Source organism: Anguilla anguilla, chromosome 9 (assembly GCF_013347855.1).
Source record: "Anguilla anguilla isolate fAngAng1 chromosome 9, fAngAng1.pri, whole genome shotgun sequence".
NCBI lineage: Eukaryota > Metazoa > Chordata > Actinopteri > Anguilliformes > Anguillidae > Anguilla > Anguilla anguilla.
Window position 1 is genome coordinate 1,090,001 of NC_049209.1, and position 60,000 is coordinate 1,150,000.

Here is a 60,000-nt window from a genome sequence, read left to right on the forward strand (position 1 = left end):
GGTCCAGAAACTTCCGGCAAGTTTAACCAAAGCAGTTGCTTAATAGAAAAATATATGAACTCCACTGCGTCTGGTTTATGGGGAGGTGTTGTCAGGCTACAGGCTCACCTACTGTGACTGGAACAGCAAAAATGTATGAAGTCCTGCTCAGGTCTATAGAGATGTTTTTAACTATATGTTTCAAAAGAAGTGGTCTATTCCAGCATCAGTAAGAAGGAATCAATATTGGGAAGGAGTCCCAACAAAAGTTTAACTTCATTAAAAAAAAAAAAAACCCCCACAACACCTACGAAACAGCTAGCTCTGTAAAAGACGATTAAATTTCTACTGGAACCAAAGACAGTTTAAATCTCATTCCAAGACCAGACCAGACAGAAAAACAACGACACAGAAGACCAAACGCAGATCTGGCAGAAGCATCCTGTTTCTTTCTGTAGGAATTTATGCCATTTTGAGAAAAGAAAAGAGGTTTGCGTTAAAGAAGTCTTCCTCTCGCTGCACTGTCCAATTAATTAGTTTATTAGGGGAAAAGAGTTTTCACCTCCTTTGGTTGTTTCCAGACAGGTTTAATGTGCATTTAGGCGGGACAATGGCCGGCCCATTCATACGCTAAACGGGGGTCTGCGGAGTGGGCCGGTCCCGCAGTCAGCGCCTTAGACGCCGATTGAGGGGTACTGAGGCGTGACGGGCGGCCCCTCCCCCCGCAGCTCGCCCCCCCCCCCCCCCCCCAAAACGCCGGCCGGGCCCGGAGGGGCTCGGGACACAAAGAGCGCAGCCGTGAAACTGCGCTCGTAAAAGAGCCGGTCTGGCCCCTGGTCGAGCCTGAATGGCGTCTCAGACGCAGCTCTGTGGGCTGAGCCCTGTCATCGCTGCACAGGCGCTACCCCAGCCTCTTTACTGGGGGGGGGGGAGGTTATGACCTAATACTGGGGACCCCTTCTCCTATTCTTCCACAGGGTCCCATAAAGAGGCCCTGTACCCCCCAATAAAACCCCTCATCCCCCGCATGTAGCCTGCTAGCATGAGCAGATCCATTCAGACGTCAAATATCACAGCTGTAATTAAATAATAATAATCAGAAAGTCAAAAAGGAATTGAAAAGTTTAATTCCCCAGTAACTGTGCTCCACAGGCTTCTGTTGGTGGAAAATGCGCACTGTACACCAGTAGCCAGCATTTCTGCAATATCAATGGGTTTATGAATATTGGGAGGATTCTGACCACTGCGATTTTCCCGCCATGCCACTGTGCTGAAGCGTTTCAGGGGGCCGTGTGCGTCTGAGAACGGCGGGCGGGTCTGGGTCACCGTGGAGACGGCGGGCGGGTCTGGGTCACCGTGGAGACGGCGGGCGGGTCTGGGGCAGCCCTGGAGACGGCGGGCGGGTCTGGCGGGTCTGGCGGTTCTAGAGGTTCTGATTGATCGACGGGGAGTCACTCCAGGGTCAGAGCCTTCAGAACCGACGATCCGTGACAGGAGGACAGAGTGCGCGAGACATCAAAACCGCTCGTTAGACAAGCCAATAAGGCTCCTGCGAACGCAAGGCCGAGAGACACCGGGAGACACAGAGAGAGAGAGAGAGAGAGAAAGATTGTGTGGAAGATAGAGACAGAGAGAGAGACAGAGAGATTGTGTGGAAGATAGAGACAGAGAGAGAGAAAGAGACAGAGAGATTGTGTGGAAGATAGGGACAGACAGAGAGAGAGACAGAAAGATTGTGCAGAAGATAGAGACACAGAGAGAGAGAGACAGAGAGATTGTGTGGAAGATAGAGACACAGAGAGAGAGACAGAAAGATTGTGCAGAAGGTAAAGAAAGAGAGACACAACAAAGAACGAGGGAGACTGACAGGGAGGAGAGACTGACAGGGAGGACTGAGTCGCTGTAGAAAGGAAGACAGAGACACTGAGGTCTGGGAGCTAAGCAGAAAGACTCAGCCGGACGGTTTGGAACACATCATATGTCATTGACTCTGTTTTAAATAGCTTATTGGCCGTGGCAGTTACACCAGCCTGCATGCACCTGAGACACTGTTAAAGACTCTCCCAGAGCATGTGGGATAATGATTATACCCCTGAACTCTGGACCTGAGGGGTGGAGGTTAGAATCTCTGCTGGGACAGCTGTGGCACTGAGAAAGATCCTTCATGTGAATCTGTCCTGTAAAAGTATCTGCAGCTTTGGAAATGCGTTACCGGGCGAGTATGTTGTAACATGGAAAAGGGTGGCTGGTCAGTAAATAAAACAGCGAAAATAAATGAGAGAGAGAGAGAGAGAGAGAGTGAAAAGCACAAGGAGATAAAAAGACTGAATGAAAAACATGACTGATGTATGCTTTTTCCAGTACATCATCTTTGCTTGATTCTGAATCGTGTGCCTGTGGGACAGAGAGAGAGAGTGAGAGTGATAGAAAGGAAGAGAAAAAGAGAGAGTGAGAGAGAGAAACAGAGTCTCATAGACAATGATTGACAGGCTGAGAAGACATCTAAATTCCCTGGGAAAGAGAGGCTGTCTCTCTCTCTCTCTTTCTTCCTCTATCTCTCTGTTACCTGAGAGCTAAAGACAAGCATGGCTGACCTCTGACCTCTGACCCTGGACACAGCCGGTGGGAAGTCTCTCCCTTCCTGTGCTGGTTCCCACCGCGAGACTCAACACATGGAGCAGACCGTAATCTGTCCACTGGCTTTAAATTTGCCCCCTGTCACCCCAATCCCCCCCGCCCCCCCGCTTCTCAACAATGCCTCAGCTCGGCAGCCCCCCCCCCCCCAATCGTAAGTGCAGACGCCACCATTGATTAGAAATCGCCACGTCGCTGGTGTGCTCGGACCGGCTCAATGTCTCTATCAGCGGGCACGGCTGGGTCACTGCAGCATTGTGTTCCGAGGTCCCCTGAGGAAGGTCCCCTGAGGAAGGTCCCCTGAGGAAGGTCCCCTAAGGAAGGTCCCCTGAGGAAGGTCCCCTGAGGAAGGTCCCCTGAGGAAGGTCCCGACCACGCGGGCGCTTCACGACTTCTTTAGCGTGTGACGACGCTGCAGCGACATCCTCCACACCTCTGTACCTTCGGCTCTGACACGCACACTCTGACAGACTGACAACTTGTTCAGTGCTGAGAAGGAGTGCGGCTCATTTACAAAACATTTTTTATTCGTTTTTCAAAATCTTAAAAAATTGACCTTGGCACTCTTACTTGTACAATTGAATCAATTCATTTAATAAAAACGGTGGTGGGAACCACTGCTTTAGATTGTAATTTGCATGTTTACCTGTTCAAAAACAGCCTTTCAACCACGGCCTTCTGGGACAGAAAAGCTCTGCCGCTGGAACATCCGGGGTCTGTTTCACTGACACAGATTAAGCCTAGCCCCAGACTAACTTCAATTTTGAATGGAGATTCTCCATTAAAAACTCCATTTAGTCCAGGGCTAAGCTCAACGTGTGTCTGTGAAAATGGTCCCCCGTGTGTTTACTGTCCCCTTGGATCTCTGTCCCACCTTATTGTACGGACCAGAGCCACTTTACAAAACCCTGAACAATGTGACTGAGTGAATGGGATCAAGCCCCCCGTCTCTATCTCCCTCTCTCTCTCTCTCTCTCTCTCTCTCTCGCACTCTTCCTGTCTCTCTGTGTTGATTGGTCCTTCCTCTCTCTCTCATATAGCCTGCGTTTGATCTGGGCTTTAATCTCTCTTCCCGATCCTGAGCTGAAGTCGTTCCGACAGTTTGACTCGCGTTCACCACCGTCTCTCGCACGGGAGAGTGAGCATCGACCGTGGGAGCGGGAAATGGCCGATACCTCTCCAGCAACCATAACAGCTGGGGGATTTCTGCCAGAGAGAGAGAGAGAGAGAGAGGGAGGGAGAGAGGGAGAGAGAGAGAGGGGGGGGAGAGAGGGTGGGAGGGAACCAGGTTAAAGAAAATAATAGGTTGAAACAACACGTTTCGCAAAAAACATGGATGGCCCTTTTTGGAGTTTAAACAAACACAGCGTGTGTCTGTCTGGAGGGGTCGTTACCTGCCCCAAACAGCTGAGGGGGGGGGGGGCATGCTCCCCGGGCTCAGCCAGGGCTGGTCTGGGCCCAACTGTCACCTCTCGTCCCTGCGTGTGCTGACGGCCCCCCTGTGCCCTGCGCTGGGGGGGGGTTGGAGGGGGGGGGGGCTGTGCTGGAGAGACTGCAGTGCCTGTTTGTTTGCCCTGAATTTAAAAAGCACTGGCAGTTTGTTTTAATTACCCCCCCGCCGGGCTGGGGCTCCAGTTCCGTGTGTGAAACCTGGACCCCCCCACGCCTCTTCTCCCCCAATGCCACACCTCGCCATGGCACAGGTAGAGGCCTCCATTTTGGTGCACGTCGTCATGCCGACTGCCCCATGTTGAAGGTGCAAGTTCTCTCCTGGGACCGACAGCGGAGCACATAACGTCTGTGGACTATTCCCGGTACATTAACGTCTGAGGACTATTCCCGGTATATTAACGTATGGGGACTATTCCCGGTATATTTACGTCTGGGGACTATTCCCGGTATATTAACGTCTGTGGACTATTCCCGGTATATTAACGTATGGGGACTATTCCCGGTATATTTACGTCTGGGGACTATTCCCGGTATATTAACGTCTGTGGACTATTCCCGGTACATTAACGTCTGTGGACTATTCCCAGGATATTAACGTCTGTGGACTATTCCCGGTATATTAACGTCTGTGGACTATTCCGGGTATATTAACGTATGGGGACTATTCCCGGTATATTAACGTATGGGGACTATTCCCAGTATATTAACGTCTGAGGACTATTCCCAGGATATTAACGTCTGTGGACTATTCCCAGTATATTAACGTCTGTGGACTATTCCCAGGATATTAATGTCTGTGGACTATTCCCAGGATATTAATGTCTGAGGACTATTCCTGGTATATTAACGTCTGTGGACTATTCCCGGTATATTAACGTCTGTGGACTATTCCCGGTACATTAACGTCTGTGGACCATTCCCAGGATATTAACATCTGAGGACTATTCCCGGTATATTAACGTATGGGGACTATTCCCGGGATACTAACAGACTGCACGCTTCTGTCTGCCCCTGCCTCCTCTCCTCCACGCTCAGGCGGGAAATTGGGACCATGTGTCCGCTCCGCGCCGGAACAGCGCCAGGAAGGAGGCTCCCGCCGCACGGACAGTCTGCTCCTCGCACGGCGTGCAGACCTGCTGGCTGCTCCCTGCGCACAGCGAGAGCACAGGCACTTCCTGTCCCGCGACAGAGCGGGTCGAGCGCAACCCAAAACAGCATTACTCACATCCATCTATCCTGAGATTATCTCTGAGGGCTTCGGAAGGGCTGCTCACGCACGGTCCTCATCCGTATCCTTCAGTCTGAAGGGTTATTGTGTCTCCTTCAGACACTGCTAAGCGCCAGTATGATAAAAAGCAGTGTTTGAATTCTTTGTGTGTGTGCGTGTGTATGTGTATGTGCGTGGATGCTTGTGTGTGTGTGTGTGTATGTGTGTGCATTTGCATGTGCATGTGTGTGTACGTGGATGCTTGTGTGTGTGTGTGTGTGCGTGTGAGTGTTTGCTCACGTGTGTATGTACACATTTGTACACATTTAGGCCTGCAGCTCAGACACACAACCACAAATAAAAACCTGCTCCGGTCAGTGCTGCCATTTCACAGCCCTGTGAGTGCTCAGCGCTGCACAGCCCTGTGAGTGCTCAGCGCTGGTGGAGCTCAGCGCTGCACAGCCCTGTGAGTGCTCAGCCCTGGTGGAGCTCAGCGCTGTTCAGCCCTGTGAGTGCTCAGCGATGCACAGCCCTGTGAGTGCTCAGCCCTGGTGGAGCTCAGCGCTGCTCAGCCCTGTGAGTGCTCAGCGCTGCACAGCCCTGTGAGTGCTCAGCGCTGCACAGCCCTGGTGGAGCTCAGCGCTGCTCAGCCCTGGTGGAGCTCAGCGCTGCTCAGCCCTGGTGGAGCTCAGCGCTGCTCAGCCCTGTGAGTGCTCAGCCCTGGTGGAGCTCAGCGCTGCTCAGCCCTGGTGGAGCTCAGCGCTGCTCAGCCCTGGTGGAGCTCAGCGCTGCTCAGCCCTGGTGGAGCTCAGCGCTGCTCAGCCCTGGTGGAGCTCAGCCCTGTGAGTGCTCAGCCCTGGTGGAGCTCAGCGCTGCTCAGCCCTGGTGGAGCTCAGCGCTGCTCAGCCCTGGTGGAGCTCAGCGCTGCTCAGCCCTGGTGGAGCTCAGCGTTGCTCAGCCCTGGTGGAGCTCAGCGCTGCTCAGCCCTGGTGGAGCTCAGCGCTGCTCGTCGGCAGGATCAGGGAGGAATGTGTGGCGGCATCGCGCTTTCACAGCCTGCGAGAAGCGCCCGGTCTGGAGTGTGGGAATGCCCTCCCCTCCCCCTGGCGCTCACACAGATGGGGCTCCCCAACGCCTCCGACCTTCGACCCCTCCGCGGAAGGTCAGCCATTCATTCTGCACAGCCGTGCTCCCCCCCTCCCTCTTTCACTCATTCCCTTTCTCTTTCATGAGTCTTCCTGTCGTTCTCTGACCTGCTGCAGAGATAACACGGGCAGTCTGGTCCCATGACTGAGGTTCTGGGCCAAGCGCTCATCTGCCCATAAGACCGGGATTTAGGAGGCTATAAAAACTCATCACGCTCAGCTCAAACCCCAGGCCTCAAGCTCTTACTGGTTTTAATATCGCTCAGCAGTGACCTCCAGACAGGCTCATCTTAAACGACTCCTTCCCTGTGAATGGTTGCAATTACACACAAGCAGTGAAAAGGGTGCGCAGTGTGCTCTATTACCACTGACGCCAGAAACAAACAGAATTACAGTCAAAAACCAGCACATCAATAAAAAAGGCACAGCTATGGTGCACAGTATGTGGGCTTATTTCTGTCCTCAGAAGTAGCCCATTGTCAGGCCTCATAGTCTGACTTAACATTACTCCCTGACAAGAGCCTATGCTTAGCCTACTGTGTGAACTGGACTAACTGTGTTCATGGCTGTGATTAACTGTTACATAATGAGTATTGTGCCTTATCGGACCTGTGTTTTGTAATTGTTCCAATGACCTTCGGTATGCACTTATTATACGTCGCTATAGATAAGAGCATCTGCCACATGAATGCAATGTAATGTAGAGATGAAGATGAACTGAAATCAGTGGGCAGGATGACGGACTCCCTCATCAGTCCCTCTCTCTCTCTCTCCCTCTCTCCCTCTCTCCCTCGCTCCCTCTCTCCCGCCACGGCGCAGTGTAGTGGGGATGTGAGGATGTGGGAAGTGGATCTGGGATGGACTTCAGGCGAGTTTGCTCCTCTCACCTGGGTAAACAGGGCCAGCTGGGGGGGGGAGGCTGTGGAATGTGAGGGGGGGGCAGCATTGGGGGGGGGGGGCACATCTCCGTGGGAACGTGCTGCCATACCTGGGTCAAGTTTATTTTTCCTGTTCGAGGGGGGGGGACCCAAACAGAGCAAACAGAGATCAGAACCCCGCTGGAGAAGTGTAAGAGAGAGTCAACAGGGATGGAGGGAGAGAGAGAAGGAGAGAGATAGATACTATTTACTGTAGTATGTTTTCTAATTAATGTTTAGCTTTTCAATGTTTAAACGCTTGCTTTGGGAATATGTACAGTGTTACGTCATGCCAATAAAGCCATTTGAATTTGAATTTGAATTTGATAGAGAGGGAGAGAGAGAAGGAGTGACAGAGGGAACGAGAAGGAGAGGGAGAGAGAGGGAGAGAGAGATGGGGAAGAGAGAGAGAAGAGAGAAAGAGAGAGAGAGGGATGGGGAAGAGAGAGGGAGAGAGATAGGAGAAGAGAGGAGAGAGAGATAGAGAGAGGGGAAAAAAGAGAGAAGAGAGAGAGGGAGAGAGAGAGGAAGAGAGATACAGGGAGAGAGAAAGAGAGAGTGAGGGAGAGGGACAGAGATGGATAGACAGAGTGAGAGAGAGGGGAGAGAGAGAGTGAGAGAGAGTGAGATGGAGAGAGATAGATAGACAGCAAAAGGGGGGAGATAGACAGAGGGGGGATAGATAGAGGGGGGAGAGATGGGGGGAGATAGATAGAGGGGGGGAGAGATAAAGCTTGTCAGCCTCTGGCTCTATATGGACTCTGATGCTGTAGACTCTCTCACCCCATCACTCTCCCAGAAAGGCTGCTCACAGGAGGGACTCATTACCCAGGAGCCATCAGACCATGATCCCCCCCCCCCCCCAATCAGACCCTCCCCTCTCCAACCAGACTCCAACGCGGGTGCATGTGTGTGAAGCATTGGGAAGCTGGTCTCTTCTCCCTGACCACAGAACGAAGAAGCGCTTTCCCTGAGTAAAGAGTGATGAACGAACCCTTCTCCACATGAACCTCACCCACAAACTGCTGAATGAACCCTTCTCCACATGAACCTCGCCTACAACGACTCCGTAGGCCGTAAAACAGGCCAGAGGGCTCACGTTTTAGGACTGAGCTGATTCCTGTTTGACCGATGAGAGGGCCTAATGTGCTTATGTTTAATGTTCCTTAAAAAAAATATATATATATATATATTTTTTTTTTTAATCGAGGGCAAGAGTATTTAGTTTATATGGAAACATGATGTTTTTACTGGATCCTTTTCATTTTATTTTATTGCACTTGGGGCCTTGCATATATCTGAGTGGCGTCTCTGTTTCGTCTGCTCGGGTTCAACAGCGTAATTAAGTTCACAGTTTACAGTCCCTGAGAATAGTATTAAATGTTTAAAAACAGACTCACGCTGCTCCATAGCTGAGGGGCTGTTTCTGGTCCGGTCCTGTAGGCGGGTTCACCTGCCCGTGTTCGGCCAGCAGGGGCGAGTCATCGCCTCACGTCTCAGTGGCCATTATTCGGGCATCCCGGGGGGGGGGGGGGTCTAAGGCGGGGGGGGGGGTGCGTTCACAGGCCGCACAGCTGCTCTGGTAATGCGCTGCCCTTGTCCTGGTTACTCTTTAACCACAGTGTCGTCCATTACACAGGGGACGAACACACAACCACACAATGGAGGAACAATGGCCCACAGAGAAGCGTTGCATTGTGGGAAAATGATCACTGTGGAAGAGTTAGGGGGCCCAGCAGGAAGTCTCAGCAATCAATCACTCGCTCTTGGCTGCTCTGACAATAATTAAGCATGTGCCCTTAAATATGAACCTTGATATATAAGGATTTAGACATGGCCATGAATGATTTAAAAAAAAAATTTAACTAGAATGTCCCTTCAATAAACAAATTTACATGTAAGTTAAAAAAGAAGCATTTTATCCCAGTGTTTTATCAGAACTCTTCAAACTGGATCTAGATTTTGCACGTTGTTAGTAAACCTCAGTTTGAAACACTGAGAGACAGATGGCTTTCACACGTCTTATCTGGCTATCGGGCCGCAGTCTCCGGGTCTGAGAGGCCAGACCCGGTCCTCCAGGCCGCAGGAGTGACTTTGGCGGATAAATCAGCGGGAGGCTCAGATTACCGCTGTGCTGTTTACAGCGTGGCGCTCCTCTCTGTCGCTCCCGCCGCGTTTACACGCCGCTGCTGAGTGACGTGGTTAACAACGCCGCTGCTCTGTTAGCACATCCCTGCTCTGTTAGCTCTGTTAGCGTGCCGCTACTCTGTTAGCGTGCCGCTGCTCTGTTAGTGCTGTTAGCGTGCCGCTACTCTGTTATCTCTGTTAGCGTGCAGCTACTCTGTTAGCACACTGCTGCTCTGTTAGCAGACCGCTGCTCTGTTAGCACATCCCTGCTCTGTTAGCACATCCCTGCTCTGTTAGCGTGCCGCTGCTCTGTTAGCACATCCCTGCTCTGTAAGCGCGCCGCTGCTCTGTTATCTCTGTTAGCGCGCCGCTGCTCTGTTATCTCTGTAAGCGCGCCGCTGCTCTGTTATCTCTGTTAGCGCGCCGCTACTCTGTTAGCGTGCCGCTGCTCTGTTAGCGCTGTTAGCGCACCGCTGCTCTGTTAGCACATCCCTGCTCTGTTAGCGCACCGCTGCTCTCTAAGCGCGCCGCTGCTCTGTTAGCTGTAGCGAAGTTAGCGTGTCGCCGCTCTGCAGATCTGCAGTTGTGTTTCTAATTAAGAGAGAGACAGAGCGATGGAGACAGACAGGCGGCCGAGCCTGCCACCCCGCTGGAACATTCTGGAACAGCAGAGCTGTAAAAATCCCAGCGCCCTACTGGCTACAACCTCCCCCCCCCCCTCGCCCCCCACCCGCCCCAATGCTGCTTTATCTCTCCTGCAGGATTTTGGAAAGTCTTCGGATACTGCAAACCTGGGTAGCCAAATAAGTGAAAGATAAAATCGGGCCTACAGCACTTTTCCAGGTTGCGGTGTGTTCAGCCACACCTGGCCACCACTGTCAACCCCTGACCTCGCTCTCCCCCACCCCGACACGGATCCTCCACCCCCCAGCCCACATCAAAGCCCCTCTTATCAACCCCCGAGGGTTTGCCCCCTGGGGGGGTGGGGGGGTGGGGTGGGGTGGGGTGGGGTGGGAATGCTACAGCTTATCTTCCAGGGAAGGACCCCATGATAAAGGCTGCTTCCATGAATCTCCCCTTTATTCTGCCTCCGTTCCTCCTGGGGAGGTCAGCTGTGTTGTTTTATCAAATGTCACAAAGCTGATATGCTGTAATCAATGACCAGACACCATACACCCCCGCGTTTTATCAGTAACCTAGCGATGGCAATGCACCCCCCCCCCACATAAACACACCTCCACTGGGTTTTCTGGACGAGTGTGTAGATCGGCAGACAGTACTGTGATTTCACCCCACCCTGTGTGAGGTTTTGGTTGGACAGCTTGATGTGCGCAGTGGGTTTAGTGAGATCACCGCCCCACCAATTCACAACCCCCCCACAACCCCACAACCCCCCCACCCCTGAGTCCCTCTCCCGGAATGGGTTTATCTGCTCAGCTGGGACCCCAAAGCACAGGCCCGGTTTGGGGAGACAGTCTCCCCCCCCCACCCCCCCCCCCCGCACTTCTCTGCTTCATCCATGCAGCAGTGATAAGCCCCCCCCCTTCAGATGGGCTGGAATCAGTCCGACAGCCATGACCACAGCTTGGGGGGGGGGGGGCGTTCAGGTTCTCTCTTCTCTCTAAAACAACAAAAGAAGGACCCATTTTCTCTCTCTTGGGCTAGCACACATGCACACACAGACACACATACACTATCACATACAGACAGTCACACACACACACACACACATACACTATCACATACAGACAGTCACACACACACACACACACTCAAAAACTTGAAGTGCTTCAAGCAGTGTGACTGAATAAATAGATCTGTCAGCGCGTTGAGACCTGTCAGTGTGATGAGAGTAAGAGTCTGTGAGCTCTTACAGGCACTGTACACAAATGTGACGCCATTCTAGGTCCTGTTCACGCGTCACAGGGGTCAAAATGAACGAGAACACCTCCATGATTGAAATTCTCTGCGGGACTCTCTCACTGACTATTCTGCTGCAGGATAATAAGGTTCCAAATATAAGGGCCTCACTGTGTATTTAGCCAACAGGCAGCTTGTAGTCAGGAGGGTTACAGAGGGGCTCTCTGTGAACTGAACAGAGGGAAGTCAAAGGTTCTGTGTGTTTGGACCGGTTCCCTGCAGGACCAGCCGCACGCTCGGGTCGCTGTGTGGCGCTCCCTGTCAGAGGCAATTAAGCCCATTTCCATCCAGCGCTCCCCCTATAAACACACATTTCTCACAGAAAACCCCTTTAATGGAGAGAGTGCCACAGCCACTGTGCCACAGCCAGCTTTCAACGTGACACTGTTTTTAAAGATTATACATATTCTGGAACTCGAAAAAAGTTTTCTGAAAGGAAATGGTTTACAGTACTGCTGTCAAAGAGCATTTCACAGTACACAAACCAGGTAAAATCAGAAACACCAGATGCTCCAAGTATATATGTAAGATATTGGTAAACAAATGTTTACAAATGTTAAACAAATGGCAGACTTGATAACTGACACATAATTTTCATATATTGTGTTGTAGTCCTGTAGATAATACAGCACACTATAATGTGTGTGTTTTAGTCCCATAGATGATACAGCACAGTAGAATGTGTGTGTTTTAGTCCCGTAGATAATACAGCACACTATAATGTGTGTGTTTTAGTCCTGTAGATAATACAGCACAGTAAAATAGGTGTGTTTTAGTCCCATAGATAATACAGCACACTATAATGTGTGTGTTTCAGTCCCATAGATGATACAGCACAGTAGAATGTGTGTGTTTTAGTCCCGTAGATGATACAGCACAGTAGAATGTGTGTGTTTTAGTCCCATAGATAAAACAGCACAGTATAATGTGTGTGTTTTAGTCCTGTAGATAATACAGCACAGTATAATGTGTGTGTTTTAGTCCTGTAGATAATACAGCACAGTAGAATGTCTGGTTGTTAATAAAAGGGGGGGGGGGTGCGCTCCTGCACGGGCCTTGTCTGTAAGAGGAGTGAGGTATACTAGGGCCACTATGAAGGAAGGGGCGGGGGAGGGGGCGCGTGGGTGGGTGAGGGGTGGGGGCAGGAAAACTCTAATTTACAGCCCTAATAAATCCCCCCTCTTTACCCTCTCACCCCTATATCTGCACGCCAGCTCCCTAAAAACTTAATCACTCCCGGGGGGGTGGGGTGGGGGGGGAGCTGTCAGAGGCCAGGGCTGGCGGTGCAGGCAGAGACACTGTCCCAGGCAGTCCCCCAGAGCCTGGCTCACAGCACTGTTAAAGCAAACAGCATCCTCATTATCACCTGAGTGCGGGGCCCCCAGCCTAGGGGGGGGTGGGGGGGGTGATGGAGACGGCGGTGGCGGCAGTGTCTGTCCCGCGACTCGATGACTCGTTTTTCCGGCGGTCCCCCTTCGCTCCCGCTCTCTCTCTCGGCCCCCCCCCCTTCGCTCCCGCTCTCTCTCTCTCTTGCCCCCCCCCCCTTCGCTCCCGCTCTCTCTCTCTTGCCCCCCCCCCCCCTTCGCTCCCGCTCTCTCTCTCTCTCGGCCCCCCCCCTTCGCTCCCGCTCTCTCTCTCGGCCCCCCCCCTCGCTCCCGCTCTCTCTCTCTTGCCCCCCCCCCCTTCGCTCCCGCTCTCTCTCTCTCGGCCCCCCCCCCTTCGCTCCCGCTCTCTCTCTCTTGGCGGTCCCTCACTGTTTGGCACCTATCTGAGCCGTGAGTTAGGAAGAGGCTCTAAGTGGAGAGGCAAGGGTTTCATTAGCGGCGCAAGCAGGAAGTCATAAACGCCGCCACTGTGGAGGAGCCACCGCAGAGCCGGGGGCTTGCTGACGCGCGTGTGAGTGTGTGTGTGTGTGTGTGTGTACACATACATGTGTGTGTGTGTGTGTGTGTGTGTGTGTGTGTGTGCCTGTGTATGTACGTGTGTGTGTGTGTTGTAGTAAGTGGCATTTAGCCCAGAGAAAGCCCCACATGGTCTGACTTAAACAATAATAATAAAACACTGTAAATCAGCACGAGTGCAAACTGCACACAGAACTTCACAGCAGTTAATGCTTCCCATGGCGGCCATGTTTTCTGGAGCTGGTAATTAAACCTGCAGCCACTCACCCCCTCTCTGGAATCCCGCTCGTCCCCCTCTGGAACACCGCTCGTCCCCCTCTGGAACACCGCTCAGCCCCCTCTCTGGAACACCGCTCGTCCCCCTCTGGAACACCGCTCAGCCCCCTCTGGAACGCCGCTCAGTCCCTTCTGGAACGCTGCTCTTCCCCCTCTGGAATGCTGCTCAGCCCCCTTTGGAACGCTGCTCTTACCCCTCTGGAACGCTGCTCAGCCCCCTCTGGAACGCCGCTTGTCCCCCAACAGGGCCTCCGGTGGTCCGTCACGGTCTCTCCGACAGGCTCCAGGAATCTCCAGATCTTTCCGGCCGCCGGGAAATGGGGAAATCTGAAAACACTTTTCCCGAGTTTCCCCACGCCCCATCAGCCACCGGCGGACTTCCTGAGCCCATTCTGACACCACCAATTTGGCTTGGTTTACCTCCCTGCCAGGAACCATTACCGCCATCTGACCACGGCATGCCGGTCCACCCCAACCTCGGCCTCCGGCTCCAGAGTGGGACTTAGGAAAGAGGAAAACCTCCGGAAGCGAATTAGGATACCCATAAACCCCGGCACCGGCTGCCCTCTGTCTCTGTAAATGTGAGCTGACCCCGCCAGTTTGTGGAACTTACACAGGGTGTTTTGGTTTTGCATCACCCCCCCCACTCCATGAAAAGGGCTGTGGTTTCGCTGTTTCCTGCTGGGAGTTGTTTGTGTGTTTTGGAGGCCCCAGCCCTTATAAAGCAGAGACGCCGCTCGAGTAGAACGAGTCTGGGGGGGGGGGGGGGGGCTGCAGCGGCTCTCCACATGCTGCTCTCCCTGCCCGCTCTCGAGGGGGGGGTCGTGCGGGGGCTGCGGTCGCCACATTCTCCGGGGGAGACAGCCTGACGACAGCCTGACTGCAGTCTGGTACATGTGGCCTTCCACAGCGAAGAAATCTGCCCCGGATAGCAAGAGCCTCTCTCTTTCATTTCATCCCTTCTTTCTCTCTCTCTCTTTACTGGGGCGGAAGGAAGGTGAATGAAAGGATGGCTTCCCACAGATGGATAGAAGAGTGCAGGGAGTGAGGAAACGGTGCTCGCGCTCAGAGCAGCAGTCCGGTGTGGCGTTTAGGCCCGGCACTTCGCTGCTCAGCAACGCGCCCGTCTCCAAACTCACCTCCGCTCTTCGGAAAGCTCTGACGCTCGTGAGAACCGGCGATGTTTCTCCGGAAAGGATTGTGGGAAGTGAGGCTAGCGGAAGCCCCACTGCGCGCCGCTCGTCCTCCTCCTCTTCATCCCTCGCCGGGGTTCTGTGACACAGCGGCGGAAAAAGGGATCAGCGGATTACTGATCCCGCCGCCTAAACTGAAACCAGATAAGTTCAAACCGCTGGGATCCTGTTCCAGTCAGCTGGGAAAACGATCCCGGAGGAAGGGATTACACAAGAGTGCGGGCTGTGAATTTATCCCCTTTTTCACACAGACCCGTTTCTCTCGCCTCCCATGTTCTCAGCTGCTCTAACGTCTGCCTTCGTCCTCCTCGTCTTCCTCGTCCATACAGTGTGATGCCTGGTCTTGGCAGAAGGTGTCTGTGCCGAAACCAAGCACACAAATCCAAGTAAATGCCTCATATGCAACGACTTCCTCATCTGTACTGAAGACTGCCTGACTCCACTGGATGCAAATTTCAGTCCTGACACAACTGAATAAATAACCCTGCACATGGATAATGACCACAGTTTAATAATAATGAATTTGCTCTTTGGCATTTCATGTTTCATACACTATGTGTACTTGAGTTTTTGTGTATTTGTGTGCTTGTTTTGATGATGGGAAGCTCTAACATGCCCACTAAACAGGGATAGGGTTCTACTGCCAAACAGGGATAGGGTTCTACTGCCAAACAGGGATAGGGTTCTACTGCCAAACAGGGATAGGGTTCTACTGCTAAACAGGGATAGGGTTCTACTGCCAAACAGGGATAGGGTTCTACTGCCGAACAGGGATAGGATTCTACTGTCGAACAGGGATAGGGTTCTACTGCCAAACAGGGATAGGGTTCTACTGTCAAACAGGGATAGGGTTCTACTGCCAAACAGGGATAGGGTTCTACTGCCGAACAGGGATAGGGTTCTACTGCCAAACAGGGATAGGGTTCTACTGCTAAACAGGGATAGGGTTCTACTGCCAAACAGGGATAGGGTTCTACTGCCAAACAGGGATAGGGTTCTTCTGCCAAACAGGGATAGGGTTCTACTGTCAAACAGGGATAGGGTTCTACTGCTAAACAGGGATAGGGTTCTACTGTCAAACAGGGATAGGGTTCTACTGCCAAACAGGGATAGGGTTCTACTGCCAAACAGGGATAGGGTTCTACTGCCAAACAGGGATAGGGTTCTACTGCCAAACAGGGATAGGGTTCTACTGCCGAACAGGGATAGGGTTCTACTGCCAAACAGGGATAGGGTTCTACTGCCAAACAGGGATAGGGTTCTACTGCCGAACAGGGATAGGGTTCTACTGCCAAACAGGGATAGGGTTCTACTGCCAAACAGGGATAGGGTTCTACTCCCAAACAGGGATAGGGTTCTACTGCCAAACAGGGATAGGGTTCTACTGCCAAACAGGGATAGGGTTCTACTGTCAAACAGGGATAGGGTTCTACTGCCAAACAGGGATAGGGTTCTACTCCCATACAGGGATAGGGTTCTACTGCCAAACGGGGATAGGGTTCCTATGCCGAACAGGGATAGGGTTCTACTGCCAAACAGGGATAGGGTTCTACTGTCAAACAGGGATAGGGTTCTACTCCCAAACAGGGATAGGGTTCTACTCCCAAACAGGGATAGGGTTCTACTCCCAAACAGGGATAGGGTTCTACTGCCAAACAGGGGCAGGGTCTTACCGCCAAACCGTGTGCAGCCATGCGTGTTCTGGCCCCGCTGCGGCCTCTCGGTGCCATGCAGGCCACGCGGGTCAGATCTGTGGTCAGGGTTCGTTTGCTGTCCCTGAGAAACAGAGATGTTTACTCATCTAAATCAAACGAAAGAGGGAAAAACAGAGGAAAACAAAATGGCAGAGTCCTCATCTGGAGCGTGTGGAGCGGGAGCTGGGTTTGTACCTCATTACAGCACTTGTGGCTGCGCCTAGTCGCACATAAAGACGTGTTCAAACACAACTGCCAAGGGCTTGATTACATCGTGTGAATAAATGTAAGGATTTTACTGGCATGGTTTACAAGACAAATGTACACGTGAAAAACAAGGGCGTTGCTGGGACATGTAAGGAGACGATGCGACGCGCTTCATCGCCCGCATGTGTAATTAGGAATATCCGGAAGATGGCTGCGTGTTTATGAGCTGCTTCTCCCTGCGCATTCGTGTTTGTTTTCTCAGCCGCACAAAACGCTGCTTTCTCTCTCAGCCACACAAATCCAGACACCTCTAATCCTTTCTTTTTTTGTTTAATACTGAAATAACCACTGAACACAAAACACCTCCCCCCCCCTGGAAAAACTATAAATTGTTATTATGATGAAACTTCCCAGCCTGCCTTGCCCTGTTTAAAATCCTTCTGTGAATGAGCCTCTCCTTCAGCCTGCCAAACTAACCAGCCTGTGCAGCTTGGTTAGTGGGAAACCATTTTGTCTTGGTGATAGCAGTTTGAGGGTCGTCTTGGCGATGGCAGTTTGAGGTTCGTCTTGGCGATGGCAGTTTGACGGTCGTCTTAGCGATAGCAGTTTGAGGTTCGCCTTGGCGATGGAAGTTTGAGGGTCGTCTTGGTGATGGCAGTTTGAGGTTCGTCTTGGCGATGACAGTTTGAGGGTTGTCTTGGCGATGGCAGTTAGAGGGTCGTCTTGGTGATGGCAGTTTAAGGGTCGTCTAGGTAATGGAAGTTTGAGGGTCGTCTTAGCGATGGCAGTTTGAGGTTTGTCTTGGCGATGGCAGTTTGAGGTTTGTCTTGGCGATGGCAGTTTGAGGTTTGTCTTGGTGATGGCAGTTTGAGGGTCATCAAGGTGATAGCAGTTTGAGGGTCATCTTGGCGATGGCAGTTTGTGGGTCGTATAAGCGATGGCAGTTTGGAGGCCAGACGAGCATGGCTTTATGAGTCTGTCCCATTACTCTGAGCGTGTTCTATCAGACCTCTCAGACTCTGCTCAGTTACCTAGCTACAGGAGTCCTGCCCTGCACAGCTGCTCCGCGGCATGCTAACACTTAGAGAACAGGAGAACAGAAACTAGCCAGGCAAAGGGGCTTCAGTAACATCAACAACAAAACGTGCATCACTACAAGAGGGTACACAAGCTCACAAACCATATTCTGTAAAGGACAATTTTTAAGCTGAGAGACTTGTACAGATCCTCTTCCTCTTCTCCATCCTCTTCCTCCTCTCCCTCTACTCCCTCTTCTCTCTATCCCTCATCTTCCTCTTCTCCCTCCTCTTCCTCTTCTCTTTCCTCTCTCTTTCCCTCCTCTCTTTGCCTCTTCTCTCTCTGCTGAGGAAACAAAAGCGCATTGATAGGGGTGGCGGTGGTGCTGGGGTGGGGAGGTGGGGGGGTGAGTGATGGAGGGGGCGCTGGGGGGGGGGTTGGGGGGGTAAGTGATGGAGGGGGTGCTGGGGTGGGGAGGGGGGCTGAGGTGGCGGTCAGGATGACTCCCGCCGGCCTCGCCGCGGTGGAGGAAGTGTGGAGAGGAAGTGGGAATTCAATCGCTCGTCTTCAAGGTTGGTTTGCGCTGAAAGCCCGTCCACCTGGTGTTCTTGCCGGGACACATTCCTGTCTCTGTTCAGATGCATGCTGGGAGACTCTGCCTTTGAGTCACTCTCCCCACCCCACCCCACCCCCTCCACCAGTGCAAACACACGGTCGCAGACTTTACCCCACCCCCCCCCCCCCCCAACCCCAAACGCACGCACAGCGCACTCCTGCTCTGTCCTGCCAGCTCTGCAGCCGACCGCCACCGCGTCCTTATCCCAGCCAGCCCGATCGCCAGGAGCGACTCATTTGCCTTCTAAACCTCTTACAAAAAGGCACTGCCGTCGCTCAGACCACAAGCGCCCCTTTACCCACCCCCCATCCCCCCCCCCCCCCCCCCCCCCCGCCCCCCCCACACCGGATCCTGCAGACAAAGCGCAGGCAGCCCGGAACATTCTGCCCCGGCAGCCGCCACTCTGAGTTATTTCACAGGTAATTAATGCACATAATGGCTGATAATGGAGGTTAAGCAGCACGTCTGCACACACACACACACACACACGCTGCGCGCACACACACACACGAGTTGCGCACACAAACGCTGCGAAGACACACATAAGGGCTGCGCACATACACATGAGCTGCGCAGACACACGTAAGGGCTGCGCACATACACACGAGCTGCGCAGACACACGTACGGGCTGCGCACATACACACGAGCTGCGCAGACACACACGAGTTGTGGCGTGATGCGGTGGGCAGTGGCGCCTGGACTCACTTACACACCACACAGGAAACGGCAGCGCAGGAAGGAGCAGCGCAGGAAAACATGCGTCTGGCAGAATGAGCGGGTTTAGACAGAGTCACACGGCACACTTCCACACGCAGTCACATACACTCACATCAGATCGTCCGCTGACACACAGTCAAATCAAATCACCCGCTTTCACACAGTCAAATCAAATCACCCACTTACACAGTCAAATCAAATCACCCACTTCCACATAGTCAAATATACTCAAATCAAATCAGCCATGCGTGCACACACATACACACACACACACACACACACCCACACACACACAGCCACACACACACACACACACACACACACACACACACACACACATAATATTGTTTTGGCATATTTTTGTATGTTATGGGTCCAGTTGTCCAGGCTGTACAATATAAGTTTTAGAATATTAGTAGCGTAATATAAAGTTAGTGCTGGGCAGTAAATCTCATTCATAGTGCTACATGTTTAACCCTGCGGTGTCTCCTGCCTTGTTTCTGTCCCGTCCAATCAGACACACTGCCTGTCCAGGACCCCTCAGCCTTATAGCTGTGGGGTCTGTCAACAGCACATCACACACTCTCACCTCCTGTCAGTCACAGAGCGCCACAAATCACAGAGCGCCAGGCCATAAAGCTCTAATTAAGCACAGGAGTAATGAGCTGCCCAACCCCCCCAGTCTCACCCGCCACCCCCACACACACACTAACACACACTCACACATACACACACACGCACACATACGCACACACACACTAACACACACTCACACACTCACACACACACACACACACACACACACACACACACTCATACACACACACACACACACTCATACACACACACACACACTCACACACTCTTTCTCTCTCCCTATCTCTTTCACACACACTCTCTCTCTCCCTGTCTCTCTCACACACACACACACACACACACACACACACACACACTCACACACTCTTTCTCTCTCCCTGTCTCTCTCACACACACGCCCGTCAGCAGTCCTGATTGACAGCTGAATGAGTCGAGTCACCTGAGGGCAGACTCTCCTGGGTTCCAGGCGTCCAGGGAGTTAGAAATGTCAGATCTTGTCTTAATAACACGTTACATTCCTCCTTTTCTCTCACAGTGATACGTGTAATTAGACGGCATTATCCGTTCCTCTTTGGACTAAGCAGATTAAGCCATATACCTGCAATTCCTCCCCCCTCCCTCCCCCCTCAACAGCAGTATTCCGGAGGCTGGGGTAACTCTGCCAGCAGTATTCCGGAGGCGGAGGGTAACTCTGCCAGCAGTATTCCGGAGGCGGAGGGTAACTCTGCCAGCAGTATTCCGGAGGCGGAGGGTAACTCTGCCAGCAGTATTCCGGAGGCGGAGGGTAACTCTGCCAGCAGTATTCTGGGGGCAGAGGGTAACTCTGCCAGCAGTATTCCGGGGGCAGAGCCAGCTCTGGGAACGCTACATAAAAGCACAACAATACAACAGCGTCTAATTGTTCACTTTAACGCTCACTGATTGAAGCCGCTCGTAAAACAAACCATCGCCACGGCGACCACACAGGACGCGCTGCGCAGATCTGCAGATCAGCCCTTTTCTGCTGCCGTTTGCGAAGGAGCAGAGACGCCGGGACAGGCCTGTTTGTTTGAAGTGGCCAATAAAAAATATTCATTCTGAAGAGTCGACCAATCGCATCGGTGGAACCGTTGTTGCTGGGTTTAGTCCAGTCTGTTGACGCTCAGTGTCTGTCCAAGTTAAGCTGCCCTGTAGTCCCTTTTCATTGCTTTTCTGCACTGCTTTTTAAACATCTACCTCGTGATGACAGCACTGTCATCAGATAGTGTCAATTTCCCTTTCCCAAAATTCCCGTAAATACTGGCCTACATTTTATGGCTGAAAGAGGCTGGACTCTGCCTTGCAAATGCCTTATGCAGTATTTACCAGGCAACTCAACTGTCAGCCATGCTGGCTTGATTCTAGCCAGCTGAGTACACACTCAGAGTTAAACCGGGCGCAAACAGGCAATAAGGCCACCTTCAGGGAAACAATGTGGATTCATCTCCCGTTATGAGCCCTTGGAGACCGGGATAAAGCCCTCATCCAAACATGCATCAGACGGAGACATGTGAAGCAGAACCATTCTGCCAGTTTCAGTCCTTCTCTGCAAATGAACGCTTTATTCCCGGAGGCTGGAGGCGGCTTTGTGCTCGGCCGTGACCCCGCTCGGGTGAAGATCTCGTTAACGCAGCGCTACTGAGCCCCATTGCTACGCTAATCAGGCACAGATGTGGACGCCTATTACCTGCAGTGAGAAGAGCTACCGGGGTCCTATTCCTCAGAATGCTGAAGGGACGGATGCCGCTGACGTGCACGCTGCAGATTGACACGACGGAGACGCATGACGTAACGTTCAGGGCGTTCTCAGCGGCTGCGTCAGTGAGAGACTGTCCCGCATCTGGGCAGGGAGACACCACACTGCATACAAAACAAACAGGCAAAATATGCGCAACTGAAAGCGGAGTCGTATGCGCATGCTAACCTACTGATGCGCCTAGATCTCTACGGCAGCGCTGCTCAACTCCAGGTGCTCCGGGCCACAGTGTCTGCAGGTATTCTCTCCTTCCATGCACTACACCACCTCATTTCACTAAATTACTTTACCTCCTGGGTTCAGGAAGTCAGATCAGTAGTGAAATCTGGTGGTGTAGTGCAGGGCTGGAGCAGCAGGACCTGGAGTTGAGTCTAGAGGACAGTCAAATCATGGACTCATTCTGCGGTGGGGGGGGGGGGGGTGCTGGTATAGATGCTAACGGATGAAGCTGCAAGCTCCCAGCGAGTCACAGACACGGCAAGAGGCCCAGAGGGCCGTGCCGCTAGCCCAAACAGGGCCCGGACCCCCCTGCCCCGGTGGCCCCCGGATCCGCTTCCTGTCAGGAGTGTGGCCCCGTTGTTTTCCCACCCCTGACTGCAATCCAAAATCCAAACATCCAGGATCTGTTCTTCCCCCCGGTGCCCCCCGCCCTGCCGGGTGTGTTCCCATGCACGGAAAACCACAGCGCGACACGGTCATGAAACAGAGGTATGGAGCCCCTCCCCCATCCCGCACACCCCCCTGGCACAACCCCCACCCCCCCACACCCCCACACCTCAACACCTCCTTACAGGGGAGATGTTCACCTGTCCTTGCCCCTGTTCTCTGGGCCAGGTGTTTAGTGAAGGCCGCCATGTTTACACAGAAGTGCGATTGTGTGTCCCTGGTCCGTGTAATCGGGCATCACATCTGCCAGAGGTGAGCGCTAGCACAGATAAGGGCTACGTCTGCCCGCGCTCACCACCGCTCCCCAGGAGCTGGGCATCCATCAGCACTAAAACAGCTTCAGTGCTAAAACAGCTTCAGCACTAAAACAGCTTCAGCGCCAAAACAGCTTCAGCACCAAAACAGCTTCAGCGCCAAAACAGCTTCAGCGCTAAAACAGCTTCAGCGCCAAAACAGCTTCAGCGCTAAAACAGCTTCAGCGCCAAAACAGCTTCAGCGCCAAAACAGCTTCAGCACTAAAACAGCTTCAGCGCTAACACAGCTTCAGCACTAAAACAGCTTCAGCGCTAACACAGCTTCAGCACTAACACAGCTTCAGCGCTAAAACAGCTTCAGCACTAACACAGCTTCAGCGCCAAAACAGCTTCAGCACCAAAACAGCTTCAGCACCAAAACAGCTTCAGCGCCAAAACAGCTTCAGCACTAAAACAGCTTCAGCGCTAACACAGCTTCAGCGCTAAAACAGCTTCAGCACTAACACAGCTTCAGCGCTAAAACAGCTCTCTTACATAAACTACAGCTTCAGGAGCTTCCCTTTGTGGTCGAGGGCAAGCCCGGCTCTCTCCGCACTCTGGTGGTAATTATTACACTGCTGTTATTTTCACAGGGAGGCGTTCAGGGCAGGAGATCCTCCTCAGTGGCAGTCGGGACAAATCTATTAATGCAGGAAAGACCGGGATTATCCGCCAAACAGATGCCGGAGTCCGGGGGGAAGGGGAATTAGCCGACTCGGATCAAATGTGAAATTAGCACTTCCCGCTTTCTGTCGCAACACCCAGAATTCCCTTCTGAGAAACGGTGTCACAGGCAAGCTTCTCACAAATGACTCACAGGGAGTAAGGGGTAATTTAAGGGGCTTATGCACACACACACACACACACACGCACGCACACACTGTGTCTGAGCGCACATCTGTTTGTGCTAAAGAAGCGGATCCTGGGACTGTGGGGGGACCCGAGCAGGTCGGAGGCAGCTGATTGCTGAGAGGAGGATTTACTTACAAACGTTCATTAATCATTGAGTTACGGAGCATATTTCAGAATATGTTTTTGTACCAATAACAGAAATATAATCAATATAAATTGAGAAAGTGGGGAGCAGAGGACTACTTTCAACACGTTTGCAATGAATTTTTTGTTTTTTTTCCGCCTCCTTGCAAAGGGTTTGCAGTTGAACTGCTTGGGTTTACCACCAGTTATAGTATGGAATAGAATGGAATGGAATGTGCATTTTAAAAGTTGAGCGTGAGCCCTCAGGTGCATTGTGGGTACCTGCGCTGATGATCGCTCGGTCTGTACTCCCACGTGTCACCATTGTTTTGCTGAGCATAGTCACCCAGAGTCACCCAGAACCATAGTCGCCCGGGGTCACCCAGAGCCATAGTCGCCCGGGGTCACCCAGAACCACAGTCGCCCGGGGTCACCCAGAACCATAGTCGCCCGGGGTCACCCAGAACCACAGTCGCCCGGGGTCACCCAGAGTCACCCAGAGTCACCCAGAGCCATAGTCACCCAGAACCATAGTCGTCTGGGGTCACCCAGAACCATAGTCGCCCGGGGTCACCCAGAACCACAGTCGCCCGGGGTCACCCAGAACCACAGTCGCCCGGGGTCACCCAGAGTCACCCAGAGCCATAGTCACCCAGAACCATAGTCGCCTGGGGTCACCCAGAACCATAGTCGCCCGGAGTCACCCAGAGTCACCCAGAGCCATAGTCGCCCATAGTCACCCAGAACCATAGTCGCCCAGAGCCATAGTCACCCTTAGCCATAGTTGCCCAGAGTCACCCAGAGCCATAGTCGCCCAGAACCATAGTCACCCAGAGCTATAGTCACCCAGAGCAGGAGTCACCCAGAGCCATAGTCACCCGGAGCGGGAGTCACCCAGAGCCATAGTCACCCAGAGCAGGAGTCACCCAGAACGGGAGTCACCCGGAGCCAGAATCACCCGGAGAAGCTCTTAATCAGCCCAAACAACGCAGCATCCCGTTTCTTTACCAGGGGCTTGATCTAATAAGCAGGGGAATTTGGGCTGAGCTTCAGGATTACTCCTGGAGGGGGAGTGGGGGGGGGGAGTGGGGAGGGGGGTGGAGAGGTTGAGTCCGTAATTAAGTGGAGGGATTAATGGGCTTAAATACAGCCTGGCTTTCAGGCTTTGAGCCCCCGAGAACCCAAGTCCCCCCCTGCCCCCCCTCCCCCGCCCTCCCTCACCGTGGTTACTGTCACATGTTACTTAAATGTCTTAATAAATCACCTTAAAGCAGCCAAAGGAAACACGGCGTGGAACAGTGATGTGCGCAGGCCCACACAAAAGGGGCCACATAAAATAACTTCCACTGCCCTGCATTCACCACCCCAGAAACACAGGAACAATGCCCCATCTCTGACTGAGCCTTCAAAGACAAGAATCTTTTCCACTAAACTATCTTTTCCACTCAACTATCTTTGCCACTAAACTATCTTTTCCACCCAACTATCTTTGCCACTAAACTATCTTTGCCACTAAACTATCTTTTCCACTCAACTATCTTTGCCACTAAACTCTTCTCTCATCAAGGGAAGCAAGCACTTGCCTCTGTGTTTACATTCGCTGATGAGCGGATTGTAGGCACTGACCCAATCCAGGCCTTGGGCCGGCTAGATATGGAAATCTGAGAAAACTACCCTACCATGAAAACACTGGAACAGTTTACACTGCTGAGGTCTCTCCCCACAAATCCAGCCGCATCCGGAATAAGATCTGTTTTTCATTCAGACACCCATCCTTCCCTTGCATTGGATATGAACTGAGTTTCAGTGTTTTTACGAGGAACGGAAGGGATGTATTACATTTCTGGCATTTAGCAGGCGCTCTTATCCAGAGCAAGTTCTGCATTTTTAAAAACACACAGTACCCGTTTATACAGCTGGATGTACGCTTAAGCAGTTCAGGGAACGTACAGTACCTTGCTCAAGGGTACAGCGGCGGTATCTTATCTGGGAGTTGAACCTACAACCTACCCGTCAAACTGCACCGATCCAAGGTTGCACAGCAGAATGTTCCTCGTGCTTCTCTCCCTGGAGGAGCCAGTCTAAGATGGACAGTTTGCTCCAGCCAAAACAGAAACACAAAGGCAGGAATTATGGTGCGCCATGCTTCACATATAAAAATAATCCCTCTGCTTCCTTCGCATGCAAAGACTAAACACTTTCCATTAAAAAAAAAATAATTTCATGGTCTGGACTCATTCAAGCCCCGATGAACTGGGTTCAAACCGCTAAGGAAATTAGCCTTGTAGCGCTGCGCTGCATTTAAGAACAGACGCTCTTATCAATAGCAGCTTATCCAGTTTACATTTTGAACACATGTAATTACAAAACTAGGAGACACACTCACACGCATGCACACACATGCACGCACGCACACAAACACAAAAACATGCACACACACATCCATTACAGACATGCATGCATACACACAGACACACACACACACACACACACACAGGCTTTAAAGTGTGAAATATTCATTAGGCTCCTTCAGTGTAGAAACTTGTGTGCCATTTCAAGGGGTGAAAGATGGCTCATAATGAGGGTAAGAGCAGTGAGACAATAGGGTGTTGTCTTAATGAGCTGCTATATGCACCTAATTTGTCCTCAGGGTGCTGTGGATGAGTGCAATTAAATATTCCCTGGAAAGATTCTTGACAGTGATGGTTTATGGGTTGTATAAATATGAAAAATCTCACTCCGTGACACGCTGTAAATTCACAACAAATCCATTTGAGGATTCTTCGAGAGGTAAGGACAATTAATCATATGAACAATGCATTGTAAATTACATATTTAATGCACTGTGTGGAATCTAGTGTCGCTATTTAAAATATTAGAGACCATGCTCGAAGGACATAGGTAAACTTTAAAAAATTCAGGCGTCAAACTTAGAAAATTTTAAGTGTGCAGAGGCACTTTCCCCCAAACCTCAGCTTATCACAACATCACATTTTACTTTCTTCTAGAAAACTCCCCCACCATTGCAATTTGGGACATTTCGACCTGGGGAACTGAGCTTGGCGGTCAAACGAATTAGGTTTAAAAGAATGTCAGATTCATGAACTGAGAGGAGTTCAGGGAAGGTTCAGCTCACAAAAGGATGAGATCCCCCCCTCCATGTGCGCCCCCCCACCACCCCCCCCCCCCCCCCCCCCCCCCCACCCTGATACAAAGAAGATAGCGAACACGAGAATCAAAGAGCTGTGCCCAAACGAGCAGAGAAGCGACTGTGGAGACGTCCATCTTTATAAAAACAGCTGGGGGGGGGGGGCGGGGGGCAGGGGGGCAGAGTGAATCTCTCTGCTCATGTTTTTATAAAAACAGCTGGGTGTGGGGCGCCAGGGTGACTCTCATGTTTTTGCAAGGGAGGACAGGACACCCCCCTCCCAACACAGGTAATAATTAACACAAACAGGAGACAATAGAACAGCCCCTGCAGCTAATGAGAGACAGGCTCCGCCTCTTGTTCACACCCTTGCTGTTGGTGCTTTGCCAACAGACCTGCTTCGTGGGGTAATTATTCACACCAGTCCTGGCCTCCCCAGCCTCTGTCATGGAGGAATCTGCTCCGTATCTGGTTAGCATAAGCATGCTCCTTATCAGTCCATTCAAACACTTGCAAAAAGCCCTCCAGCGAAAAGCACTGTAAGGAATACCCCCCAGATCAGGAATTCAAGCTGATATAAACAGGTGGGGACAGAGGACAGTTGTAGTTCTTGTCCGACTGCCAAAATGGCCGACTCTGCAAATGATGACTGGTATGAGTCCTCTTTCAAGGATTCAATACAGGGCCACAGTGTACTGCAGTGATTAGCAATGTTTTATCTTCTTCTTTTCAATGGCAAGAGACAATAATTTACATTAAAATTTAAACACTCCAAGACAGCCATTTATGCAAAGTTTGTGATAAGGAGGGCGTTCTCAGGACAAAGACAGAATGTGCTCTTATCTGTATCTCATGCAAATGCGATGCTCCTTAGGCCAGGAGTAAACACAGCCACACCGTGAGAGAAAATGCCGGATTGCTTCGCTGTGATTTTATTCTCAGACCCGATCCATTACCCTTCCGCTGCTACGATGCATTCTACTGATGTTAAAGACAGATTGTTGCCACAACAAGGAGCAACAACGATCTATCTCTCTAATTAAAACATTTTGTCATGAAGGGGCACCGGTCTTTAGCCACACCAAATTCCTGGAGGCTAGTTAAAATAATGCGGACTTGAGGTAGAACCGTTCTGGAAAGAAACAGCGAACAAAATGTCCTGGTGCTTTCAGGCTCTCTGCTCTCTTTCTGTTATGAAGTTTATTGAATAAATTCCCCAAATAATTTCCCCAAATCAGCTCCCCCCCCCCCCCCCGCCTTTCACCATGTTAACTCTTTAAGGCGTGAGATCACAAACTTGAACATTCCAGTGCTGATGTCACAATCACTACTGGTGGAATTCTAGAAACCTTCAACTTCCAAAATGAAAAAAAGAACTACGCTTTAAACATGCAGCTCGCTTTAACCACTGATTGGAGAAAAAGTCAGAAGACTTTTGAAATACGAATTCCAAACTCTTTCCAGGGAGCTCAGCAGGACTGACACCCAATGTGTTAATCTGGTGCTATATTCATCACTGTGAGGTGAAAACAGTACAGAATGACCGAGGAGTTTAAAAGCCATCAAAGGGTTAATGTGAGTATTTTAACCCCCAAAACCGTCCCCCATAAGCACACGAGCGTTGGATGCCGGGAGTCGCTTTGTGTGTCACATGCACTGGTGTGGCAGGTAAAGGTAGCCCAGGTGATTATGGGACACCTGGAGTCTCGCCAAGACTTTTAGCACAAACCTGACTCATCATACACAGAATAAATGCGCAAGTCTCCAGACCGCACTGGGCTGTTTGTCACATTCAATTTATTATCATGACAGAGGAGTGCGTTGCTACAGCTGGCACTGCAATCGCAGCCAGCCAATCGGATTGGGAGGAAGCGTTCGCGCAGGTCTTATCTTTATATGACTTCCATTTCACCTCCTTTATTTGTGTACTTTGACTTTCACTAAACATGCAGTAAAATGTGACCTTTGACCAGCACTAAACCACCTCTCCGTTAGAGTAAATCAGGGCAAAGAGCTGCAGCCGCTGTGGAGACAGAATTAGTCTCTCTCCCCCATGACCTTCAGACACACAGAACCCTAACACTCTGGAGACTGAATCAGACTCTCTCCCCATGTCCTTCAGACACACAGAACCCCAACACTGTGGAGACTGAATCAGACTCTCTCCCCCATGTCCTTCAGACACACAGAACCCTAACGCTCTGGAATTAGACTCTCTCCCCCATGTCCTTCAGACACACAGAACCCTAACACTGTGGAGACTGAATCAGACTCTCTCCCCCATGACCTTCAAACACACAGAACCCCAACACTGTGGAGACTGAATCAGACTCTCTCCCCCATGTCCTTCAGACACACAGAACCCCAACGCTGTGGAGACTGACTCTCTCCCCCATGTCCTTCAGACACACAGAACCCTAACACTGTGGAGACTGAATCAGACTCTCTCCCCCATGTCCTTCAGACACACAGAACCCTAACACTGTGGAGACTAAATCAGACTCTCTCCCCATGTCCTTCAGACCCACAGAACCCCAACGCTGTGGTAAATGTTTCGTGGAACAGTCGGCAGTGCCTGCAACACAAAGCAGTCAGCTCTTCCATCATGAGCTGATTTTGTGTTGATACTATTAGTTTTCTGGCTCAAAGACTCAAAGAATAGCGAAATAATACCTATACCTGATTAAGCCAGCAAGGCTCTTTGGGGGGGGGGGAGCTTAGGGAAAGACACACGGAGCTGCAGATAATAGGCTTTAATGGGGCATTCACATTCAGCTGCCTCACACAGAAAAAAGGGGGGGGGGGGTGCACAGGGATTTGGGAGCGGGGCTGATTGGGGGGGCGTTGTTGGTCCGGTCCTGCTCTAATGCGGCCGGTGAGCTGGGCTGAGGGCGATTGTGGGGAAAGTCTCCTATTGTTCTGCGGAATGCCAGGATTTTAAGGAGGCTAAACATGAGAGAGCGAGAGAGAGAAGGTGAAAGAGAGAGCGGGGGTAGAATAGAGAGAGATAGAAAGGAGAGAGGGCAAGGGGCGAGAGAGAGAGAGGGCGAGGGGTGAGACACAGAGAGAAAGAGAGATAGAGGAGGCTTTATTTGAGGGTTTAGCGAGCTCGTATCACAGCGCTTCAGCAGGCTGTCTCCCGGAGCGCTGGCACAGCGGGCATCAGGCCACAGACGGGCATCTGGGCACAGCGGGCATCAGGCCACAGACGGACATCTATACAGCAAGCCTCTGTGTGAGTATATACCAGCTCCAGCCTCTGAGTGAGTATATACCAGCCCTAGCCTCTGTGTGAGTATATACCAGCCCCAGCCTCTGTGTGAGTATATACCAGCCCCAGCCTCTGTGTGAGTATATACCAGCCCCAGCCTCTGTGTGAGTATATACCAGCCCCAGCCTCTGTGTGAGTATATACCAGCCCTAGCCTCTGTGTGAGTATATACCAGCCCCAGCCTCTGTGTGAGTATATACCAGCCCCAGCCTCTGTGTGAGTATATACCAGCTCCAGCTTCTGTATGAGTATATACCAGCCCCAGCCTCTGTGTGAGTATATACCAGCCCCAGCTTCTGTATGAGTATAAAACCATTGGCTTAACATATGGTAGAGGGGCTTGATTTATGTATTCAAACAGTCAATATAATACATTTTCTTATATAATTATATTTTCAAAAATATGTTTCAAACACATTCTTCAGCTCATGTTCAACACATCCTCAAAAGCAGCCAGCAGAACTGTTAACCCTGAATTTCTACTACTTATTAATTGGTATAAAAATACCATACCTTTTCAGTCGCACATCACAATAAAATGTCTGTGTTTCTATTGTGAATAGTAAAAAATTATTTCATAAAAAGACACAGAACTTCTATATTACACTTGTCCTCTTGGGGAATGGGTATAAACAAATTCACCATAGAAATTCAGTGTCATAGACTGCCCTTGAAGCAGTGCTATAGTGAGAAAGGCTTTCCTGAATGGATGTGTGTCTGCCTTTGATCTGCTTGAACAGAAAGAGGACTTTGCATTTCCTGTGCAGTGTTGGGATTGTTCACCATACGCTGGTATAATACAGAGCAAGAGAGGGAGTGTGTGTGTGTGTGTGTGTGTGTGTGAGAGAGAGTGCGTGTGTGTGTGTGCGAGTGACTGAGTGTGAGTGTGTGTGTGTGTTGGATGGGGGCCATATTCTGACACCATTGTGTCTAATGAGAACATGAAAGATATTCCCCTCTCAAGCAGAAAATTGTTGGCAGAGTGTGGGGCCCTGGCTCATGTGAGAGCTGGGGGGGGTGTGAGGGGGGGGGCGGTGTGGGGGGGGGGGGGGCGTGAGCGCTGAGCGCCGCGGAGGCTGGTGATGAATGAGAGGAGCGACGCTCGTTTCAAACACAATCCCCTCTCAGATCCGTCTCCCCACCACTCCAGCGGCCCGCTCACCTCCTCACCCAAACTCAATTTATCACCGCACCTGCGCGGCCTCCCCCGGCCGGCCCTCTCCCCCCGCTCAGCGCCTTTCATGCTGAAGTGCGGGGCGAGACACGGCTCAGGTCGGATTTAGCTGTTATTCACCCCCCCCCCCCCCCCCCCCCCCCGACACCCCCCCCCCCGACACCCCCCCGACCCCCCTGCCTATGCTGAAGCAGAGACAGAGGATGAACTATGGCTCAGTTTTTCCTTTACACCTCTACTGAGTGAAAATAATAACCCCAGAGTGTTTGGCAGTGTAATAATATAGGTGACAATGTTCTGGCCATATATTAATAAACATGGCAATGTCGATGATACGGTATCATAAGCAAACACAAGCACGCACACAAGCACGCCCCCCTTCTCACTACACTGTATTAAGGGTAACTTAAAATTAATTCCAATAATGCTGAGTGAATGTGGCCTCAAACTATTTAGCCATGGTAACGGTTTTCAAATGTTCTCAGAGCTAATGGTCTAAAGCTGCCATTGCTGCTATTTACTGAAATGCGATATGTAATTAGTCTTACCATTTAAATTTCTTATATAATACACATGATATTTTGAAATGAATTGTCAACCAACTAGTACCTACAAGACAATGCAGGGAATTTTGTTGCTTAAACGCAGCTTTTTTTCGCCGGGTTTTCTTGACGCAGCGCATATATTTTATTTCATTGCTAGTTAATATCCTCGGTCAAGACAAAAGCACACGTAGGCTACCCTTTTAAAAGTAGCCACTATTTCATGAATGAATTAAGCAAAGCTGCTGTTTTGATTGTATATGGCCGCAACTAAGGGGATTACTTAACCGCCAGTTCAATTACAATGATGTAATTAAGAGACGACAATTCACAGCTATTCAGCGCAGACAGCGAGTACTTTGCAATTACGTGCGTTTCCAGAAGATACGCCTCCTTTACTCTCTTTACTCTTTACTTCGCTTCGTTTCGTCACGAAGACCCAGTAAACAGACCCACATTCTATGGTAAAAAGAAAACGTGAAACGTTTCACCCAAAAAACAAACCGATAAAGATATAACTTATATTTAAAAGGAGCAAACAGCATGCCGTAAGCACGCAAATTCAAATTTAATTAAGATAAATCCTGAAGGTACATGGGGATGCATGCAAGCTGCTGCATGAAGGCAATGTATCTCAGGTTGTCGGTCGCTACTTATTTCATAATTTAAAAAAAAAGTGAATTTAGCTATGTTAACGCGATTTGTACAACCGAAAAAGCTGAACACAATTGTAAATGGGCTCCTTCAAGAAAATGTAAAGAAGGAAATAAGTTCTAGAAACCGTCGATAATTTGTAAGTGAATGGAGCCCGTTGTGCGGGGTAGATTTTGGTTTATATTTGTGACTGGGGGCTGCCTCTGAGGGATTATTTTATGGGGGGTGGGGGTTACAGAATGCTACGTCCTCCTCCCCCCCTTCTCCCTCTCTCCCGTTTTAGTCCATTGTTGTGACTCTCGCGCACACAGAGCCCCGAGACGGACCGGCAGTAGGACGCTCGGAGCAGCTCTGCCGCGTAACTGGAGAGTTGCTAATTGAGATTTCGGCTGGATGTGCTTGTGAATGCTTTAAGTTCTCCGGGACGAACCATTAGCGAGCAGACCAAGAGGGAGAGAGAGAGCAAGAGGAGTGATCGGAACAGAGCAAACAACTGACATCTGTTCCATTGTCAGCGCTGCTACGGCTACGTTATTTCTACACGCCGTAGACTGGAGCATCACACGGACTCACACCTTGCACTGGATATGTTTTTTCACTTTTTTCTCGAAAAACACGAAAATGTTTTCTTTCAAAGCACTTTCGTTTCAGGCACAGAAAAAAACCGCTACAATACCCTGTGGTAATTCTCTTCAAATGGATTTAGCACTTCGTTCCTTGTGAATCAACTTTACAGCGGTCTTGGCTACGAGAACCTAATCAAGAAGGTTGAATTGGACTTTGAGCGGCGTTCCAAGGATCGGACTCCCTGCTCGTCTTGCGGGCATTGTTTCTGTTTTTAATGGATTTATAGTTTTATCCGAACATATTTACCCTCCAACCGGGAAGGCCAGAGGATCACCAAAGATCATTTTGGGGCGAATAACTGGAGATAAGCCCTAAATGGGGATTCCGATTTTGCGTTACCTTGGCGAGAATTAGGAAGCCTATCATCGACAGCAGAAGAAAGGGTAACTAAACATATTTCCTTCATTTTAAATTTATCTGTTGAGTGCAGTATGTAGTGCTGGATTTACCGGGTAATATTACGGAATTATATCGTTAGAAATTATCATTTTATTTAATGTTTTCGGAGCAATAATGACTGTTTAGTATCTTCGCAAAGCTGACAATGTAGTCTATGCCGGTTTTCGGGAGTTTTTATTTTTTGAGAAACCGTTATAATATAATTCATATAATTATGAGTGTCAATTAAATCATGGTGTTATTGGTCAATTCGCGTTTGTTTTACAATTGTTTCAATCAAAATTCACAGACACGACGGCAAAGCTGGTTTTATTTGACTTTGCAGGTCACGTTTTATTTAATTTTCACGCTAATTCCTCAGTTTGGTTCGTAACAACGTTACCCCACTAGTTTCATTGTACTGATCCTTGTGTTTATATAGATGCAATATATTTTATAGAACCGCGTTTGCTTCCAACAAGGCAGAGAGTTAGGACGTTTCCCACCCTGACTGATCAATCTGACAAAATTGTAAGACCCATAGACGCTTTTGTGATGTTTGTGCTCGTGTTAAAATTTAACCAAACAATTTGTTGGAATGTAACAGGGCGGAGGACTGGCCTGTGATTTGTGGTTAATGTATTGTAACGGCCTTGGGGTGTCATTGTTAAAATTCACGCATGGGTCAGGTTAAAGTATAATTAAATTAAACATTTTTTTCCGAAAAAAGTGGATAAAGGGTGTATTTTACACTGGCCATTTGGCGTGTAGAGTTCAGGTATTGATGTGATGTACACAAATCCACTTCTGACCCTTAATACTTAATAAAAATTCCAATCAAAGTGTTTATGGATAGCGTTGCAACGATACGCTTTGCATGCTTAAAACATGACTTCAGTAGCCTATTTTAAAGACTGTTTAAAAGCGAAACAACATTTTATTTTAAGAATGCGCACGGAAGACGACACTGCCGTCGTTGAACGTTGAAAAACGCGCATCCCGGATGCCTTGCACATGTGAAACGGTGGTTTAACTGTCGGTATGGTCTGCATAGTTGGATTAGTTTCATTTAATTGTTCGTAGAAAGGAGGATAGCTCCGTTTTTAATCGTGTTTATCAGCCCAAAGGCATTTCAAATGATAAGAAAATTAGGTTAAGTTAATTTCAGTAAACAGTGGTTCAGGAATCCAAATTAAAACACAAGCTGATCTTTCAGCAGGATATGAAGACTATATAGATTTGACTGACAGATACTAATTTGATTATCAATACTATATGTTACATTGCAACGTTTTTAAGAGCACCCTCTCAGTGACTAACTTTTAGATGACAGAGTTATTTCTCCAGGATCTGCGATGCTCCGCGCGACGCTTATCACCGCGCGCCTCGGGCGTCCCAGCAGGATTCACGTGCTTCCTTTGTAACCGTCCGTTATTCAGAGAGCACACCTTCTATTCACCAGAAACAGCCGCGATAGCCGCACATTCATGCCCGAGAGACAGAGAGAGATATGCCCTGATAACGCAGGCCTGTATAGTTCGCTCCAGGAGGGCACGTACTCTGTAGAAAGACGTGAAAAAGAGCTTTGCGATTAAATTAAAGCTTTCAAGAATCCATTGTTTATAAGTGTCAGTTTTATATCTGACATGCATTGGAAAAAATATGTCCTGAATATTTTTCTTGCAGCCTTGCCAAGATATATTTAGTACATGGTGGGTGAAGTGTGAAATCTGTATGTGATTAACGTTTTTTTTTTTTTTGTTTTTTTTGTTTTCTTTCTCTTGTAGGTTACGAGCCACAGGGGTGTAAACCGAGCTTGCCAATGCTAGGAGACGGCATCTGAGGTTTAGTGAACACTGAAGGAGTCTCCTTCCCTCCCTCCCCCCTCTCCCTGTACTACAAGGCCTGCACTCACCACGTCTGCAAGATGATCACCTCCTGCCAGCTTTCTGTCCTTATCTTGTGCCTGGTGCATGGTGTCCTGTCCAAATCGGTCCTGAAGGAAGAGAGCAGAATCAAAGGTTGGTTCCATTTAAGTTCCTGTAACTTTTTGGCTTTTGTTTATCCATTTCCCCTAAGAAATCCATCCTCATATGACTCCCTGAAAACAAGAGAGTTTATCCCTTCAAGAAAACCATCTCATATGCCTTACAGTCTGGTTTAAGTTCTTTAGGTTTTTATTATACGTCCAACCCGCTTTATATTGAGAGAGTCAGATGTGGTACGGCCTGAATTAGGTGTCCTTAAATAACACTGCTACTGGGGCATTTGTTTGGTTTATTTGAGTCCTCAAATATACAAGGAAAGACGGCTGAAATTGTGGAATGTTCTCCTGGGGCACCAAGTCTGAGAAAAGAGGTTTAGCTTAGGCCCCATCCTCATGGTCCTAGCTAGCTAGTACAGATGTATTATAGCATATCACTGGTACAGATGTATTATAGCATATCACTGGTACAGGTATATCATTGGTACAGATGTATTATAGCATATCACTAGTACAGCTATATCAGTGGTGCAGGTGTTAGTGCGTCATTGACCTGCGTTTGGGTGGCAGTTGCGATGGCTGTGATTGTGACCTCGAGTGTGTAGTCATGTGACTGTGTGACCCAGAGTGCAGAGTCATGATTGTGTGACCCCGAGTGTCCAGTCATGTGACTGTGTGACCCTATGGGAGCTGGATGTGCTGCAGTGCGTTTCTCTGCCTGTGTTTGTGGTTCTGTTAGCGGTGGTGTTCCTCTCTGCCAGAGCGCTCAGGGACGGAAGTGTAAATCTGTCTGGCCTGGTGCCAGTGAGGGGGTGCGTGCAGGGGGGGGGGGGTCTTTCATTGATACTTCACAAACGCACCCCTGTCCTCCTTCATTACCTGCCAGAGAGCCATTCATTCAGAGTTAAGTGCTGTGATGACGTGAGCGGAGCTAGAGACCGCCGTCTTGCTAACGGGCTGCTAGCGAGGACCCGGCTTCCGCTGACGCTTCTGATAAAGGAGCCCCCAGCCTCCCAGTCCCCCAGCCCCCCAGCCTCCCAGTCCCCCATCCCCCCAGTCCCCCATCCCCCCAGCCTCCCAGCCTCCCAGCCCCCCATCTCCAGTCCCCCAGCCCCCCAGCCCCAGTCCCTGAGCCCCAGTCTCCGTCTCCCTGTTTCCCACGTGCAGAAAAGCGGTGGGTTTTTACCGGTTTTATTGGTGAAGTGTCGGAAACGGGCCGGGCGCTGAAACAGAGCCGCGCAGGCGCTCTCCTTCCCGCCACAGACAGGCGCTGTTTACCCAGCGGCGTCGCCACGGCGCCCGCCGCTGGCCGGCGGACAACGGGAGCTGTGTGAGGGGCGGATGTGGCCCCCGGGGGCCCCCAGGGGACCCCCAGAGGAGCGGTTCGTTATGAGACCCTGCCTCTGATCCTCCTACAAACTGGGGGGGTGGGGGGGTGGAGGGGGACCCCGACACTGCCCCAGAGGACGTTAGGCTCCTGTAATGGCAGTAATAACTCATGGCGCACACCGCCTCGGAAAGTTCCAGCTCATGGGGGGGGGGGGGAGAAAACAAGCAGCGGCCGTGACCCCCAGCGTTCCGCCCTGGGGAGGGAGCCCGGGGTCGACCCGCGAGGCGAGGCCAGCGGCACGCGGCGGTTTGGCGGCGACGACACGTAGCCCACGGCGACGCCCGGGCTCGTTTACCACGGCAACGGCGGGGCGACTCTCTCTCACGCACGGCGGCCTGGAACCTGGCGGTCTGAAAGAACCCGTCTGTCTCGCCTGAGAGAACCCGTCTGTCTCGCCTGAGAGATCAAGTTCACGGCTGACGTGGTCGGCTTGCTGAAACCTTAATTGGCTAATTAGCTCTTTGTGTAATAATCCCAGCCGCTGAGGTATACCGTGAGGTAACAAAGGCTTTTTTGTTACAGTTTTAGAGGTAAACTGGGATTAGGAGCGTAGGACTCTGCTCCAGCCTGTTGGTAAACGTGCAGAACTTAGTCAGCAGTTCTCAAAGTAACAAACACCCTTCAGCGTCTGAGGACACCTCCCATTTTTAGGCCTTCAAAAATGATGAGGGAAGGGGCGGTATTTTTTGAATATAGATATTTGTCTGTTTTCTCGCGCTGCAGATCAAACCCATTTTCCTTCATTTGCCCGCTTCCTTCCGGTTTATTCTCGATTCGCAGCGAGACCTCGCACTTTCCCTAGAGGTCAGGGAGAGGTCAGGGCCCAGGCTCCGTGTGTTCCTGCAGCAGATGGGCTTCTTGGCTCGGCTCGCGGTGTGTGAACGGAGGCGGGGCCGGAGGTGGAGAGAGCGGGGAGAAGCTGGGTTTGGGGTACCCTGACACCCTGATACCCCAGAACCTCGTGCTGCAGGAAAGAGAGCACGCTTGTGCCCCCCCCCCCCCCCCCGCTCTCAGCAGGGCTGTTTGTGTGCCGGTATTGGGGGGGTCGGGGCAGTCTTTAACACTAGCATGCTCTGTAAGCACAGATGCCCTGTAGGATGTGGGGTGTGGTGGGATAAAGGGGTCTGTCTGTGGGTACTCATCCACCCCAAAACTGATTATCTCTTCCCCCCCGAATGTGTTCTGTCAATCAAAACCAAACAGTGAGAGTAATTTTTATTTGTTTTTATTTTATTTGTTTTTTTTTTTTCTGCGGGGGGAGAACAGATCGGCCTTTGACAAAAAGATTTGCAGGAAGCAATTAGAGAGGAAATGGGCCTGGAATTGCAGCGTTTTCTTGCTTCGCGGCGAGGCGTGTGTGTGTGTGTGTGTGTGTGTGTGTGTGTGTGTGTGTGTGTGTGTGAAGCGATTGTTAGCATTGGACGCGCTAACCGGGTTTTATCGCGGTGTTTAATCAGAGCCTTGAGAGGCAAAACACAGGCTTTTGGCCAAAAGCTGAGAGAGTGAAACTGAGCCCTGTCTGTGCTCCCCCCCTCCCCCCCACCCCCCCACCCCCCTCCAGTGCACAGACCTCCGCGCCCCCTCCTTCAGCCGGGGTACCCCGAGAACGTGACGGCGCAGGCGGGGGGGCAGGTGAGGCTGCAGTGTAAGGCCCACAGGCCCGCCTCCACGCGCATCCAGTGGTTCAAACGGGACGGGGGCCAACGGGGAGCCGACGGCCAGCCAATCCTCCGGGCTCTGACGGTGAGTGACAGTCCCTCTGACCTATCAGAGATCTGCTCTGTGTGCCGCTCTTCGAAGACCCCTCTCAGGGCTCCAGGTGACACCGGGGAGGTGCAGTGCAGGTTATAATGGAGAGGCACACTTTAAAATGGAGGGAAACTGCGATCACATGATTCATTTTATTCTAAGGGAATGAAAAGGCTCTTTAACAGAGATTCAGTTATAAACAGAAGGTGATAGTTCTTTAGTGCTACTGTTTCTGCTCCCTTCAGTGCTGGTGAGTGTTGTTAGTGAGTGTTATTGGTCAGTGTTGTTAGTGAGTGTTGTTTTTCAATGTTGATGTATGTGTTAGTGAGTTGTTGGTCAGTATTGGTGTGTTGTTATTCAGCATTAATGAGTGTTGTTGTTAGTGAGTGTTGATGGTGAGTGTTGATGGTGAGTGTTCTCTGGTTTTGCAGCCACTTCTCAGCAACGTCTCCAAAGTCAACGTTCTGTCTCTCGCCAACGTCACCGCAGAGGATGCTGGGGAGTACGTCTGCAGGGCGCAGAACGCAGGGCTGCAGTCTGCGCAGTCCGCCTGGCTGCACGTCCTACCAGGTACGCCGTCCCCTTCCAGTCCGCCGTGCCTGACGTACCTGCAGCAGGTACCAGAGCTGGGGCCAGCCCAGGCACTTCAGCCAGTCTGAGTTCATTCACTGAGAAATCCTCATGCAGCATCATTAGCACTTTACGTGGAATTAAATAAACTGTCTGAATTAAAATGTAATCGACTCCAACAGTGCCAGGCACTTATTTATATTTTAGCACTCTATTTATATTCTTGATTCTTTTAATGTTCGTTAACCCGTTTAAAAATGAAAGGGGCTCAGTGATAGCCCACTGCCCCCCCGCTCCCCCGCCCCCCCGTCCTGTAGGCAGGGCTGCCCTGCGGTGTCTAAACACTGCCCCCCCCCCCCCCCCACCCCCCGTCCGGTACGCAGGGCTGCCCTGCGGTGTTTAAACCCTGCAAACGGCCCTTTTGTGTTCACTTTAGTGGAAAGCCCTGCTGATTGTTTGAGTGACGCACACGCTGACTGGTCACGCCCGCGTGTGTGACCAGAGAGTTCACAGCTCCGTTCTCCTTCTCTGCAGAGAGGCCCCCTCCCCCTCCCCCTCCCCCGAACCCGGGACCGGACGCGGCCAGCCAACGTCCTGCCGGTAAGCCCGCCGTGAAAGGGGTAGCGGAAGTGATTTGGGAATGGGGGGGGGGGGGGGCATGTTTGGGACGGGCGGTGATCTCGGGCTGGGTGGAGGTGGGGGGGGGGGGGGGGGGGTCGCTCGCCTGCCTGGGCTCAGTTAGTCAGCACCCCCCCCCTCCCCCCCGCGGCAGTGGAGCCCCAGGTCTGTCACGCTATGACATGTTCATTACCGGCCTGTCAGTCTGAGCAAGCTGCTCGCTCACGGTTCCAGAATGATCCACACAGACAGGACAGCGGGGGGTGGGGGGGCCAGGCCTTCATCACCATGGAAACTGCTCCTTTGTGTGATGTAAAAAGAACGAAGGCAGGAGTTTTGGGGGGGGGGGGGGGGGGGGGGGTTAGGCAGTCAGGCTCTGTTTTGCGTGTATAGGAGCAGGGCTGTAAGATGAGCAGGGTTTGGGGGGCGGGGGTAAGACAGCCAGGCTCAGTTTTTGGGGTTTGTTCCCGGACAGACGAGGACCAGGGGGAGGACGCGGTGGAGCACCTGCTGCTGGAGCCGGGGGACGTCCTGAAGCTGCGCTGTGACACAAACCGCCCTGGCGCCATCCACTGGTACAAAGGGGAACTGCGGGTCACCCACAGCGCCCGCATACAGATCCGCTCCACCTTCATGGAGATCACCGACGTGACGTACGAGGACTCGGGCCTGTACGTCTGCGTCCTGAGGGGCACCAGGGAGCCTCTGAGGAACTTCTCCATCACTGTGGCAGGTAATGACATCACTGCGGCCTGTAGTGACATCACTGCAGCTGGTAATGACATCACTGCGGCTGGTAATGACATCACTGCAGCCTGTAGTGACATCACTGCAGCTGGTAATGACATCACTACGGCCGGTAGTGACATCACTGTGGCCTGTAATGACATCACTGCGGCCGGTAGTGACATCACTGTGGACATCCTTAGTCATGGTATAAAATAAAATAATCTGTCCATATGTGTATGTGGATGTGTGTAAATAGACAGATAGTATGTGAAATGTTCCTTAAATTTAATGAAAGGGTTTCATGTTGCAGATTCACTGGGATCAGGTGATGAGGATGATGATGAAGACAACGGGTTGGATGACACTTCAACTGAAATGGAGAACGACCAGGTCTACTTCACCAGAGGTGAGTCATGGTGCTGTAACTGTATGGTAATCATGAGACATTCTGACTGATTGTATATGTGTTATAGTGTGTGTAAAGGGCTAATGTTCCCTGGGTGATGTGTGTGCAGTGTGATGTCAGTGTGTGTTATAGTGTGTGTAAAGGGTAATGTTCCCTGGTGATGTGTGTGCAGTGTGAAGTCAGTGTGTGTAAAGGGTAATGTTCCCTGGGTGATGTGTGTGCAGTGTGTAATCTGCCCCCCCCCCCCCGCCCCCCCCCCCCCGGTGTTTCAGGGCCGTACTGGACGCACACGCAGCGCATGGAGAAGAAGCTCTACGCCGTTCCCGCCGGCAACACCGTGAAGTTCCGCTGCCCCGCCATGGGCGCCCCGCTGCCCGCCATCCGCTGGCTGAAGAACGGGCGGGAGTTCCGCGGGGAGCACCGGATCGGGGGCTACAAGGTAGGGGGGGGCGGGGGGGCAGGAGCGAGCGGACGGGCAGGGGGATGGGGGGGATGGGGTCGGGTGTGGCCCCGTGTCTCCCCACCTGGAGCTTTTGTGAGCGCTCGCGTCTGTCAGCAGGAACATTATGCAGCCCAGCGCCCGTGCCATGCTAGGCTAGCAGCCAACGCTGGGCTTCTGGCCCTGTTCTCTTTACAGGCCTGTTAGTGCAGGGCGCTGTCAGCCGCCCGCTTTGTGTCACAGAGACAATAAAAGAGCTGCCCGAGGAAGAAGCCTGCCTTACGCATGTCTTCATTTCCATGGCAACTCACAAACATGCAGTGGATTGGTTGGCGGGTGTGCGGTAACTAACCTGCGCTGCTGTTGTTGTTGTTTCTGCAGCTCCGGCACCAGCACTGGAGCCTGGTGATGGAGAGCGTGGTGCCGTCGGACCGGGGGAACTACACCTGCGTGGTGGAGAACAAGTACGGCTCCATCGCCCACAGCTACCTGCTGGACGTGCTGGGTAAGAGGCCGCCGCACGCCGCGCAGCGCTAACCGCTAGCGTCTGACCTCCGACCTCTCCTCCCCGCCGCTTTCCTGCTTTCCTGCCGTCTCTCCAAAATGGAAAAAGAGGGATGAAAGGGAACGCGGGCCGCCCCGGCTGTGCCGTCAGGGAGCAGGAATTCCGCCCCAGTGTCTGCTGGGATATTTAGGATCGGCTCGGGGGATTGGGCAGTAAACACGGGCGCAGTGCCTGGTCCTGGCGTCGGCCTGGACGGGACGGGCCCGGGACGGGGTACGCTGACCTGTGACTGTCCTGTTTGTTATGGTGTCCCGTCTGGGGTCAGCAGGCTGTCTCTGAGCACAAGAGAGCGTGCTCCAAAAAAATAAACCCCCCCCAACTTCAAAGAGCCTCTCTGTGTGGGTCGGGCCATGCCCCCCCCCCCCCCCCCCCCTCGGAGCCAGTCTGTGAGCAGTGTGGGGAGTTGGGGAGCATGTGGAGGGGTGGGTGGGGAGTGCAGCTTATCTGGCCTTTAGCTGCAGATTACACTGAGATCACTGCTCATAATGAACCTGATTCTGTTGTACTTTTCTATGGTGATTATTGTTATGAATAAGTTCCTGCTGCAGTGAAGGCTGGGTTATCTGTGAGTGTAAGAGTGAACAGCGAGCAGATGCTGTTTGTGCTGCTTTAGGACAGGGGGGCTAATCTTTCCTCCCCCCCCCCCTCCCCCCTCGGTTTCAGAGCGCTCCCCGCACCGGCCCATCCTGCAGGCGGGCCTTCCTGCCAACGTCACGGCGGTGGTGGGAGGGGACGTGCAGTTCTTCTGCAAGGTGTACAGCGACGCGCAGCCCCACATCCAGTGGCTCAAGCACATCGAGAAGAACGGCAGCCGCTTCGGGCCCGACGGCATCCCCTACGTCCAGATCCTGAAGGTACACTGCGCATTTCCCAGTTTCCTTATTCCAACTTCCTGTCTATGGCGGTAAAGGCTTCTCTGGCTTTGAGCTCCAGTGATTTGGCGGTAAAGGCTTCTCTGGCTTTGAGCTCCAGTGATTTGGCGGTAAAGGTTTCTCTGGCTTTGAGCTCCAGTGATTTGGCGGTAAGGGTTTCTCTGGCTTTGAGCTCCAGTGATTTGGCGGTAAGGGTTTCTCTGGCTTTGAGCTCCAGTGATTTGGCGGTAAGGGTTTCTCTGGCTTTGAGCTCCAGTGATTTGGCGGTAAAGGCTTCTCTGGCTTTGAGCTCCAGTGATTTGGCGGTAAAGGTTTCTCTGGCTTTGAGCTCCAGTGATTTGGCGGTAAAGGCTCAGAGCTGCAGGGATTGGGTGGTTAACGCGGCTCTGTCTTTGTTCTTCCGCAGACCGGCAGCCTGAACATGTCGGAGGTGGAGGTTCTGTACCTGACCAACGTCTCCATGGGGGACGCGGGAGAGTACACCTGCCTGGCCGGGAACTCCATCGGATTCTCCTACCAGTCCGCCTGGCTCACCGTCCTGTCAGGTAGGCTTGGGCTGGGTCGCGCTGCTGGGTCGCACTGCTGGGTCATGCTGCTGGCTCGCGCTGCTGGGTCATGCTGCTGGGTCGCACTGCTGGGTCGTGTTTATAAAGGGGGCAGGTGTCTATCTGGGTTTAATGTGACTGTGTAATCGAACCACGTTCCTGTTTCTGCTGGTTGATCTTGCAGAGGAGGAAGTGGCGGAGGAAGTGGATCTGATGGAGACCAAGTACACGGACATCATCATCTACGCGTCGGGGCTGGTGGCGCTGGTCATGGCGGTGGTGATCGTGGTCCTGTGCCGCATGCAGGCCAGCGGCAGCCGCGAGGCCTTCGACGTTCTCCCCGTGCAGAAGCTGTCCAAGTTCCCCCTGCGCAGACAGGTATGCGTCCAGCCCCGCCCCCTCTCAGCCGAGATGCTCCTCCTCCTGGGAGAGCCTCCTGGTCTGACCGCGCTGTGTGCTACTCCCCCCCTGCAGTACTCCGTGGAGTCGGACTCCTCGGGGAAGTCCAGCGCCTCCCTCATGCGGGTGGCCCGCCTCTCCTCCAGCTGCTCCCCCATGCTGGCCGGGGTGCTGGAGTTCGATCTGCCCTACGACCCCGACTGGGAGTTCCCCAGGAAGAAGTGAGTACCCCAAAACAAGCACCTGCACCCCCCCCCCGTCCCACGCAGTCCCCAAACAAGTATCTGCACCCCCGTTCCACGCAGTCCACCCCCACAGTGTTGTGACCCCCCTTCTCCTGTGCCCTAGTTTGACCCTTGGGAAGCCGCTCGGGGAAGGCTGTTTTGGTCAGGTGGTGAGAGCAGAGGCTTATGGGATACAGAAGGACAGCGCTGAGCAGGTCTCCACGGTGGCGGTGAAGATGTTGAAAGGTAAGAGAGAGAGAGAGGTCTTTAGAGCAGCCCCTGTGCAGTCAGTCAGTCAGGTTAAACACTCAAATGTCAATGCCCCCTGCCCCGTGCCACCCTGACTAAATTAACCCCCCCATGCCCCCCCCCCCCCCACAGACGACGCCACGGACAAAGACCTGGCCGACCTCATCTCTGAGATGGAGCTCATGAAGCTGATGGACAAACACAAGAACATCATCAACCTCCTGGGCGTGTGCACACAGAACGGTGAGCTCCTGTCCACCTCGCGCTGTCCATTTACCTGTGAGCTTGCCCCCCCCCTTCCCCCCCCCACCCCGCCCCCGGCACAGAGCGGTGAGCTCCTGTCCATCTCGCGCTGTCCATTTACCTGTGAGCTTGCCACCCCTCCCCCCCTCCCCCCCCCCCTCAGTGTGTGAGTAACTCTGATCCCCCCATCCCACCCCTCGGTGTGTGAGTAACTCTGACCCTCCCCCCCCCCCCTCAGGGCCGCTGTACGTGCTGGTGGAGTTCGCCTCCAAAGGCAGCCTGCGGGAGTACCTTCGCGCCCGCCGCCCCCCCGGCATGGACTACACCTTCGACGTGACCAAGGTGCCCGAGGAGCAGCTCACCTTCAAGGACCTGCTGTCCTGCGCCTACCAGGTGGCACGGGGCATGGAGTACCTGGCCTCCAGACGGGTGAGCAGCGCCACCGCCGCCATGCCCGCCGAATTCACCACTAAGAGCGCGCCCGTCTGGCACCGCTCTGTCACCCGCCACAAACCACAAACAAAACCAAATCATCCTTAATGACGTCCACTCCGACTGCCATCCTTACTGACATCCACTCCAACTGCCATCCTTACTGACATCCACTCCAACTGCCATCCTTACTGACATCCACTCCAACTGCCATCCTTACTGACATCCACTCCAAATGCCATCCTTAATGACGTCCACTCCAACTGCCATCCTTACTGACGTCCACTCCAACTGCCATCCTTACTGACAACCACTCCAACTGCCATCCTTACTGACAACCACTCCAACTGCCATCCTTACTGACATCCACTCCGACTGCCATCCTTACTGACATCCACTCCAACTGCCATCCTTACTGACATCCACTCCAACTGCCATCCTTACTGACGTCCACTCCAACTGCCATCCTTACTGACGTCCACTCCAACTGCCATCCTTAATGACGTCCACTCCAACTGCCATCCTTACTGACATCCACTCCAACTGCCATCCTTACTGACGTCCACTCCGACTGCCATCCTTACTGACATCCACTCCGACTGCCAAAAAAATCCCGAGCTAAATCTATATAAAGTATATTTAATTAAAGAATTTTCAAAAATGCCATTTTTTTGTCTGACTCGGACTGTATCCTGCATTTAAAATGGCGGAGCAATGAATTTAATTTCCTGTCTGTGAGCCTGTTCATGGCCGTGCTGCCAGACGGCCGAGCTCACCGCAGATGAACGTAGTCAGTAAAGTGAGCGGACCAAGTGCATGGACAGATAATGATGGAAATGGCCCTAACCCCTAACGTCTGGGACTTTCATCCCCGTCAGAGCTGACTCTGAAAGGCACCTGAGGTCAGTATTTTGACTTGACAAACTTTGTTTTATTTTTTATTTGACAGTGCATCCACAGAGATCTGGCGGCGCGGAACGTTCTGGTGACGGAAGACAACGTGATGAAGATCGCTGACTTCGGCCTGGCGCGCGGGGTCCACCAGATCGACTACTACAAGAAAACCACCAACGTGAGTGGCGGCCGCTGGCCTCTCTCTCTCTCTGTCTCTCTCTCTCTCTGGCGGTAAGGAGCAGGCCGTGCGAGGCCCAGTCCTGCAGCTGGTCCTGTTAGCGGGTCCCGCTCAGCGTAAACAGCGCTGTGTTTTACATTCCGCTCTGCGTCCCCAGTGGGGGCTGTTTGCTGATTTTAATGTTTTTAAAGACAGATGTTAACGTGCCCCCCCCTGACTGACAGGCTGGCTAATGGGACATAATTGGGATCTGGGGAGGGGGAAGGGGTGAGCGGGTGGGGTATGAGGGGATCAGAAGGAGGGCGGTCCAGCGCCGTCGGCGTGGTAACGCGCTGACCACTCACAGCGCTGCGTTGTGATTGCAGGGCCGGCTTCCTGTGAAGTGGATGGCGCCGGAGGCCTTGTTCGACAGAGTCTACACGCACCAGAGCGACGTGTAAGTCCCGCCCCTCGCCCCGCCGTGCCTCAGTCAGCTGACCCTCCGCTCAGCTTCCTTCAGTCCTGCAAATCAGGGCCCGTAGCTGCTAGCCCGCTAGCCTGCTAGCCCCACAGAGAGCCCTGCTGCGGCCTGGTGTGAAAGGACTCCAGACACACACGTCTGCACACACACATCATTCAGAGCATCGTATGAACAGGCTGAGTGTACCGAGCTCACAGAGGACAGAGTTTAGCGGTATCAGAGCTCACACAGGACAGAGTGTAGCGGTATGAGAGCTCACACAGGACAGAGTTTAGCGGTATGAGAGCTCACACAGGACAGAGTGTAGCGGTATCAGAGCTCACACAGGACAGAGTCCAGCGGTATCAGAGCTCACACAGGACAGAGTGTAGCGGTATCAGAGCTCACACAGGACAGAGTGTAGCGGTATCAGAGCTCACACAGGACAGAGTCCAGCGGTATCAGAGCTCTCACAGGACAGAGCGTAGGGCTGTATGGCTGCATTGTGCTGCCCCCCCCCCCCCTGCCCAGGGACTCACGCCCGGCTCATGTTCCCACAGGTGGTCTTTCGGGGTCCTGATGTGGGAGATTTTCACTCTGGGGGGGTCTCCGTACCCCGGGATCCCGGTGGAGGAGCTCTTCAAGCTGCTGAAGGAGGGGCATCGCATGGACAAGCCCTCCAACTGCACACATGAGCTGTGAGTGTCTTTACCCCCGTGCGGTTCTGACCCTGCTTGTGAGGCCCTGGCCGTGTTCGTGCGGTTCTGACCGTGTTCGTGCGGTTCTGACCGTGTTCGTGCGGTTCTGACCGTGTTTGTGCGGTTCTGACCGTGTTTGTGCGGTTCTGACCGTGTTTGTGTGGTTCTGACCGTGTTTGTGTGGTTCTGACCGTGTTCGTGCGGTTCTGACCGTGTTTGTGCAGTGCTGACTGTGTTTCTCCCTGCAGGTACATGAAGATGAGGGAGTGCTGGCTGGCTGTGCCGACCCAGAGGCCCACCTTCAAACAGCTGGTGGAGGAGCTGGACAGAGTGCTGCTGGCCGTCTCAGACGAGGTGAGTCTCTCATTGGCTGTCTCAGATGGGGGGGGGGAGTCTCTCTTTGGCTGCCTGCCTGCCAATCATAGGGACACCATGGCAACATGCACTCAAACCCTGTCAATCAATCAATACATCAGCCAATCGAGCACATTTATTATTATTGTTTTGATTTGTTCATTACAATTGTGAAAGACGTCACATTTTCTTTCATAGAAAATTGCAAAAACCTAGAAGATGAGGTCTGGAACACTTGACTTTTGAAAAGCCTAAATAAAAAGATTGCAGGTTTAGCCCCAGGAGAAGCTCAGTGTGTACAGCAGAGTAACACAAACAGCAGATCAGAAACAAAGGAAGGCCTATCAGTGAACGTGTTTGTTAGTGCCAGGGACTGTTCAGTGGGCAGACAGATGGCTTTGGGTGTCCTGTGGGAGACCGTGTGGGGGGGGGGGGGGAAGCTAAACCCTGCCATGACCGGGGGGAAGGGGGTGATTTTGGCAGCACTATAAACTCCTGTTTTTGTGTTTTTCCCCCCCAGTACCTGGACCTGTCCACGCCGTTCGAGCAGTACTCCCCGTCCTGCGAAGACTCCTCCAGCTCCTGCTCCTCGGACAACGACTCGGTCTTTACCCACGATGCCACCTCCACCGACCCCTGTCTCCTCGGCTACCACGACGTACACTCCAGGATGAAGACCTGAAATCCGCGCGGAACTCAAGATGGAGGTCACCAGGAGCCGCTGGCCTGGGGCATTATACGGGGGTGGGGGGGGGGAGTTTGCTTTAAAAAATACGCGCATGAAAAAAACAGGTACGGACCATGTTGGTTCTGGCCCCGATCCTAAGAACGACATGTCTGCTCGGCACTGCAAACCCCGGCCGGTCCAGCAGCTGCCCTGTGCCTTCAGGTTCTTCTCAATGAGGCCACACTCAGCTGTTTGGGCTTTGTTGCCATGGGGATGGACAGCCAATGGGCCTCAAGTACAAACTTTTTCTGAACAAATAGAGCAGCACCAGATCTGGTACAATGTAGAACCAGTATTGAAAGATGAAAAGAGAAAATATATTTTGTTATAAAAAATAAAAAAAAAGTGATGACATTGTGAAATATAAATATATATATAAGATTATTTTACAATCTGGTATTTAAAAATTGTCTTAAATCTCAGGATCTCTTGTATTAAGTTGCTATAATGGCGGTAAAGTGCCTGAATTTTCCGATTTCCTGTGAATATATTAAATATTAAAATATTTCTATGTACATATCACAAAGAGAAAAAAAAGGCAGTTAGCTTTTATAAATTATTTTTAATGGTATGAGATGAATTGTTGGGGTGAGAAATAATGTAATTCTGACCACATGTCATTGTACTGGAAGTAATATTCTTTAACTATGCATTTAATAATAATAAAATAATTATGAATTGCATTTATATAGCGCCTTTCAATGGATCTGAAAGCGCTTTACAGTGTGAGACCGGTCACTCACCTCAACAACCACCAGTGTTTAGAAAACGCTCAAATATTTACCGTTCAGTCTTTCGTTTTTCTGCCGAAACGAATCGGACCCCATTATCACCCCAGCAGCTGTAAGGGCCATGGTGGCCGCAGCCTTATGGTACTAATTGTTATGTACGAAAAACATTCTGTAAGAACAATCTGTTCTGACGGCCCGCCCCAAAAAGAGGGGATTCACAATTCACTGGGGGGCCCCTTTGGAGCCTCCACTGTCAGTCCTGCCGGGACAGGAAAGGCCTTTTCTGAGTGAGCCCCCTGATTAATTGATTTAAAATAGGACCCCCCCTTTTGTTTCCTGTTATCTTTTGACCAGCGCAGATTGTGTGGTGGGCGCACACCGAGCCTGTGGCTCTAATGGGCCTGGCTGTGGGGCTAGGCTGGACCCTGTGTGCTAATGGAGTGGCCTTATTATGCTAATATGCTAACGCCTCCCGCTGCCCCCTTTCGTTTAACATACAAATGCTAATGCTAATAAGGCCCTTTTGGGCCAAACTCTCAAAAAATGTCCTTGGGGGGGAATGGAGAGCTGCCCTCACCACCTACATCAGATAAGGGTCCAGTGTCATCTCAAATGAATTTAGCGAAGCTTCGCAATCTGTCTGTCACGGTCCCCTCGTTTGTCCTCCTGACGTAGTCCAGGTAACCAGTGAAATTCGGTCTGTGGACGGCCGTGAAAATTTCAGCCTCTTCTGTAGGATGACGCCTGTGTAGACGAGGCCTAAGCAGCTATTTTAATGTGCCAATCTTTAGTGCCAATCATTCTGCTGACTAGCTTTCACCCCCCCCTCCTCTATGGCAGCTACACCAGTAAATACCCCACAGCTGAACACCACACCAGCTCCAGGACCTCAGTCCCTGAAATGCCTTTCAGATATCCCAATAATTACCATAGCATTCCAGAGCAATTCAGGGTTTTGTGTGACGTAACCAACATGTATTTTCTATTCGAAACCCATCAGTACGACAAAATCGGGTTTATTCCATTTCTGCTACCATTGTACAATCACAATGTTCTTAAACCTGTTTTTGAGACTTCTCAAGAGAATTATTTTAGAAATATCTAATTTATTTGTTTATTGTTTGGTTTTTATATGAAATAAAGTATAATTTAAAATACATTTTCTTTTCTCCTGTTGTTTTCAGTGGTGTCACCGTCACCACAAGCTCTGGTTTTTCTCTGATGTGCTTTAGGATGATTTGTGGGGTGCTGAAATGTGTCCCCGATGATGTACACTGAGGGGTCCGTCAGCCACACTCTCTTTCAAACAGACAGAAACAGGAGGTTGTAAAAGCCAAAAAAAAGAAGAAAAAAGCGAGAAATCTGTTTCCAAGCGTCTGGCGTTTGATCTCCTGAGTGACGTGGCAGCTGAGCAGCTGAACTGCGTCTCCATCGCCGCCATTAAAGCACCACACACACACGTGGGCACGGTGTGCTCAGCGATCACATGGTACACACACACGTGGGCGCGGTGTGCTCATCGATCACATGGTACACACACATGTGGGCGCGGCGTGCTCATCGATCACATGGTACACACACACGTGGGCGCGGTGTGCTCATCGATCACATGGTACACACACATGTGGGCGCGGCGTGCTCATCGATCACATGGCACACACACATGTGGGCGCGGCGTGCTCATCGATCACATGATACACACACGTGGGCGCGGCGTGCTCATCGATCACATGATACACACACGTGGGCGCGGCGTGCTCATCGATCACATGGTACACACATCTGGGCGTGGTGTGCTCAGCGATCACATGGTACACACATCTGGGCGTGGTGTGCTCAGCGATCACATGGTACACACATCTGGGTGCGGTGTGCTCCTCTCTCACGCGTTACCCATAATGCTGAGAGGCGGGCGGAGAATTGGGCACTGGGGTCTGCTGCTGCGATCACTGCAGCGTCTGATAAGTGTCTGTCTGTTACCCGGGCAACTGCTGCCCCCTCCAGAGCTGCGTAGATAAGAGTGCCCCCCCCCCCCCCGGCCCCCCCATCCCCTTACTCCTGATCTCTGAATGCCTCGCATTCTTCCTTTAGGAGAAAGAAGTAAACATTTCATACTGCGGAGCTCCCAGCAATCCCAGGGCCATCTTAGCCCCCCCCCCACCCCCCCCTGCCCACGCGCGCGCTCCCCCAGTGCTCAGACAGTGGCGGGGTGCGTCGCCGTCCACTCCCCCTGCCGAACGTCTCGAACCCGAGTCTGTCCGCTTGGGCGGCGCCAGTGGACGTGTATCCTCAGCAAGCGCTGTTTCACGTGCGCGCATCCTGTCGGCTGAGAAGCGTGCGCTACGTCCGACCACAAAACCGCCCTGCGCACTGTGGACCACGCCGGCATGGGACGGGCAGCCGTCCCTTTCGTGGATTTCTGGGTTTTGCCCCCCCCTCCCCCCGGAGGGGTCATGCCCGTTCTGGTTCTGCGGGTCACGGGCGGCTCCCGATGAGCAGACGGGTCCAGCTGAGCCGCGTAGCGAGCTGGAAAAGTAGCCGTGGACTCATCTCCTGACGGCATTCCTGCCTGAGGCTGGGAAAACTGGGGCCGCACAAAAGATACTATCTGTCAAGCTGAAACTCTGGCGCACAAAACCCGAATAAAGAATACTCCCTCCCCCTCTCCCCATTCCAAAAAGACCCCATGACAAAGTCAGACGCGTGTGTACGGAGAGAGCGACAGCGTGGGCCTCAGCTCCTTCGTGCTCCCGCTGTTCGCCGTGTTCGCCTGGCGGAAATGCCGCTCCCCGTGCGGCGGTGTCCACCGCGAGCTCCGCCGTTCTGCTCGGGCTGAGCCTCCTTTCATCCCAGCAGGCCTGGCGCTGGGCCCTATGGGACAGGGCCAAAGGTCAGGCATCAGGAAGTGGCTGCGTGCAGACGCTGGCGTGGCCTGCTAGAAGGACCCTCACTCAAACATACATGTTGTCTTTGGATTCTGAAGTCAGCACAAAACCGGGACTCTTTGGGTATAAAACAAGAATGCAGCTGGATTTAGACAGTTGTATAATGCATTTCACCTAACTAATAATTGTAGTACAAATACTACAGTAATCCATTCCTGCAGAGGTTCACTAAGCCTACTGAGGGTCTCTTGATAGTTCTTGGGTCACTACGGTAACGCTGTTACTGTTTCTGATCATGGGCTCAGGTGATTGGGCACAGGGACGTGCGTGTCATTCAAAGTGCTGCAGTCATTCAGACCCAATGCGCATGACACAGAAGGGCGGCCTCCATTTGGGAAGGCTAATCACAGGGGGCGGTTCACCTCCCCCATGCAATTAAGGGGAGGGCACACCCTGCCCCGAATGCCTGGATGTGAAGCCCCAAGGCCCAAAGCCCTTTGAATCAAAGCGTCCTCCTATTCAAATTCAGCCACAGTGTCAGTCTGACCGGACACTGAGATATATGAAGCCAGAAGAAAAGGCATTCCACTGAAATTCTCTGCATATACCAGCATGCTGAAACTGTATTCCACAGTGCTGCTGATATTGCATGCAGCACTCCGATATCGTATGAATCCCAGTAATCCCAACATTCCTGAGACGGTTACTCCAGTCTCTGTGAGCGGGATTGCATGGAGAGGCAGACGCGCCAAAGCTGACAGAACTGGGGAAGGGAGGAGGGAGCCGGGGGGGGATTTCGGGGAAGGGGGGGGGGTGGGTCCTTAACAATGCCCATACCCCGAAACAGATCCCAAACACCAGGGAACGCTATCATGTGTCCGGGGGCTGCAGTGTTTGTATGTCAGATAGCTCTCCGTTAATGAAAAACGTCAGCTGGAGCCCACAGCTGGACCCCCCCCCGCCACCCCCGCCCCCACCCCGCCCTCGGCAGACAGGAGGAGAACGAGGCGCTCAAGGAGTTTAGGGCAAGACGTGCTTCACCATGAGCCGTAACGTCCATAACGCTGGGACTCTGCAGAGCGAACGCGTTCACAGACAGTTAAACCTGCAGAGCGGAGATTGGCTCCAGACTCTAATAACTCACAGAGATGATTTCGGTCAGAGAAAAGTTTCCATCTTTTAAAAAAACAAATCTGCTCTGTGACCCAGTTAGAGAAGATAACGCTGGGGAGACTCATAAAGATTCATTTAAATTATAATTATAAGCACCTTCAGCACATTGCTTCACTCATATACGTCCTCAGACGTATGAATTATGGCCCGTGTAATGATCGGCGTATGGAGCATTGCTCACTGGAGCGGTTTATCACCCCCTCTGTGTGGAGCGTCTCTGCCTGGAGCCAGGCCAGAGACCCCCGGCCCTATCGGTGTGAGGTAATGTTTAACAGCCCAGCCTTGGAACCCTGCTCCTGTAAACACCAGGGGAAGCGCTTATCTGTGCACCCGAACCCGTGTCTCCTGATCCGGGGAACTATCTGTACGCTTGTTCATACACACGGCCCCCCCCATACACGCCCCCCCCCCCCCCCGCGAGGATGCTCTCTCTGAATGATGTTGTGGTAATGTTTGTTTACACTACTGAGGAAAGAGAAAAGGGTTATAGCAGGGAGAAGCCCAATACGCTTCAAGCTAAATGGAAGAGGACTGGATAGGTGCTCAGCAGCCAGGACAGACTAGAGACAAACTCTGTTACCGGAAACTTCACGGGGACTGACATTTTTTCCCAAAAAGGCTTATATATTTGCATGTGTGTGTGTGTGTGAGAATGTGTCCAGTTTTGCAGGTGGAGATGTCTGGTTGTGCCTCTACACCTAGAGGAATCGGCAGGAAGCCAGCAGTAACTGAGCTGCATGAACATTAGCGCTGAGGTCAAAAAATAAAACTAGTATAATTCAGGGAAAAGTAATTTCAGATGATTACACACCTGGAACGCACCTGGAACACACCTGGAAAACACCTGGACCCCACCTGGAAAACACCTGGACCACAGCTGCTCTTCCAGCTCCGCTCCACTGCGCCTCAGCAGACAGCGTCAGAGATGGAGAAGTGACCCATGGTTACGCACCCGGTTACGCACCCGGTTACGCACGCGGTTACGCACCCGGTTACGCACCCGGTTACGCACGCGGTTACGCACCCGGTTACGCACCCAGTTACGCACCCGGTTACGCCAGCGGTTACGCACCCGGTTACGCACGCGGTTACGCACCCGGTTACGCACGCGGTTACGCACCCGGTTACGCACGCGGTTACGCACCCGGTTACGCACGCGGTTACGCACCCGGTTACGCACCCGGTTACGCACGCGGTTACGTACGCGGTTATGCACCCGGTTACGCACGCGGTTACCCACCCGGTTACGCACCCGGTTACGCACCCGGTTACGCACCCGGCTACGCACGCGGTTACGCACCCGGTTACGCACCCGGTTACGTGCTCCTGCGCCGCGGCGCGCTAACGGGAGAAACGGCTTCAGAGGGAACGCGCGTAAAACCAGAGCCTCCTGGTTACCTGGGAGACGCGCGGCAGCACTCGCTACAGAACGGATTACGTGTCCTGGAGCGGGGGCCCGGGGGGGGGGGGCGCATGTTCTGGAGCGAGGGCCCGGGGGGGCGCATGTTCTGGAGCGGGGGCCCAGGGGGGGCGCATGTCCTGGAGCGGGGGCCCGGCGGGGGCGCATGTTCTGGAGTGGGGGCCCGGGGGGGGGCGCATGTTCTGGAGTGGGGGCCCGGGGGGGGGGGCGCATGTCCTGGAGCGGGGGCCCGGGGAGTTGGGGGGGGGGTCACATGTCCTGGAGCGGGCTGGGGGGTCACATGTCCTCGAGCGGGGGCTCAGGGGGTTGCATGTCCTGGAGCGGGCCGGGGGGGGGTCGCAGACGACAGGGCCTGCCGAAATCGGAGCTCGGGCACCCTGCGGGGGGGGCAGTCTGAGTGCCCGCAGTCTGTACCTCTCCTGCTACGGAGAGGGAGGGGGGCCCTTCATCGTCTCCGTGGGAGACGGGGGGCCTCATCGTCCAGCACAGTTTGAAGATTATTTATTGGGCCGTAATTTTTCGGAGGTGCCCTGGGGGCGAGATTGATTTGGTTTGGATTACACGGAGGAGGGGGCCGGGCCGGGGGTTTGCACATCAGAGCACAGATCGGACCGTCCCGTCGGCCTTTCACACATCGGCTGCGTTAAACAGACAGAGACACACAGACAGCGGGACGGGGGGGGGGGGAGACAGCGGGACGGGCTTCATGCCAGGGCCTCTTTACGCCGTTTGGGCAGAGCGGTTCTGGAGCTGCACGCCGAGCCAAGCCGGAGAAACCCAACACCGGAGGCACATTTCCCACACGGCCCGAACACGCCCACACCCCTGACTAAACATCCCCTGGGCTCAGAGCCCCGCACACGCTCTGATTCACCACTAAAACATGTTTTTGAAGACCAAACGCAGACGAGCTCCGGCGGAAGTCTTATCAGAGCCCTTTCTGGAAGGGATCTGAGGCAGCAGAACTGAAACACGACTCTTTCTCAGAAACTCTTCCCCTGATAACTCGTGGATCAGATAACTCTGACGGGCTGTGGTGCTCCAGACCACACCTGAAAGAGAGGATGTGATGTCACTAACGTCTGCATGGAAGAATTACCTGTTCCGTACCTGTAGATGACAGATGTTCTGAAAAAAAACATGTTTTGCTCTCTCAGAATTTAAAACATTACAAATTAATGTAAAAAATAAATTTGATAGTTCTATGCTCAACGATGTGGATGATTTTCTAGCATTGCCATTCCTGTCAATGGAGATGTATGTTTGATAATGATACACAAGTCATAAACTTCAAACTCAGGAAGGAAAGAACTTTAGAGTCACCGATAAAGAGGAAATCAGCACGCAGGCCGCTTTCCCTGAAGGTGTGTGTAACCGGGCAGACGCTGCAGTGTGGTTTTCCCTGAAGGCGTGTGTAACCGGGCAGACGCTGCAGTGTGGCTTTCCCTGAAGGCGTGTGTAACCGGACAGACGCTGCAGTGTGGTTTTCCCTGAAGGCGTGTGTAACCGGGCTGCAGTGTGGTTTTCCCTGAAGGCGTGTGTAACCGGGCAGATGCTGCAGTGTGGTTTTCCCTGAAGGCGTGTGTAACCGGGCTGCAGTGTGGTTTTCCCTGAAGGCGTGTGTAACCGGGCAGATGCTGCAGTGTGGTTTTCCCTGAAGGCGTGTGTAACCGGGCTGCAGTGTGGTTTTCCCTGAAGGCGTGTGTAACCGGGCTGCAGTGTGGTTTTCCCTGAAGGCGTGTGTAACCGGGCTGCAGTGTGGTTTTCCCTGAAGGCGTGTGTAACCGGGCTGCAGTGTGGTTTTCCCTGAAGGCGTGTGTAACCGGGCAGACGCTGCAGTGTGGTTTCAGCCTCTCGTCTGTGTGCCTCACAGGGCCGTGAGGACTGGAGTGTGTTTGTGTGCAGATCACAGGGAGTCAGATCCGCCCTGAGCAGAGTAAACATTGCAGTGACCGCAGCGGGGCTCAGAGGGAGGCTGACGCTGTAGCGGCATCGCATGACTCACGGTGCCTGAAGGGGGGGGGGGCGGCCGGCTCCAGGATTTGGGCCCCCGGGCCCCCCAGGCCCCCCCGGCCCCCCAGGCCCCCGCCGCTGCCCTGTTTGTTGACGGCACTCCATTAGACACCTAATTAGCCCCAGAGCACAAAGGAGAGCGCAGTCCTGCAGCGTGGGGGCATCGCTGCTGTTCACCCCCCCCCCCACCCCATCCCGTTCACCTCCCCCTGGAGCTGCTCCTCTCACACCACAGGCCCCTCCCTCAAAGCCCCCGCACCGGACAATACCCCACCCCCCGAACCCTACCCCCCCACCCCACTGCAGAGCTGACCTCGCTCGCCCCTCCCTCTCTCCCGCTGCCCTTTCAGGTAACCCGCGGGACGGCATTATCCCCACTTCCTCTGGAGCGGCGCGTTTACACAGAACAGGAAGCCGGGATTAGCGAGGCGGCGCTGGGCCCAGATCCGGAGGCCTGCCAATCACGACGGGGGTGGGGGGGCGGTCACAGCGTCCCCCCCCCATTTCAGCCCTCACCTCCCACTCCACACCTTTCCGTCCGCCAGGGCCCGTTAGAGCAGAGGGCTGCTGCTCAGTCTTTATTAACGCGCTCGCTCAACACAATCAGAACTACATAAAGCAAACAAACACAGCGGCCAATCAGAGCCCGGAATGTCAGTATAGTGGCCAATCAGAGCCCGGGAAGGTTAGTATAGCAGCCAATCAGAGCCCGGAATGTCAGTACAGCATGGATATTTATCCGCATGAATATTTAATAATTTCCCAGCCCTTTGGATAGAGGATGGAAATGATTCATGTGCTGGAAAGACGTCAGGCTGAACGTCAGGAGCAGAAGCTGAACGTCAGGAAGCTGAACATCAGGAGCTGAAGCTGAACATCAGGGGCAGAAGCTGAACATCAGGCCGCGGAAGCTGAACATCAGGGGCAGAAGCTGAACATCAGGAGCAGAAGCTGAACGTCAGGAGCAAAAGCTGAACATCAGGAGCAGAAGCTGAACATCAGGGGCAGAAGCTGAACGTCAGGAAGCTGAACATCAGGAGCAGAAGCTGAACGTCAGGAGCAGAAGCTGAACGTCAGGAGCAGAAGCTGAACATCAGGAGCAGAAGCTGAACATCAGGAGCAGAAGCTGAACATCAGGCTCAGAAGCTGAACATCAGGAGCAGAAGCTGAACATCAGGAAGCTGAACATCAGGAGTAGAAGCTGAACATCAGGAGCAGAAGCTGAACATCAGGGGCAGAAGCTGAACATCAGGCCGCGGAAGCTGAACATCAGGGGCAGAAGCTGAACATCAGGAGCAGAAGCTGAACGTCAGGAGCAAAAGCTGAACATCAGGAGCAGAAGCTGAACATCAGGGGCAGAAGCTGAACGTCAGGAGCAGAAGCTGAACATCAGGAGCAGAAGCTGAACATCAGGCTCAGAAGCTGAACATCAGGAGCAGAAGCTGAACATCAGGCTCAGAAGCTGAACATCAGGAGCAGAAGCTGAACGTCAGGAGCAGAAGCTGAGCGGTTAAAGATGGCGGACGTGGCGGCTCCAGACAGCGGTACACAGGGCCTCGCTGGGAGCACATTATCTCACTCCCCCCACCCCCACCCCCCCCCGGCCGTGCCGCGCGGAAGCATTACACGCATCTGCCACACATTACCCGCCAACTCCCACTAAATCGTGCGTCAACAGCCATTACCACAACCGGATTCCAGCACCTCCCTGCCCTGCCCCCGCCTCCCTGTATGCCCCTGCCCCCGCCTCCCTGTCTGCCCCTGCCCCCACCTCCCTGTCTACCCCTGCCCCCGCCTCCCTGTCTGCCCCTGCCCCCGCCTCCCCGCCCCCACCTCCCTGCCCCCGCCTCCCTGTCTACCCCAGCCCCCGCCTCCCTGCCCCCACCTCCCAGGCACAGCTCCCAAAAAATTGAACTTTCAACCACAGCCCCCCCCTCGCTGGGGTACCAGACCTGGCCCCCTCCTCTGTGTTTTTTAGACAGGTAGGCACTGTCCCTCCTCACCACAGAACACACTTTAGAAGGAGCACTTTGCTCTGGAGTTCTCACAAGTGCTGTGTTGACAGTGAAAGCAAGCCGAGCGGAATGTCGGGTGGAGGAGCCGGGCGGAATGTCGGGTGGAGGAGCCGGGCGGAATGTCGGGTGGAGGAGCCAGGCGGAATGTCGGGTGGAGGAGCCGGGCGGAATGTCGGGTGGAGGAGCCGAGCGGAATGTCGGGTGGAGGAGCCGGGCGGAATGTCGGGTGGAGGAGCCGGGCGGTCCGATCGCAGGCTCACCATGCGGGGGTTTTACGCTGGTGTGTGTGAGGGAGGAGCGGGACAATGCGCCTCCTTCAGGTGGGGCGGGGGTGACCTCAGACCGGAGGGAGCAGGAGCTGTGTCATGTGTTCCCGCTCCGCTGAGGGGGGGGGGGGCAGGCAGGGAGCAGGGGGGGCTCAACCAGCCCTTCACGCCACTCACAGAACAAAGAGGCACTTATACTACCAGCAATGACAGCTGAAAACATCTTTAAGCTGAACCGCAGTGTGTGTGTGTGTGTGTGTATGTGTGAGAGAAGAGAGAGCGAGAGGATGTGTGTGTTTGTGTGTGTGTGTGTGGGAGAGATGATGTGTGTGTGTGTGTGTGTGGGGGGGTGGGAGCGTGTGTGAGAGACAGACAGACAGACAGACAGACAGACAGAGAGACAGCGTATAGCAGTGTGTGAGAGACACAGACAGACAGACAGACAGACAGGCAGACAGGCAGACAGGCAGCAGTATGTGAGCAGTGCTCTGATAACCTTTGGCAGGAGACTGACAGCAGTCAGGCAGGAAGGCCTCCAGCCCCAGATAAGTGGAGCAGGAGCAGGAGCAGGAGCAGGAGCAGGAGCAGGGGCAGGAGCTGGAGCAGGAGCAGGAGCAGGAGCAGGAGTAGGCTTATCTGCAGAGGAAACGCTTCCCCCAATCAGCTCCTCTCTCTGGGGCACAGTGCTGGCCTGTGTGCTCCAGAGAGACAGAGGGGTTCACACTCACACACTCCTCTTGTTTATATATAATTAGCGCTGGTCAAAGTGCCCCCCTCCCCACATACACACACACACACACACGCACACACACACAGATACACACAGCTCTGTGTCTCCTTGCCCACTTTGTTCTGCACACTTTGCAGCTGGGGTTAGGTAGACATGCCCCCCCCCCCTCGGCCGCCCCCCCCCCCCCCCCCCACACATAATCGGGTCCTCCAGGGCCGACTGGCCTCAGTAACGGAGTCGCCTGCTGCCGGCTGGCTGGGCTCTGATCAGGGCCAAGATTTAAGGGCCCCTGCCGTAAATCCCAAATTTCACACAGATTCCTCCCCTCAGACGCGCCCCTCAGACTCGCACCTGTACCCCTCAGACGCCCCCCATAGTCCCTCACACACGCCTGTACCCCTCAGACGCCCCCCATAGTCCCTCACACACGCCCGCACCCCTCAGACACACCCCCATCGTCCCTCACACGCGCCCGCACCCCTCAGACACACCCCCATAGTCCCTCACACACGCCCGCACCCCTCAGACGCACCCGTACCCCTCTCCTCAGGGCGGTCTGGGGGCACAGCCAGCAGGACGTCCCGTCTCCATCCTCCCCAGCACAGCGCTGTGGGAAAACACCGCCGCAGAGGGGGGTGGGGGTGGGGGTGGGGGTCAGCAGGTGAACTCTCACCCCCGTCACCCCTGCAGCTGTTGTTTTGGAAACAGCGAAGGGCGCGGGTCGGGACCCCCGGGTTGGACCGGGCCGTAACCTGGGCCAGGACCTGGGGAGCGCTGACAGGCCCGGCAGAGACAGGCCACCCCCCCAAACCCCAAACTGGGCCCAGGCCCGGCAGAGACAGGCCACCCCCCCAAACCCCAAACTGGGCCCAGGCCCTCCAGAGACAGGCCACCGCCCCAAACCCCAAACTGGGCCCAGGCCCGGCAGAGACAGGCCACCCCCCCAAACCCCAAACTGGGC

At 52.9% G+C, this 60,000-nt stretch overlaps 1 protein-coding gene across 2 annotated transcripts; it reads left to right on the plus strand.

Annotated features, from left to right (window-relative positions):
- Positions 1-31,885: 31,885 nt before the first annotated feature.
- fgfr4 (fibroblast growth factor receptor 4) lies at positions 31,886-48,489 on the plus strand. 2 transcript variants are annotated; one of them, XM_035434766.1, is made up of 21 exons: positions 31,886-31,907; positions 34,890-35,123; positions 38,038-38,219; positions 38,657-38,795; positions 39,330-39,395; positions 39,889-40,146; positions 40,453-40,548; positions 40,821-40,987; positions 41,369-41,492; positions 42,216-42,406; positions 42,831-42,969; positions 43,154-43,347; positions 43,444-43,589; positions 43,717-43,838; positions 43,974-44,084; positions 44,323-44,513; positions 45,466-45,588; positions 45,954-46,024; positions 46,588-46,725; positions 46,974-47,079; positions 47,600-48,489. In XM_035434766.1, exons 2-21 carry the CDS (start codon positions 35,030-35,032, stop codon positions 47,759-47,761), a joined length of 2,820 nt encoding a protein of 939 aa, XP_035290657.1. In that variant the 5' UTR covers positions 31,886-31,907; positions 34,890-35,029; the 3' UTR covers positions 47,762-48,489. The 2 variants fall into 2 exon arrangements, with proteins under 2 accessions (XP_035290657.1, XP_035290656.1); XM_035434765.1 differs by lacking the exon at positions 31,886-31,907 and adding an exon at positions 31,929-33,107.
- Positions 48,490-60,000: the final 11,511 nt, after the last annotated feature.

Bases quoted from the DNA above. Each gene is read 5' to 3' on its own strand.
- fgfr4 (XM_035434766.1), top strand. From the start codon at position 35,030: ATGATCACCTCCTGCCAGCTTTCTGTCCTTATCTTGTGCCTGGTGCAT. The intron at 38,796-39,329 runs GTACGCCGTCCC...CCTTCTCTGCAG, and splicing joins CTGGCTGCACGTCCTACCAG to AGAGGCCCCCTCCCCCTCCC. The intron at 40,988-41,368 runs GTAGGGGGGGGC...TTGTTTCTGCAG, and splicing joins ACCGGATCGGGGGCTACAAG to CTCCGGCACCAGCACTGGAG.